The sequence below is a fragment of the Callithrix jacchus genome, chromosome 9 (genome assembly GCF_049354715.1).
Source record: "Callithrix jacchus isolate 240 chromosome 9, calJac240_pri, whole genome shotgun sequence".
NCBI classification, from domain to species: Eukaryota; Metazoa; Chordata; class Mammalia; order Primates; family Cebidae; genus Callithrix; species Callithrix jacchus.
The window spans coordinates 91,286,504-91,349,691 of NC_133510.1; the positions used below are offsets into that span (position 1 = coordinate 91,286,504).

A 63,188-nucleotide genomic window follows, 5' to 3' on the forward strand; every position below is an offset into this window, starting at 1 on the left:
GACCCCAGATGGTGACTTTTAAAGTAAATAACTAGTAGCAAGTCAAGTTACCAGCCAGGTAATCAAATAACTTTAACCATTATTTTCAAAACATGTAAAATAAATAAAGCCTTTTCCAGCTGGAAAAAAAAAAAAAAAAACTTCCAACCCCTATGAAAATTAGAGATGCAAAGAAATTGTCGAGAATAAGTGACACACCAATATGTAATGCAAGTTCACTGACTTTATCTCTACATTCTTTTATCTCTATAGAGACACAAGATAAGTGATTATATCAGTGAAGATTATTTTAGCAACTTAGAAGAACATTTTTTTGTTTGAAAACATTGCCTAGCTTTTATTATATGTCTCTCCTAACAGTTTGCTTCCTAGTAAAATATTTGGAGAATGTATCTCAATATTAATACATTTAAAAGACAGTGAGGTTTTTTCTTTCATCTCTTACACTGGGGTTTAAATGACTTGGTGTCAAAGAAATATCCTGTGTTATTACATCCTATTTTCATCAGCCGTAATGTCCTAGGCGTGTTCACGCTAAGGTGTGCTCCTGAGAGTTGCTGGAAATTTTTGAAAAAAATTGGATCATATTACAAAATACTCTAAAAATGTTTGGTATGAAAAAGAGACTGAAGATGACTCATTTTATAAAGCAATGTGTCTATTTTTTGCTAGGAGTTCTGCAGGACTGGCCCAGAAAGACTGACAGCAAACTGGGAATTACCAACAGTGCTATCAGAAATAGATGAAATGCAGGTCATTGCATTATGTAAACAGAAAGGAAAACAAACAGTCAGATAAGCCAATGTTGATTCACAGTGAAGCCTAGAGAATGGAATTTATATAGGAAAACAAATTAAAAGAAAGAATTTAGTAATAAGAGGAGATACTTAGTCTCCCATTTATTCGCTGAGTATTTATTGAGAACATATGATGTGCTGAGTGGTGAGCAGTATACTAGTTGTGGAGACACAGCTGTGAACAACAGAAACACAAGTCCTGTGTCTTCATGGACATTACTGTTTCATCCAGTATTTCTCAAACTTGGATAATGTAAGTCTCATTCATATGGACAAAAAACAAATTTTCCCAGACAACTAGTGCTAACTTAAACTAATTATATTACAATAGTAAATAAAAATATATAAGCATAAAACTAAATATTAATACAATATATAACCAGCTCTTATACAGTTGTATTAGTCTGGTTTCATACTGCTATAAAGAACTGCCTGAGACTGGGTAATTTATAAAGGAAAGAGGTTTAATTGACTCACAGTTCAGCATGGCTGGAGAGGCCTCAAGAAACTTAAAATCATGGCAGAAGGCAATGGGAAAACAAAGCATCTTCACAGGGCAGCAGGAAGCAGAAGTGCTGAGCAAAGGGAGAAAAGCCCCTTATGAATCATCAGATCCCGTGAGAACTCACTATAATGAGTACAGCATGGGGGAACCGCCTCCATGATCCAATTACCTTCACCTGGTCTCTCCCTTGACATGTGACAATTACAGGGATTATTGGGATTATAATTCAAGATGATATTTGGGCCAGGACACAAAGCCTAACCATATAAATAGTCATAAAAATGTATCAGAATTATAAAACCAATAGAGTTTCAACACCAGTAAAATTCAAATTAGCATCATTAATTAAGTATAATAGATGATATTTTGTTGAAAACAATAGTAACTCACAACATACTCCATTGCCCCACCAAGTGTCATCTCCAGTACTTTTTTCAAGTACCATTTACAGCACAGATTTAAGTACCTGTAAATCTTCATTTATGTGGCATATCGTGACATAAAATTTTTACTTGACACAAATATACACTATTTACTTGTGTTTACCTCTTTTCCACTGTTATTAACCCGTGACAATTAAAGGGCCATGATTTGGTGCCAACATAATTGAGAATATATATATTTTTTTACATATTAACTATATATAATGAAAACAAAATTTAACTAAACTTGTCTAAACTTGCAGACAATTGATTGATGCCCCTGGTCCTGACCAAATAAATCTGCTCATCGGTTTTGCAAAGAGGTATAGGACGAGAAGCTTGTTTAAAAGAATATTGCTCTGGTGAGGATACAAACTGTAAATATGTAAGTTATTACAGGGGTGCTTGTTTTTACTCAGAGATAGTGTTATGAGGCCAGAGCAAAGGGATCTCCAGTTGAGCCCCTTAGGATACCTCTTTGAAGAAGTAACATTTAACCAGAGACTTGAGGAAATAATTGGTTTTAACCAAGAAAGGAGTCCAGGAGAATATGAGGGCTAGATTTTTCAACATGTTAACACTAGAGTATCTGTACACCATTTCAGATCAGTCACTGCCCTATGGGACTGAGTGTTAAATATTTTGCATTTATCCACTAGCTTGAAGAATTTTCATCTATGAAATAAGGACTATCATATGAACCTTATAGTATTCCTGGGGTCATTCAATGGGTTACAGTATGTTGGTGCTAGGCATAAGGTCTGGTATGAAGTAAGTAAATTTATTGGAATTGCAACAATGATGGTGATGATTAGGATGATTCTAAGTAATCTAATCAGAATCCTATGTTGCTAAGACTGATGATATATTTGTTAAGTACAAAAGCAAAATTTTATCTGTGCCTAGGGCCAACTTTCTTGTCCTCTCCACTGATGAAAAAAAGAAACTGGACTCTACTATTTTCTTTATAGTACACATCCCAGAATACTGTCATGCAGTATTTGAGAAGGAAAAGCAGAATAATTTTGGCCCCTCAGAGGACAAATAACTTTGAAGATTTATTCTATTACTTTTGTAGGACAATATACTTTTTAGTCTATATAAAATAATTGTCCTCTCTTCCCTGCATATTTAAAGGAGCGACTAAAGAACTCTGCCCTGCAAATATTTGTGCCTTTTAGCAAAAGATCAATAGTCTTTTGCCCTCAAAGACGTCCCTTCCCTCTGAGCATCAAGAAACAGAGTTGAAGTTCATACCCTCTGAACCCCCAGTGGTAAATCCTCATTTTCTGCCCACACTCATGAAACCCTCCCTTATTTTGGTTCGTAAACGATGGTTCAAGGACACTATGCCCAAGTTCTTCCCCACACCCAATAATCTGGGTCCAGAGTGAGTTGCTTCCATATTTCTAATGCCAATAACTACAGATATCTGATTTTCTAATAGTTTCTTATAGACTGGAAGTCAATGGCCTATCCAACCATGAAAATAAACTCTGACTCAGAAATTCAAGACAAAAATAAAAGAAGTATACAGAGTCACAAATAGATGGAATCTCAGGTACAAGAAAACTCCAACAATAACAAAGATGGGATTCTGTTTAGAATTTGAATACACAATTTATAGGCCAGTTGTACCAAAGGCTCCTCTTTGTGGAACACAGCACACACTCTAGCAGTAAGTGGACACCTAAAATCAATTGTTGGTAACAATACAAACCCTTGATTGTACCAGTCCTTTCATTTTGCTCTTGATTTCTTGGCATAAAATGACTTACTAAAGGTCACTTGGCTACTTAGTCTCTAACCTAGGTCTGCATTGCTGGCCTCTCGATTCTTAATCCAATGATCTTTCTGGTACTTATTATTGCTTCCTCTTTTTCTGCAGGTTTGATTGAAAACACACACACACACACACACACAGAGAGAGAGAGAGAGAGAGAGAGAGAGAGAGAGAGAGAGAGATTTAAAACTCTCCCACCATTTGTACCAGTTTGCACCCAGGAATCTTTCCAAGGTCTCCTTCCCAAATCTGACTTTTTAGTCTTTCTGTTGCCATCCCTTCAGGCAAAATACATTTTTGCTCCCTGCCTGCTTCCCTTGAGCTGACACTTCCCTTTATTACCTGCCCTTTCTTTTCCTAATCCTTTAGCACCAGTACCCTTGGCTTAATGCCCTACACCAAAGGACAGTACCCTGGAGATCCAGCCTTTTACTTTTCCTTCTTTTGGGCTGAACAATAACCTCACCAGCCTTCTAGCCAGTTTCTTCTCTTGGGACCTGATAACTACTCTACCATAAAACAGAACTGAGGACCCATAAAATTCAACACCAGCCTGAATGGTTCTAGTCACATTATTGGCCTTGTACCTAATGCCTGCATCCCAAGGTTAACTCTGCTAATTCCCATCAGGGTTGATGCCATGTCTATTATCTCCTGACCTTGACTCTATCCTGACTCCTGCTACTTCCTTGGCAACATTTCCTCTCCAGAAGGGACTCGACAGTCAAAGGATCCCAAAAGCAACTGGCACCTGACCCAGACTATTGGCAAATGCATTTTCTACTGGCCCATCAAACTGGTGAGCCACAGAATCATCTTGGGAGGAGAGTGAGGGGGCATTCACAAATATGGATGTGAGTAATGAGAGCTTGTCAGGCCTTATGCTTCCAAAAAACAGATTCTTGTGACAGAATTAGATAAAGTTTTATTTCAAACTTGCATAACTCAGCATTATGCTATGTAAATCTTCATGCTTTTTAATTTTCTGCTAAATTTCGTGGTCCAAAAAAATCAACAGATGCTGAAGAAAATTATATTTATGTAAAAGAGCTTCTAATTCAATATGAAAATAATAAAAGAATGAAGCCTTACTCATGCAACTGAAAAAAATCTGGGCAGAATTTTGAAGTCCAAGAGCTTCCCCTAGGGGGTACTGGCAATGTTACAGTGACCAGATGATATTGATGCAACCCTCTTCCCACAAATATATACATCCATCTTCCCCAATACCAATCACTGTCTTCACAACATTTTACTTCACCTCTTCTCCAGTAATTTAAGTATGTATGGTGCTTTTGCTGCCACAGCCCCAACTTTTATTTTTATACATTCAAAATAATTACATTTAGAGAAAAGATATTTCAAAAGCACAGATACCCCCCAGCCAGATATCTTAAAAATATGTGTCATTGGCTCAAGGCAAACTTGAAGAGAGTGTTAATGTCTCTATGTGTTTTGATCTATAACAAACAAACTTAAAACTTAGTGGCATAGAACACCCACAGTAATTGTTTTGTCTCTAAAGATATGTGGGTTAACTAGGCTTAGCAAGGCAGTTCTTCTGCTTCACGTCCTCTTGGCCAGGGCTGCCCTTCTCCAGAGGCCAGACTGAGCTGGAATCCAAGATGGCACACACATGTTGGAAGTTCAGCTGGGACTGTTGACTGAAACACCTCCCTTTTGTGGCCTTTCTCCTTCCTGTGGACTTTCCATGTTACTTGAGGTTCACACAGGGTTCCAAGAGTTAACATCAGGCAACATGATTTCTACTACCTTCTGAAGCCAAAATATATCACAGGATCAATGGGAAGGGAAAAAGACTCCAAATAATCCATCACACTCTCCAAATATATTATATCTATGTATATATGGAAGAAAAACAAATCAAAGCTTTTATTATTGATGCAGTCATCCCATTGCTTATAAAGTACTTTCCCTTGGTTGACTCAATCCCAAAAGGGACCCAAGAAGCTGACTCACTGCATTTGAATTTTCTTCAAGGCAGGAACAGAGTGAGAATTTCTCAAATTACCAGATTGCAATCTGACTTCAAGGGGGCCTAAAAAATCTTGGGGCTATTTAAAAATCAAGGGCCATGAAGGCTTGAAAATTCCTGTGATTTATAACCCTGCTTGGGATTTACCTTGAACTCTATAAATGTAAAAACAGCCCAAATGATACTCCAACAGATTCTGCCAAATGAAAACATAGTGGACCACCTAGGTATGATTGTTAGGAGGGAGAGGACTACAATGATTCTGCCTACCAAAGGGTTAAATTTAAAAAATTCTAAATCACCACTAATTTGCATTGTGCTCTGGCTCTATTAAAATACATGGCTAGAGTTTGGGCATGGTGGTTGACTCATATTGATAATCCCAGCATCTTGAGAGGCCAAAGCAGGAGGATCACTTGGGCAACATAGTGAGACCTCCATCTCTACACAAAAAAAAATTTAGATAGTTGGGCATGATGATGCATGCCTGTGGTCTCAGCTACGCAGGAAGCTTAGGTAGGAGGATTGTTTGAGCCCAGGAGTTCAAGTGCTGTAATTCATGTTTGTGCCATTGCACTCTATCCTGAGCAATAGAGTGAGACTCTCTCTCTCACATCGTATATATATATATACACACACACACACACACACATATATATGATCTTGTTCTCTCTAGTCCTATATGTATAATAATATACTTACATATGTAAGTATATATATACAAATATATATTTAAGTATATTATGTATTATAATATATACTTATATATGTAATATAAATATATATTATATATATAGGACTAGAGAGAACAAGATGATGGATTCAGTTTCCATAAGAGAACTCAAGCTTTGCATTCACCATACCCCTAAGCCAGACCTGTCATTTTGTAAACTGGCATCTTGATTTACCAATGGAACTGGAAGAAAGGAGACAGCCGGTGCTCCTCCATTCTTGACATTGAGAACACATAAACCAGGGGCCTTTTCTTGAATATTTCTGAACTTCTTTCTACTTCTTTTTATCTCAACCTCCTTCTCCCATTAAAAGTCAGGAATAAAACTAACGTTTATTTAGCTCTTACTATGTGTCACCCACTGTACAGGCTTTTTAAAAAAGCTTTTCTTCTTTGTTAAACCAATATCATGTAATTTAATTATTACCATTTGGAGTTTTGCACACCATGGGTATTTAATATAAAGTTCTCATTTGACTTGCTAAGTTATGTGGCTGGTAATCAATCATGGCATCAGCAGTATTTCACTAGATGAAAAAAATCTCACATATTTTTCAGGACAGCCTCCTTTGGTTCGCAAGTACAGAAGCTTAGTATCCTTGCCAGACACAGAAATATATTATTTTTTGGCTCATATCAGCTCAGGATGTGATATTAAATTTGCAAAACATGGTAATGAAATCCTGAAGAAATAGAAGACATTTTCATAATTGTACTTTAACCTATGTAAGATATTTTATTACTGAATAGTCGTACAAAATGCCATTTGACCATGAGTTGGAGACATTGCTTATTGCAAGCATTTTACAAGCTAAGTTTGGATGAATGTACTATTTCAGCAAATTTACACTTCTCAAAAATAGGAATTTCATCTAGAATGGAATGGCAATTTTCCCTCAGGACATGAATGATCATTCTCATTTCGTTAAAGTATTTCAATAAACTAAATTTAATCAGCATGGTTTTAATTATCCCCTTCCTCTGCCCCTTGTTTCCAGTTCTGCTTTTATTCTTAACTCCCAAATTTTCTTTGGCAGATGATTAAAATCTATACATTTTCCTTTATACAATAATTGTTAATTTAGTCTATTCCTGAGTTAAAGTTGAGATTTTCAAATCAGAATAAATCATCACTGGAAACCAAAAGGCATTTTAATGATAGTGTTACTTATCTGACCTTTAAAAAATGAGATCACTCTAAAGAAATTTTCTCATCAAGAAGTCAGAATGAAAAGTGTTCAGAAGATCTTTTACCAAGTTTAAGGACATAAGACCAGACAGCGTGTGAAGAAAGAAAAGTAAAGGATGAAACAAACATCAGACTGTAGAAAGACTAAGCCATTAACATAAAAACAAGAAGTTTGAATCTGATCCTATCTTATATAAAACCTTAACATTATTTGCTTATTTAATCAAGGTTTGTTTTCCAAAAGGATTTTTTTCTACTCACTCTCTTTTATGTCTAACAGTATCCTATTCACTGAATGAATATGCATAGGTCTCAGTAGTATAGATTTTATTTGGTTGGTATATTATATAACATTTCTAGAATATTGCCGTGCACATGTAGGTGATTAGTATAGTTCTAGTATACAGATATTTTCTAAGCAAAAATGTTGTATCTCTTTGTATCTGTATATGTGAGGGTATATATATATGTGTGTGTGTATGTATATATGCGTATATAAAGATGTGTGTGTGTCTTTATATATACATATATACATACATACACATACATATATACACACACATATATACATGCACACATGTGCACACACACACACACACATATATAAAATTGAAGATTTGATTGAGGGTTCTGTCTCCTTTCTAAGAGGCCATTAATTTTTAATTCAGTGTTCTAACTATCTCAGCAAGAGTTATCCAGCTACCCACTATTTCTATTCTGTGTCTACACAGGTACTGAATGTCACACCCTGTAAAAAATTGGAGCCACCAAATTTCATGACTAACTCCCTGTTCCAAGTTTTCCTGCATCCAAGAATCTAACCTTTCATATCACACTCAGTCACAGATGTGCACAGACACTTGATCACTGGTGTTTAGAATTAGTTAACTTCCCTATTCCCTTTAAAGAATGGTGCACTTTGAACCCAGACTATGCAAACCATCTATGTGAGTATGGTGAATTTTCGATGGTGTTTTATCATACAATATGTTGGAATGATTAAACAAGGTTCTCTATAGTGCTTTCATAATAAATGATTTCAGTTCTTTATGTTGAATCTCATTTCTGAGAGTTCACATTCATAATGGAAATCTATTATCTAAGAATTAATAGCAACCTCATAGATGTCTCCAAAATAACAACAATTTACCCATTGGGATCTCCTAAAATAGGCATTCAGGTGCTAGAAATTGATCATGTAGGCATTCTGTGATGAGTCTAATTATGCCAAAGAATGCCTACATTTGTCTGAAATCTACTTTTAGAAACCAGTTGTCAAAACAATCCACAATGTATGGATCTGCGGGTGAACTCCATAAACAGGTGTCACTATATTTTTCTGTCTTGAAAAATACATCAAGTAGTGTCTGCTGGCTGCCCAAGAAAAGATTACACAGAAATACTGATGGAGAAACAGGATCCAATAATACATTAGCTCATCCTTAGCTTGTGTGTTTAAAATCTATCAGCTTTACAGAGTGTCCTATTTACATTCCTCATATCACAATGTCCATACTTCCTTGCGGAAAATTTCTTGCCAAAATTTAAAAGAGGCCGTTGATAAGATTAATGAGCTCCATCCAAGAAAATAAGCCCATTACCATGTCCCCCCAGTAGCTATCTCTGTAATATATAATACGACTCGGTAGACAAATTCTTCTACCCTGTTACCTTCTGCCTTTGTAAATGTGCCATGTAATAACAACATTTACTCATATAGCAGACTGCTTAGAAAAGTATGTGTAGTGTCATGAATGGCTGCCACATTTTATCTCAGCAGAGTTCCATTTTATGTTAGCAGGTAGAGCAGTCCTCTTTCATTGGCAGTGTCAAAATAGATATATCCTCAGAGTTAAGACATCTGTGGTACATGCTATTAGGGTTAACCTCAGGTTCAATCAGCTACTATAGTCCAAGGGGAAAATGGACTCCAAAGTGAGTTCCTAGCTCCAATAGGGTATTCACCCCCTCCATAAAAGCCTCCCAGATGAAGATCTGAAGAGGCTTTTATAACACTAATCCCCAGGGTCCCTGGGAAAAGAGTGTGAGGTCATCTATACAAGGTAATGGGTTATGACCACATAGGAGAAGATAATACCAAAAAAGTACACTTCTCTCAATATTTTCTAACATCTGATTAGAAATCGTAACTAGAAGGAATATTTAAATGACTCCTATTTTGATGGTTAATAGACTTGCATTCTATATCTTCAGAGGAAACAAATTTCTCTGCTATGTTTTTGCACTGAAATAGTTAAATCCAACAGACAATGTTTTCTCTGAAATTTTATATATCATCAGTTGGGCTAAGATCAAATATCCTCTTATTCCCTCTCTTCAATTATGTTCTGGATTGCAAGAAAGTTTAAGTTCCAGATGAAAAGGAATAGATAAGTATTTTGCAGCATAAAAATAAACTGCCTGTTAAGTATGATCTCTTAAGGAGTATAAAATTTCTATAAGCTGGTATGTGTGTTGCATGCTGCTCAAAGACCATCCTTCATTTTCCACCAGTCTGGTTTTTAACTGGCTGTTCCAAGGCCATAAACTCTCAGAGGCAAGCTTTCTGTAATTTGATATGAAATTTCACGATTTAGAGGCCCATGGCAGGAATGATGGAAAGGGAGTTTTCCCAACTCAAAGCTCCTACAGGGAGATCAAAGCTCATTATCTGAATCTTGGACTAGTTCATTTTACAAAGCCAGAAAATAGCATCAGCTTTGTCAACTCCTTCAATTTTATTCTTTGGGTGAAGAATTCTAAACACTTTCCAGACGTGTATATTAAATGCCGCTGGACGAAGGAAAAGAAAAGCTGAGCATGTCCAATATGTTGGAGGACAAACAGTGGAAAATCAAAAGTTAGAAGATTAACATAGTTTTTCATAGAGACAATCCTTCAAGCTTTCTCAGGAAATAAAAGGCTTTCAGTGAGGGAAAACAATAGACCTGAATAGCAGGAGTATTTGGGATGGGAGCCAGTGAGCAAGAGTCACTAACAGAGAGTGGTAATTTGGAATGAATTGCTGTTTTGTGTTGTGAAGCACCAGGACACAGCTGGTGTACTCGCTAACCTGAGGATTTGTAGTGACTGCATTGAAATGGTAATGAAGTTTTTATTTTATGATTGCAGATGTTTGTGGATTATTATTATTAAGCTTATTAGTGTAACAGTACAAATATGAGATTTTTGTTTACCTGGTATCTTGTTTATGGGACCTTTGTTAAAGTCTTTTTAACCCAAGTCAAGAAAATAAGAGGCATGCAGTAACCAAAATGTGGTGAGCCATCAGGCAATCATGTGTGTGTGTGTATGTGTGTGTGTGTGTGTGTGTGTGTGTGTGTAAGTATGTAGAGCTCTCCTACATTTGAGGCAAATCTGAAAGCTTCCATGAATGTTGTGTCTTAAGTAATAAAATGATATGCTCATAGGTAAAACATGCAATCATTATGTTAACAGTGTTTAGTATCACTGGTCTGGAGTTGGACTGCCTAGCCAACTGTGGCATGCACAAACTGTGTAATAATGTTAGTTACTTGACTTCCTTATGTCTCAATTTCCTCCTATGTAAAACTGGGGTTAAAAAACTGCTACCCCTTTCATAAAGTCATTGTGAAGATTAAATGAGATAATCTGAATAGAGCCCTTGGCAATTAATGTTTACTGTTACCTAAAAGGGTCTTTAGATGTGGAACAAAGTTCAAGCATATTATTCAAAAGGCTTGATACAAAGAAACTCATTGAAAACTCTGTTATCTTGCAGTGTTCTGCTTAATCAAGTAATCCAAAGTACACATACATGTTTTATGTGAATAACTAGTTTTAGTTTAAAACCATCAGATCTTTTAAAAAAATTAGTTTTAGAAACAATGAAATAAATAATTAGTTATTTTATTGTTAGGCATAGATTATCACCTTTTAATAATTTAGAAACTGCTGAAGAAACTTGAAATCTCTTAAGAAATTGTCATCAGTGACTACCAAGCAATGTCAAGATACACTGACAAAAGTGTTGGAGATTCCAGCTATAAAACTCCCAAATGATTTTGCTTTCATTATGGTTCTCTTCCTAGCTGGCCAGAAGGACACAGTAAACACACAAGAAGAGAAATGAGCATTCACCATGGAATTCAATTTCTGCCAGAATGATTTCCTTAGGTTAGAAAATTCAAAATCCCCCAAAATAACCCATATGTAAAAATAAGGTCATTATCACTATACATTTCAAAATGAAAATAACTGAGTTGACCAATTAAAGTGAAACTTTTGTCATATTGACTACTCACCAATTCTTTCCAGTGTTGTGATGCTCATGATTTAGAACCTATTTGAGAAACTAATAAAGAATACTGTGATTCAGTGAAATATATTTGGAGTCTAGTCATAAATTTTCAATAAGTTGTAAACTAATAAAAATTTTCAAATAGGTATATATTTTCTGGAGTTTTCTAACAAAATTCAGTTGAAATTGGTTCATAGTAAGAAGTCATAAAGTAATAGCTTAAGATATTTTAAGAGTTTATTTTAAATACTATAGTATAGAGTTTGTAAAATTATATGTTCACCTCAATATATCAATAACCTATTTCATTAACCCAAGGTATCCACTTTGGGTTATGACTATGGAACTAATTTAAAAAACTGTATAAATTATAAAGCACTAACTTGGAGTAGAGGGGATGTCAGGTAATTGGGAAGCCAATCAATTTAAATATTTCTAAATTCAAAAATATTCGTTTCAGATAAGTTCCATTCTCTAGTAGATAATTTTCCCAAGCGGAATTTGTAGATTTAAAAATGATGTAAGTCTGGAGCTCCCAAGGATCAACACATAAGGAAAGATTGTGTGAGAATGAAACTAACTCAGAGGAAAGCTAAGCCAAGAGACTGAGGGGGACAGGCCCTGGTGACATCATTTGAGGCCTCAGAATTCAACCATGCCTGGACTTCTTAGTTCTATGAGCCATTGAGCTCTCTTTATGGCCTCTGCCTGTCAAAGCTGGATTTCTGTCACTTAAAAACAGAGAACCCTGACTTATGCAGAGACTGTTGTAAGAAATTTTGGGGAAGTGCTTCCAACTATATCTGTCTCTTGCAGATTCTTATTGTGCACTAACTTATTAAAAGATCTGGGAAAATCCACTGTAAGGAAACTTGTTTATCTTTGTTGACAACTGTTTTCAGTCTTGGTTGATGATGGAACCTCCTTTTACCCAAGACCTGTGAACATATTTTGGAGTGGGATACTCTTCTACAGCATGGTGGAAATAGAATTGTCAAAAAATACATGCTGATTTCTCTGTTTGAACTCAGCAGCATTCCAGAGGAATAAAGCCATTAAGTGAAGTAGCCTTCTATTTATTAGATGAGTAAGTCTAAATGAGTAGGGAGCTGAGGTTCATCCTTCTTTGCATCCTATTTCCCCACTGCACAAGGATGATGTACATCTATCGTCTCTTTAAATGGCAAATTCTAAGGAATTTGCTATAACTTGCTGGTCCTTCTCTCTTCTAATATGTTAGTGGTTTTTCCTGACTTCATTTCTCTCTTAGTCTGTTGGTACTAAGAGAGTGTCTTAATACCTTTGTTACCATAACAAAGTGTCTGATATTGGGTAATATATAAGGAACATATTTTTTTTCCCAGTTCCACAGGCTGGAAAGTCTAAAATCAAGGCACTGGCAGGTTCAGTGTCTGGTGAGGGCCTGGTCTCTGCTTCCAAAATGGCACCTTGAACACTGTTCTCACATGGCAGAGACCTTATGACCTAATTATGTACTAATGGCATCACCTCTTAAGATTGTTGCATTGGAGATTAACTTTCAAACTGAATTTTGGAGGAGACACAAACACTCAAACTATAGCATGCTATCCCTTGCCCCCCCAAATTCACGTTCTTCTCACATAAAAAATGTGTTCATTCTATCCTAGTAGCCCCAAAAGTCTTAACTCATTCCACCATAAACTTCAAGTCTAACATCTAATCTAAATATCATCTAAATCAGATATAGGTGAGACTCAAGGTATGATTTGCCCTGAGATAAATTGCTCTCTGGTTGTGAACCTGTGAAATCAAACAAGTTACATGCTTCCAAAATACAATGGTAGGACAGGTATAAAACATATTATTTCCATCTCTGAAGGGAGACGTAGGAAAAAAGAAAGGGATAATAGGTCCCAAGTAAGTCTAATACCCAATAAGGCAAATAACATTAAATCTTGAGGCCTGCAAACAACCTTCTTTGACCACATCCTGTGAGGTTTGTGTCCCCAAGACTCTAGGAGACTACACTCCCATGGCTCTTCTGAGTGCAGCCCATGCAATAGCTCTCATGTTTCAGTCAAATGCCTTCAGCTCTCCCAGGCTGAAACAGCATTCTGGAGGCTCTACTGTTTTAAGATCTCAGAGATCTTAAACAGTAAGATCCTTCACTCCCATGAGTCTCCTGGTCATTGTCCTAGTGGGAGCTTTCTGTAGTGGCTTCGACCCTGTGGCAGTTCTCCTTCTAGGCCCCAAGGCTCTTCAAGGCATCCTTTGAAATATAATGAAGGTAGCCATGACTCTACAGCTCATGTACTCAATGCATCTGCAGAGTTAGTGCCATATGGATGCCATCAAGGTTTGCCTCCTGTGCCTTCTGGAGGGTAGTCAGAGCTATACCCTGGCCCAGTTGAGACACAGCTAGAGTGGCTAAAGAACATAACACTGGAATGCATACAGCAGAAATTTAAAGCAGCTCTAAGCAGAAAGCCATGAGATCCCATAAGCACCCTACAGCTGTCCCTTGAAACTCCTCTGCCCTCAAGACCCTATGACCCTGTAATGGAAGTGGCAGCCTCTAAAGTCTCCAAAATGCCATCAGGGTCATTCTTTCATTAGGTAGACAAATAGCATCTGACTTCCTTTGATCCATTCTAATCTTCTTATCAAATGGTTATTTGGCTGCACCCTTGGTGTTCTCTCCTGAACACATGTTCTCATTTTTTTTTACCAGTTAAGAATTTTCCATCTCTTTAAAAGTACTTCCCTTTTGATCATAAATTCCATCTTTAATTTGTTTCTTTCTTGTCACATTTTACTATAAGCAGCCAAGAGAAGCCACACAGCACCCTGAACAGTTTGGATAGCAGTATTTTCTGCCAAATATCCTAGTTCATTGCTCTTCAGTTCTGTCTTCAACAAATCACTGAGACAAGAACACTATTCAGCCAAGTTCTTTGCCACTGTCTAACAGGGATAGCCTTTCCTCCAGTGTCCAATAAAATATTTCTCATTTCCCCCTAAGACCTAATTGGAATGGCCTCCTTCTCTCCATATTTCTACCAGCATTCTGATCATAACCACCTAGATAATCTCTAAGAAGATTTAGGTTTTTTTCTACAGTTCTCCTCTGCTGAGCCTTCACTAGAATTGTCCTTAATGTTCTATATAAGACATCCTAAGCTTTTTCTACTATGTATATCTAAACTCTTCCAGCCTGTACCCATTACCCAGCTCCAAAGCTACTTCTATATTTTTAGATATTTGTTATAGCAACAACTCACTTCTCTGTGTCAATTTCTGTCTTAGTAAAGAATAAAATACTGGTATCTTACATAATTTACAACACAATTTTATTTCTCACAGTTTTGAAGGCTGGAAAGTCCAAGATCAAGGTACCAGCACATTTGATGTCTGGTGAAGGATGCTCTCTGCTTCCAAGAGAGTACCTTGTCACTGTGTCCTCACATGATAAAGGGGGAAGAGACAAACACTATTCAGATTGTGGAAGACAGTGGACAGAAAAATGGGGCCTCGCTAGCTTCACCAAGCCCTTTTATGGTGAAGCCCTAATCACCTCCTTAAGACCCAATGTTTTAATACTGTTGCACTGAGGATTAAGCTTCAATGTGAATTTTGGAGGAGATATAAACATTCAAATTAAAGTTATTCTCTTCCACAGAATCTCCACTGGACGAAAGATGAAGACATGCCAGGCCATTTAGAGCTTCTTTATCTAAGGTAGCAGGGAACCTCACCTTCCAAGCCCCTATCACAGTTCCCAACCCTGTACTTGCAAGCTTCAGCTTCTGAGATGAGTCTCAGCACTTTTCCGTTCTCCTGCATAAAGCCCATCTTTTCCACAACCGTAACACAGTCACATAGGCTTCTGTTTCACTGAGTCCCAAGGGTTTATCCCGAAAGCATGTGCCCTTTCAGGTTTGAGCAGTTCCCTCTTATCATCATGGCCTTTGACATCCCCTCTTAGTTTTAGTGGTTCCCAGCCTAGCTTGACATCAAAACCTAGAGTATTACAAAAACACAGGTTTTTGGACTCTATTACACACTTCTAAATCAGAATCTGACCTTGAGGCCCATCTTAGATCAGAAGAGGAGCTCAAGGCCTATGGGCATTTCTCAGGGATTTAAATAATCAACCTCATTAGAGAATAACTGCTTTGGACAGTTGTAAAGTGCAGAAGCACTGGATGCAGTGACCTCAAAAGCCAGGGCAGGATCGCTAGCAATTTTCAGTGACTTAAGTCCCTTCCTCTCACTCCCCCTGACTTTCATCCTCCCCTTCCCCCTTCCTTCTACAATTAGGGAGGAACTAGGAAGACAGAACCATTTGCTGAGTTACTAATATATGGCAGGAATTGGGCTGTGTACTTTGCATATCCTTTTTCCACTTTATTCCTCCCATCAATCCTCCTATGAGAAAAAAAAAAAAGTCTATTTGATAGATTAGAAAACTGAGGTTCCCAGGAATTAAGTAATTTTCCCAAGTGATTAATTGGTAAAAGAACTAGAGTTTTAAATGTGATTCAGTTGATTCAAAACCCCATGCTTTTTCCACTTCACACTCCATGGTTAATTTAAGAACGTCAGATAACCGTAATTGGATGAATTAAAGATTCAGAAAAAGCAATTGTTTGAAGTGCCATGTACTTGTAATCAATAATACCTGTAATCTATAAATCTATTACTATAAGTAATCTATGATAGGCTCAGCTAGTTGATCAGATATGGAGAGAAGCAGAAGATAATGTCGTTTTCCACTTCATTAGAAAAACCCAGAGCACTCTTTGGATAGAAATGCTCAAAAGCCTGATGATACTCACATGGAGATCAGAGAATTTTATAAAATGGTCCTTGTTCCTGTCCCATAGCCCCAGTCAATATAGTCAGTAGTCAGTACAAGATTCTTTAGGCCTGAAAATAACCTTCTTTGACCACATCCTGTGAGGCTTTGTCCCCAAGACTCTAGGCGACTCCACCCCCATGGCTCTTCTGAGTGAAGCCAGAGTATCCCACTCCCAAATATGTTCATAGGTGTCGGGTGAAAGGAGGTCCTACTATCAACTAAGACTGAAAACAGTGGTCAACAAAGATAAACAAGTTTCCTTACAGTGGATTTTCCCAAATATTTTAATAAGTTAGTGCACAATAACAATCTGTGAAAAAACACTCTAGTTTGTGCTATAGATGTATAGTTTGAAGCATTTACCCAAAATTTCTGACTACATAAACAAATGATATAAAATCTACAAAGTAATCAGATTTTTAAAGGAAGGGATTCTTTAATAATTTCTCATTTATTTTCATCCCGAGAGTAAAAATCAGCATGCTTATCACTTATATAATCTAAACTTGAGAGGAGCTCTTCATGAATTCCCCATTCAATTATTTTATCTTTAAATAAAAGGTCAATTCATGTTAAGTATTTTAATCTGCTGTTTGGAAAGCCATCATAAATAAATTTCTCCCTTTATGAGTAACATGGAAAATAAGCGCTGACACACTGTAATCCTGAAGATTACTGCTATTCAATAACCTTGTGTATTTCACCCTTTGACTGTTTAACAAATACTTGCTGCCTGATAAACTTTAAGGAATAGAAAGATTCTCTAACTAGTGTGAACATCAGAAGTGACTGTCACATATGCTGTGTTCTGTTTTTATTCCCTTTCATTTTTTTTCTGAAAAAGTCTCCTTATGTTTGCCAGGATAAAAAATAAAAAAATATATAGAAGTTCATGTTTAGAAAAATAAAAGTACTTAAGACATATAGGAAAAAGTATTACCAAACTGCATGTAGCATGAGTATATAATCTTCAGTCGAAATTAATGTAACAGAACTGAAAACTGGTCAAAAATTCACTGTATCTTCTAGAATTTGGAGAATCTGTCAAATGTTACTAATATTTTGAACATGTAACCATATTTGAATAATATTGCTTTTATTAGAATTTTTTTCTTTAACCTAAAATGCATGCCAATTTTTTTCTAAACCTTTAACTATGTTTGTATTATATCTACAAGATAATTTTTACCACACTTAATTCAGTCAATGAGTATTTATTGAACACTCCCTATCTGCTAGGTACTGTGTCTGCAATGAAAAAAACAGAAATAGTCCCAGCCCTTATAAAACTTGTATACTGGCAAACAGTCTCAGATTGTATAATATAAACCATTGACAAAATGGAGTTCTGCTTTCAGAAAAAAGTGCACTTTATAGCAAACTTGGCTAAAACACAAATATTCCAGTAAATAGGGCATAACTGCCTGTGCTGTTTTAGAGCCACAGTTCTGAAACCAAACACAGACTTCGAGTGAAATGGAGCTCAGTTCAAATTCGGTTCTGCCCCTTTTGGACTCTATCTATAAAATCATATTAATAACCCTAAATTCACAGGCATATTTTTAAAATTACAAGGAATTTGTACAAGGAAGATAAGCAGTAAGTCCCCCAAAAGCAGTAGCTCTAGATACTGTTACTTCTGCTTCGTAAATCAGAAGATTGAATTGAAATCAGAAGAACTGAAATCAGAGGATAGAATTGAAATCAGTAAATGCTTGCAGAGGTCATGTCCTGGTACATTTACATATATCTGGAAATTTTTATTTAAATATCCTTGTTCATGAAGCCTTTCTAAATTAGAAAAGCCATTGTTTTTTCCTTAGTATAGTCTTAGAATAGTGCAGTACTTTTCAAACTTCACAAGATCTGGACCTTAAATTGAAGAGTACTGAGTACTGCATTATATATATTTGAACCAATGACTTTCAGTATCTGTGAGTGTGTAAGTGTGTGGGGGTGGAAGACACTTAAGTGCTTCCTTCCCAGGATTATTAAAATTAATTAACTTTTAATGGATCAGTAACAAAGATGATGCAGTGAGTGAGAGTCAAGTTGAAACTGAACTGACTTCCAAGATTATATCCTAATATCAGTAATTGCTTTATAACTCATAGGAAAATCCCTAATTTGACTTTTTTCATTCATTTTTAAAATGATAATCAATTGCAAATTATGTTTCAATCCATTCCAGTTAAGTATTCTTTTCTTTTCCTTTCTTTTTTTTTTTTTTTTTTTTAAGACAGAAACTTGCTCTTGTCACACAGGCTGGAGTGCAGTTGTGCTCACTGCAGCCTCCGCCTCCTGGGTTCTCAATCTCCTGACCTCAAGTGATCTGCTCACCTTTGCCTCCCAAAGTGCTGCACTTGAGTTTTCTTACCACTTCTAAGTAACATACATAGAAACTTGCTTCTCCTTCACCAAACTATCACTCCTTGATAGCAGTAGAAGCATCACTTCAAATTACAGTTGGAGACAGTCTGATTTACAGAATGATAATCTTAAAGCATTTAAAATGAAGATTATTTGGCAATTATCTAGGAAATATTAAATATGTAGTAATAGTTTTATTATTGTTTTCATTACAGGACTTACTGCTGTTTGTGTATTTGGTCACATGTTCCTTTTATCCTATAAAATATTTGTGTTTTAATATGACAAAAATTGACCAATTATACATTTGATTAAAATAAAATGTCTAAAATGAATTCTAACATTTTCTTCCTATGAATAAGTACTGGATAAATCTTTAAAATCACATATAAAGACCTATTTCCAAACAATAGGATTTCTTTTTCCATTACATACAATGATACACGTAACCAGAGCAGCCACATCATTGTTTATCATTTATTCAAGATTTACATTTCATAGATGTTCATGAGCCCTTTTATCCTTAAATAAACAGTTTTATAAAAAGATGTATTACTTGAAAGTCTATATATATATATATATATATATATATATATATATATATTTTTTTTTTTTTTTTTTTTTTTTTGAGACTGAGTTTCGCTCTTGTTACCCAGGCTGGAGTGCAATGGCGCGATCTCGGCTCACTGCAACCTCCACCTCCTGGGTTCAGGCAATTCTCCTGCATCAGCTTCCTGAGTAGCTGGGATTACAGGCACATGCCACCATGCCCAGCTAATTTTTTTTTTTTTTTTTGTATTTTTAGTAGAGACAGGGTTTCACCATGTTGACCAGGATGGTCTTGATCTCTTGACCTTGTGATCCACCTGCCTTAGTCTCCCAAAGTGCTGTGATTACAGGCTTGAGCCACTGCGCCCAGCCAAAGTCTATATCTTAAAAGGAACTTTTCTCTTTTTTGATCTGGCCTCCTCCTACCCTCACTGTGGTCATTAAAAAAAAAAAAAATTAAAAAAGAAAGGGTCAGAGGAAATAGCTGGGGTTGAGGGAGGCTAAAAGAATAAAAAAGTGGTTTATCTTGTAAGGCAGGCCTGGTGGTGATGAAATCTCTGAGCAATTGCTTGTTCATAAAGGATTTTATTTCTCCTTCACTTATGAAGCTTAGTTTGGCTGGATATGAAATTCTAAATTGCAAGTTCTTTTCTTTAAGGATGTTGAATATTGGCCCCTACTCTCTTCTGGCTTGTAGGGTTTCTGCCAAGAGATCCACTGTGAGTCTGATGGGCTTCCCTTTGTGGGTAACCCAACCTTTCTCTCTGGCTCATCTTAGCATTTTTTTCCTTCATTTCAACCCCGGTGAATCTAACGATTATGTGCCTTGAGGTTGCTCTTCTTGAGGAATATCTTTATGGTGTTCTCTGTATTTCCTGGACTTGAATATTGGCCTGCCTTGATGTAAATTAGAGTAACCATTGTGGAAGACAGTGTGGCGATTTCTCAAGGACCTAGAAATAGAAATTCCATTTGACCCAGTAATCTCATTACTGGGTATATACCTAAAGGATTATAAATCGTTCTATTATAAAGACACATGCACATGTATGTTCATTGCAGCACTCTTTACAATAGCAAACACCGGGAACCAACCCAAATGCCCATTGATCATAGACTGGACAAGGAAAGTGTGGCACATATACACCATGGAATACTATGCAGCCATAAAAAACGATGAGTTTGTGTCCTTTGTAGGGACTTAGATGAACCTGGAAACCATCATTCTCAGCAAACTGACACAGAACAGAAAATCAAACACCACATGTTCTCACTCAGGTGGATGTTGAACAATGAGAACACATGGACACAGGGTAGGGGAGCATCACACACTGGGGTCTGTTGGGGGGACTAGGAGAGGGACAGCAGGGGTAGGGGGTTGGGGAGGGATAACATGGGGAGAAATGCCAGATATAGGTGATGGGGATGAAGGCAGCAAACCACATTGCCATGTATGTACCTATGCAACAATCCTGCATGTTTTGCACATGTACCCCAGAAGCTAAAGTGCAATAAAATATACTTTTTAAAAAAGCAGTTTATGTGGCAGCTGGTGGTTGCTTATTTGTCATAGAAGTGACCAGACTCTTTCTAGATGTTCTCTTCCCATACACTAACCATAAACTTACAAAAAACTTAGAATAGATAACACATATTAATAAATATAAGCACTTTATATGTGACAGACATGATCGCTGTCTATCAGGATCTCACAATGTTTTGCAGGAATATTTTTTTAAATTATTTATTTAAAAAAATAAAGACCTGCAAAAAAAGCATAAGTCAGATACCTCAATTTTTAAAGACTAGGGTAAAAAGTAAAGACCATAAAGAAGCTAAGTCAAGGAAAAATGCTCATGAAAAGTCAGCTCTGGCATCGAATGTTGGTGTGTGAGTGTGTGAGTGTGTGTGTGTGTGTGTTCGTGTGCACATGTGCATATACAGGCACGTGAATGTGTCTCAATTTCTGTCTTTGCATCTCTATGTCCTAAGATTTTTCTGTTTTTATGCCTCTCTAACTGGATTTCCTCTCTTACTTGCTTTATCAGTCAGTCCTCAGCAAAGCTGATTTTCCTTTCTCTTGTCTGCAATTTATGAATTGTTCTATTACAGTTTATCTTACATAAGCCATAAGTTTGAACCCTTGCCCTGAATCTTGGTGTCTACACCACTAAAAAATGGCAAATGTGGGTGAATACATGTGAAAAAATACATCTGAGGATTCAAAATGCCCTGATACATGTGGAGAAGGAAGTTGGGGAAGCAATGCCTGATGAATAAGGGAGAAGGGTTGCAGATATGTGGTAGAGATTTTTATGGAGCATGTGATCAGAATCCTAAACTTCTACCACTACCAAGGTAAGGAAATGGTACTGCCCGCTTAACTCCTACATAGTCAGCAAATCCCTACGGAGCATCATTAAAGCTCCAGATGTTGCTCTGAAGCATAGATGGGAGGCAAAAACAAATAAGGCAATGCTCTATCCTCTTGAATTCAAAATTGTTTAAATGTAAACATGTCCAATTGTAAAGTGAAATATATTATAGTGAACTACGTGTTTCTTTTTAAAGAAGCTCTGAGAGTGTGAAGGAAAGAGTAGTCATATTCATTCATACATGTAATTAATTTTCCCCCTTTAGACTGCCCCAAAGTTCAATCTAATCTGATAGCATCTTTACAAAATTTTAGGCAAAGAAGAGCAACAAGGAAGATCATAAAATATAATTTATGCTGGATTACTTTTATATCCTCAATTCTGCCCACCCCCCATTTGAAGGCTTCTTGTCCTGTTACCTAAGGACAATCTTAGGTTCACTCCTCAAACCCCAAAACTCTCATTTGTATTTGTAATGGTAGACTGAGCCAGAAGTGTCATAGGTACATCATTCTCAACAAACACCCTAACAAGTCTTTTTGCCTCTAAATGACAGCAACAAAGACAAAGCACTAGCTACCTAGGTCTGTGGGTTCGTAGTTCCCATCTTTAAGTCACTCTTTAATGGAAAATATATTTTTGATTTGTTAGAAAGAAAAATGACTGATAAAGTTTATCAAGAATATATTAACATAAAATGTCAATTCTTAATTTGTGAGTAAACTGTGGAAAGTGGCAGATTATTAATTCCTGACTTGGTCAGTAATTAAAAGTTGGGAGACACTCTGAAATGCCTACTAGTGGCTCTTAGGCAATTAAAACATCTCCCAGTGTTCCTAGAATATTTTCACTCAGACTTTTGCATATGTTAAACTGGTTGGCAACATGCCAAAGTCAGACTTGACCCATACCAGTAAAGCACTTAGGAACTGAGATAGGGTTTCTCAGAGAGCAAATATACCAATCTGGTATTGTACAACCAACAAGAGATGAATTTCAGCCAAAGGAAAGAGAATTTTATCAGCTCCTGCAAACTGAGGTACCAAGGTTTATATGGATAACTTCGCTTTTACTCCATTTCCAAAGAAGCTACTTTTTCAATGCCAGTTTTTCAGTCTTTTGGCTACACTTCTAATTCTGAATGTTCACTGAGGATTCAAAAAAGTTATCTACAGAAAACCCAAAAAAGACAAAAAGAATTTATTTCTAGTAAAAAGTTTAGTAAGTGGTCAATTTGATATCATAAGATGCAATAAATTACCATGGCTTTAAATTTTCAAGCACCAAGTCAATTTTCCCCATTAGCAACATAGAAATTGTTATTCTATAAATTCCTCTTAAATTCCAACAGTGCTCATTGTAGCACACTGAGAAGGCACTCCTTGTTACTGACAATGAAATCATCCTGAAAACTGCAATCATGTGATAGTCTTATACTATTCTACCCATGTGTGAAAACCACATATTTACATGCAGCAAACCTCTTCATTACAGTCATCAGTCTAAATGAACTGCAAGGAAAATAAATTCACAATGAGTAAAGCAAAGCACTCCCCACCAACCCAGCCCCCGACACATACACGTACCTGATTTGGGCCTGACAAGAACTTAAGGTGGACCTGACAAGAGAAGTTATTTTTATACTTTTGAGTATTTCACCAAAAAAAAAAAAAAAAAAAAAAAAAACCTTAACCACTAATTCTTGCTAAAATCCATTTGCAGCATTATAAATGAGTCTATGAAGAACATTATATATTCATTGATCATTATATATTTTTCTCTTTTTTAAATTGTCCTAATAACCAAAACCTTATAGATTCAATCATTGAATAGTCTGTGCTCTCAATGGTTCTCAACTTACACAAATGGGGAAAAACTCAGTGTGGCACTGGTGTTAGCAGCTTCAGTAACAACATCACCGCTGGCATTTACTTACAACCTTTTATGTGCCATGCTAAGTATTTTCTATGCACAATCTTGGTTAGTCCCTCAACAATTCAGTGTGACTAGTACTTTAGAATAATTGCATCCATTCTCCAGATGAGAAAACTGAGGCTTCAAGAAATTCACTAACTTGCCCGAGACCACAGGGTAAGAGGCAGAGCAAGCAATGAAAGCACAGATCTGTCTGATACCAAAAGATCATCCTTGGAGCTCCCAATTCTCAAACTGCCCATTTCCAACTTGAAAACAGGTGCTGGACTATTGTAGAGCACTCTACATGAACTATATGTGAAAATCAAGATGTCTTAATCTATCTGATTAAGTAAATGTGACTTGTAGACTTTCTTCAATAGAAAACTTTTATTTATTTTTGTAATATACGTTATTTTGTCTTGGAGATAAAACAGATATGGAACAAAAACAAAAAGCAGTTGTTCAGAAAACCAACCCAGCAAAAACAGAAAATGTCTGAACCAGAGGTACACTGGCCGCCCTGAATGCCTGTCACTCTACACCTTCTTTCTTCCCAGGGCCTAAGGGAAAAGCATTAAGCTGACCTAAACTCCAAGTTTCCTGGGGTTTGGCAGGCAGTCTCTTATTGAGGGTTGGTATGACCACACAAGCAGTCTAAACAGCTGCAATGGGACCAGGCCACTCGGGGTGTGGTCATTTAGACTGGTGTGGTCAGTAAAAGTGAGCTGACCACAGGACCACGTTCCTGTAGTGGCCCTTTCAGAATCCAGGTGGTCAAAAGAGGTCTCTGTGTTCTCCCCCAACCCCCTCGAATGCTTTGCTTAATCCAGAATGGTTGAGTGGATAGAAGGAACCTTCCACTCCAAGCAGAATAACAAGTTGAGGAGCCAAAATTCCTTGCCATCTGGGGGCGTTCCAGGCTTCCAAGCAGCCATGCACCAGTTTGCAGGAGCACTTTGGTATTAAACAGACCTGTCAATACACCATGTCAGCCTTCATCCCACTTACGTGACTAAGCTGGGAACTCGCTCTGTTGTGGGGGTGGGCCTGTCCTTTTCATTCCTCTAAGGATTTCCTGTGACTTGAGGGATCACGAGGAGCTGCCAGAATGAGCATGTGCAGATGGCAGGTAAGGTTTTACCTCAGCAAAGAGCTAGCACTTTTGTTTTTTCTCAGGAGTGACAAGTCAAAAGCTAGCTATTAACACAGGGGGGCCACTGGGGGGTTCAAAAGAAAAGTATATTGGCATTCGCATTAGGCATTAAAGAATCCACTGAGATGTTAAAAAACCCAGAGGGAAATAGAAGTCAGAGAAGTTTTCCTACTTTCACACTAATGTTGTTTATCTGCACAGGAGACTGCTTCTATGCTAGTATTTTATATACAATTTAGAGGCTATTAAAATTTTATTTAAGATAATTCATTATAAGTGTGTTTTCTACTGGAAGTTTCAGAATAGTAACTCAAACATTTCAGAAATCTCTGTTTTTACTTACACTGTGTTTTGCCTTCACCCCTGAGTAAAAAGTTCAGGTACAGGTGCCCACCCAAAATAATTGACTCCTCCCTCCAACCTTGCTCCTGAATATTCAAACACAGTCGTGGGAGTGAAGTGAGAGGCAGAAAACCTGACAGGGAAGAAAATCTCTCTGTTTTACATAAACTCAGGCACTTTGGCGATTGGAAGATGTGTTTTCCAGAGTGTTAAACACACTTCTTCAGTCCTATTTGAGAATGTTGTTATCAGCATCCGGTAATTGCAAATGCCAAATTTAAATTAAACAGGAGTGAACAAAGAAAAAAACTCAAAAGCACCTAATAGATAAAGTTTCACTTTCCTAGATTATCTACATCTATATATATGGATAGCTATCTAGGTCCATATATGGATATTACATTGTCAACATGAAGTAATGGGATAAATATAAACATTAGAATCTAAGCCCTATCTTTTCATATGACATTAGACAAATAATTTATGCATTCTATGTCTCAGGACCCATTCTGAAAAATGAGGGAAAATTATACCTAAATATTACAGCATAATAGAAAATGTAATCTACCATCAGTTTGTACATTTCATGAGAAGAAGGAATCCAAGTTTTCGTGTCTTTCATTAATCCTGATCTGACGCCACCTTCGTTCCCACCATATTAGTCCAAATGTTTAAGGCTGAATTTTTTTGACTCAAAATCATGTTATACGTTTATGTTCAGATATTCTTACACATTTCCACTATGAATTATCTTTGACTGCTTCCTTTCTTTTAGTCCCCTTATCAGGACCGTTAGCAACTACTGTTAATTCAACCTCCAGAACTTACTTCAAAACCATCCACTTGTGTTCACCTCCACTGCCACCATCTAATCCAAGCCATGATCTCCTAAGTGGACTCCTGCAAGCGCCTCCTAAGTGGTCTTCTCTCCCATTCCACTGCACCTTTACAGTCCACTGCTGGATCTCCAGCTTTGTCTTGTACCATCTTCCCTCTTGTCTACCCACCAACCAACCAGCCCTCCTTTCTGTTTCTCACTTACCAAGCTCATTCTGGTCTCAAATCTTCATGCTTATTACTAGCTCTTTCTGGAAATGCTTTTATGTGGAAATGCTTTTATCCAGCTCTTGTGTGGATAGCTTCCATACATGTACTAGGTCCCTGCTCAAATGTACCTGTTCAAAGAGGTTTTTCCTGATTACTGCATTTTTTCTACTATATTTCATCATATTCCTTATGTATTTGCTCACTTACTTAATCTAGACTAAAATCTGGCCCCACCATTTGCTGACTATGGGAACTTGGGTAAGTACTTAATCACTTTTATCCTCAATATATTCACTCCTAAGATAAAGTTTATAATAATATTAGCCTCACAGGGTTGTGATAAATAAATGAGATATCATGTGGAAAGAGTTCTGAAAATTATCTAAATAGGTACTTATTTAATTTAAACATTTTATTATCTTATCGTTACTTGCATCTGTTGAAATACAGGTTCCTTAAAGGCAGGGACTGCATCTGTTTTTACTCATCACTGTTGTTACTTCCTAGAACTGTGCTGGTGCTAAGTCATCAAGAAATGTTAGCTAAATGAATAAATTATATCTGAACAGGCAACATACATTTCTGCTGAAGAGGTACTTGCAAATACAGATGCAAATTTAAACAAATGTAAGTTAATTTGCTGTAACTCATGATATAAGGAAGAAAAGAAAGATTGTTATCTGACCATTTCTCACCAACTCTTCCACCACTACCCTGGCCAAGCCACTGGGGTTACTTTAGTAGCTTCCAATAGATCTTCCTCTACTCTCACCTCCCTATAACCTATTCTCTAAACAAAAGTCAGAATAATCCTCTCAACACATCAGATTGAGTCATTCTTTTGCCTAACAACCTCCAATGACTCTCCATCACACTTGGAAGAGAGCTATACTCCTTCCATAGCATAAGGCTTAAAGGATCTAGCTCCTGCCCTACTCTTCAAACTCGTCTTCTACCATTCTGTTTCCTGGTGCCACCTTTCTGCATGCCTGACTCTTTCCCCACAAGTTTCACTCATGTTGCTCCAGTTAGGAAAGAAGTAGAATGTTTAAATCAAACTGAAATGAATATAAAACTGTACTTATCAAGGAGAATAGACATGACAAAAAATATAGTAAGAGATGTACAGATAAGAAAGCAAACAAAATGAATAGGAATAAAAATCAAAGAAGTATTTGACAGGCCAAATGTGGTGGCTCACACCTGTAATCCCAGCACTTTGGGAGGCCAAGGTGGGCAGATCACCAAAGGTAAGGAGTTTGAGACCAGCCTGGCCAACATGGAAAAACTCTGTCTTTATTAAAAATACAAAAATTAGCCAGATGTGGTGATGGGCACCTGTAATCCCAGCTCCTGAGGAAGCTGAGGCAGGAGAATCACTTGAACCCAGGAGGCAGAGGTTGAAGTGAGCTGAGATGGTGCCATTGCACTCCAGCCTAGGCAACAAGAGCAAGACTCTCTCTCAAAAAAAAAGTATTCAACAGAAAACAGAACTGTAAGACTGACAAAAAAAGATTTAATATTTGCATATAGGGAGTACCCAAAAGGGAAACTATAACATTTTAACAAATGAATATTTAAAGTTACAATTTAAGAAAATTTTCTTGAAACATATATTTGAATTTCTATATCACAAGGACACACTGTGCTATGACAGAAAAAAATCAACTCAAAATAATCAGTAGTCATACACTAATAAAGTTAATGCTTAAAATAAAGAATTAGACAACTAGGCAAAAATGTCAAGTTACTTATAAAGAAAGGAAATCATATTGGAATCAGATTTTTTTACAACAATTGCCAATACCAGAAACATAAAGCAATGTCTACAAAATACTCCCTGAAAAAAGAGTGAATCAATAATTCTTTACCCACCCAAACTGTCCCTCAGGAATAAAAATTACAGATGATTTTAAATACATAAGAATTTGTGGAATACTGTTCTCATGGACACTTCTCAAGGAAACTACTTGAAGAAAAACTTCTGTCAATCAATAAACAACTATGGAAACTATGGCAAAATGACTGGTAGTGATTATTGAATATATTTAATCATACAATTAAGACTAATGCAAAGTGCAGTTTATGGTGAAGCAACATAGTGTAAATTTTATGTGCCTGACAAGGTGCACTCAATTTTAAAAAATGGGAGAGAAAAGGAAAAAATGTGAATAGGTTGGAAAGCCCTTTCGCCTGCAATAGTCTGAGTCAAATGCTATTATTTAAAACTTACATAATCATTATAACTCTACAAAAGAGAACACTGTTAACTAAAATTGTGGAAAGAAAGAAAGAGAAATGAGGAAAGAATAGTAAACAAACCACCTTTATCATTGTTCATAAAAGGAAACTAATAGATAACATCTGAAGATTAGGAGTAATGGTATTATATAAAGACATAATTTAAAAAATACTAAAATAAAGATGTAAACCTCCCCAAACATCAGAAAAACTCCATGCTGAATACAATAAGCAGGCAAAGCAAAGAGACCATGAAAATATTTTAAAAGTTATAAACCAGAAACATAATATGAATTAATATAACAAAACAGAGCCAACATTTCTGTCATATCAGTAAATGCAAGTTGCTTTGATTTATCTATGTAAAGGAAAATATTTACACATTGAATCATGAAGCAAAACCCAACTGTATGCTAAGCACAAAGGAAAATCTAAGATAAAGTGATTTGCAAGGGCTGAAAATTAAAGGATGATCACGTATCTACAAAACAAAAACAATAATATAAAACAGAAGTCACAATCTTTATGCCAGACAATGTAAAATTCAGAACAAATAGTATTAAATACAACAAAGAATAGGACTTGATAATGCCAAAGTATGCAATTCATTGTGAGGATATAATGATTATATTAGCACCAAATAACATAGAAACGACATTCATAGGAAAAATTGCAGGCAAAATAAGAAGTAAACACAAACACACTAATCTTGGGAGACTTCAGTTCATGTCTCTGATACACAATTTATCCGGTGAACAAAAAGTTAATAAAGATAGAATAACTTAAGTATCAGAATTAATATAATACAAATAATTAATATATTATAAACCCTAAGACCTGAAAATAGAGAATATACTATCCTTTCAAATAATGGCCCAATTGAAACCTTTCATAAATTCTAAAAAATATAATCATGTAAATAATATGATTTTATCACACTAACTAGAGATTAAAACTGTAAATTATAATGTAAATATTCTAAATAATGTATTAGTAAACTGAATTCAGGATCTCATTAAAAACAGCCACAACATTATCACCAAATGGAGTCACAGTTGTTCATGTTAGAAACTCTATTAATGTAGTTCATCATATTGACAGCTCTAAAGAAAACACCGTAAGATCTGTCCGTAAGTGCTGAAAAAGCATTGGACAAAATTCATCACTTTTTCCTGATACAATTAATAAACAATAAAGAAAATATTGACTAAAACAGAATAGACAGAAGCTTGTAATCATAATAAAATGTAGCTTTTTCCATTCAAAGCCATTATACTATTCTTGACTTTTATAGCTAGTATTCACTAATATTTACTACTATTTAACATTGTGCTAGAGTTGCTAGTCAACACAATTACCCAAGAGAAAGCGATTACAGATATATATAGATATGTATGTATTTTATATTTTATATAAGTGAAACATATGAATAAAAGTTTCACTAATTGTAGATTACATGGTAGTATAATTGGAAGATTTAAGAAGTTTTACTAGTAACTGCTACAGTGATAGAATTCAGTAAAATAATCAAGCACAGGATCAATGTACAAAAATCAGTAGTTTTCATATCACCAAAGATCAGTTAGAGTACTTAATGAAAGAAATAATTCCACATATAATAGGAACAGAAAAGAAAAAAATACATAAACATTGTTATCAAGAAAATGTAATTTCTACTAAAAATGAACTTAAAATATTACATAAGGCCACAAAATAGTCTTTCTACAAATAGAAAGATCATGTTATTGGATATGAAGACTCAATATTGTGAATGTGTCCATTCTCCTCAAATTAATTTTTAATTGAACATAATCTCAATGAAAATCCAACAGTTTTAAGCTACATTGCCTGATGCTAAATTTAATAAGAAAAATAAACGCAGAAGAGGGACTAGTACTAAAGATTATAAAAATAGTATCATACTAGTTCATTAGCCAGATAGAAAGCCCAGAAGTATACACAGATAATTCAGGAATTAACTGTATAAAATGGACACCATTTTTAATCATTGGGAAATAGTAGGACTAGTCAATAAATGGTCTAGGGATAACTGAAGTAATATCCATGTCTTTCCTCATTTGCCACAATAAATTTCAAATATACCATAGAATTAAATGTTGTTAAATGCAGCCATAAAATAATAAGAAGAAAACTTGGAAGTTTTTGTTATAAATCTTGAGTGAAGAAGATTTATCTAAACTTTTATGACTCAAAATTCCAAAGTCATAAGTTATTACATTTTGTCATTAAAAAATCAAATTTTTTTCATGAAAAAGCATTGTAAACAACATTTTAAAAGAAAAACTGAGAGAAATATTTGCAACTTGTATCACAGACAAATGGCTAGATTCCGTAATATTAAAAATTGATAAGACCCATTCAGAACATAGAAAAGGAAATAAAATGTCATCTAAATAAGAAACAAGATAATTGACTTCACCCTTTAAAAAAAGAAAAGTGAATTAAAACTACAGATGAATATCACTTTTGACCTCTCATTTGGCAAAAATCCAAAGCTAGCTAGCATAATCTGTTGATAGGACTCTGAGGGAAAAAGTATTTTCTCGTGTACTGCTGATTGGAGTATAAATCAGGCAATGTGCTAATACCTGTACCAATTACAAATGCATATATTTTCCATCCTAGAAATTTCACTGCTAGTAAATTCATCATTATCACTCAAAATCCATAGTTCACATTAAGGTTCAATCTCGGTGTTGTGCATTACATGAACTGGACACCTGTATAACAACATATATCCACCACTATAGTGTTATAGTGAAGAGTTGCACTGCTCTAAAAGATCATCTGCTCTGCCTATTCATCTCTCCTTTCCTGCTAACCCCTGACAACCACTAATCTTTTTTGTGTCTCCTGGGTTTTGCCTTTTCCAGGATGTCATATAGTTAGAATGATACAGTATGTACCCTTTTCAGATTGGTTTCTTTCACTTAGTAACGTGCATTTAAGGTTTCTCCATATCTTTTGATAGCACAATAGCTTATTTCTTTTAGTGCTGAATAATATTCATTGCCTAGATGTACCACAGTTTATTATCCATTCACCTACTGAAGAACACCGTGGTTGATTCCAAACTCTGGCAATTATGAATAAATTTGCTATAAACAGCTGTGTTCAGATTTTGTTTGGACATAAGTTTTCGAGTTCCTTGGGTGCATACTAAGGAGCACAATTGCTGAATTGTTTAGATACCAAGGAGCGCAAATGCTGAATTGTGCTCCTTGGTATTTAAACCTATGAGAGTATGTTTACTTTTCTAAGAAACTGCCAAACTGTCTTTCCAAGTCGCTGTACCATTCTACATTTCCACCAGCAATGATGGTGAGTTCCTGTCACTTTACACTCTCACCAGCATTTAGTGTTGTCAGTGTTCTGAATTTTAGCCAGTCTAATAGGTGTGTAGAGGTATTTCATCACTTCACTTTGCATGACCGAAGTGTTTTAATAATAAAAATGCACTTAGAACACAAATACTGACAATAAGTTTCAAAGGCAGTTAAATTAATAGTTACAAAAAGATTCCAATGTTGTGACATGCTATTTAATTCTTAATTGTTCACTTCACAAGTCCTGTGCATTAAATGTAATAAAAACACCACTTAACACTCACTCATCCCAAAGTCTTTCAGGAAATTGGATTAGAAACAGTAAGAGGTAGTCAATTCCTCATGCCCCCATCTCCACGTGTGTGACCATCCAGAGTCCACATTAAGCAGTTCTCCCACATTCTCCTTCTCTCATGAGTCAGCCAACCAATGGAGCCACTTCAGTTCCCATGTCCTAGAGCTCTACCAAAGATCAGAGCCAGCCATATCTCCTTCTGACAAAAATAAGAAACAACCCAAAGAAGACACTACTACTTTTTGTTATTATATCTCTACATTTAATTAATTTAGAAAATAATATTCATATAGGTTCAAAAAATACTTCTGAGGCAAAAACAAGGAATGCTGTGAAGATCTAGCTATAGGTATTCAAGTTTCTATAACGATTGCAGTAGAAATAGTTTGTTTAGCCAAATAATGCCTCTCCACATTTCAAAAGCCACCTGCAAAACAGCCCCAGGAAAGCATTTGAGGACTAAATAATCAGTGGCCATGGTGAGCATCAGAAATGCAAAGGGAGTAGAAACACACTCACTTTTGATGCAGCTTAAATTTCAGCCTGAACTTGAGTAGCATTATTGCTGACACAACACATTAATAACAAGAGGAGAGTTTCCTGTTCTTCTTTTTACAAAGCTTTGTAACCTTGGTTTCTGCGTCTCCTTGTTTTGGAAATAAAAAATCACTTCCTGATGACTTTTCTGCTGAAGAAAAATCTGACTAAAAAATAATTAAGAAAATAAACACCCTTTACATAAAGATATGTGATACTTATTATTTTTACTTCAGCTTAAAATCCGATCACACATTATTGTTTTTCTCTCTGTAAGTATACACAAGAAAAAAATAAGTAAAACACACTGCTTTCTGGGTGCTGCTAATAGGTGTTCAGTATCACAAAGATTGAACAAACCACATAATTGTGACAATTACTATGGCAACTAACAAAATTTTCACATCAGAATACCCACTGTCAAAGCTGCCCACACAGAGCTCTTAGAGCTAGCATCCACTTCCACTTCAATGTACAGTGTGCAAATTTGGAAGGCCCTGCCATCTTGTAACCACAGTGAAGAAAACTGCCTACGTTAACACTGCTGCTTTATTTTCAATTGACTGTTCCGTATGTCAGACAGCATCTCTTGCAGCACTCCATTTAAAAATGGAGACCAAAGAGTCGGCTGCCCAGTCTGTAGAAAACTGCATATAGAGCCTGAAGCAACTATGGTACTAAATTAGCAATACCATCCATATGTTTTCTCCTCTGGGCACTCAGAGTCACGAAAATAAGTTCTCCAAAAATAACTCTTCTATCACATAGTGTATCTTCTTTCCTCTCGTGAATCAGATCGTCATTTTAGTCTGTCTGATTTAATTTTCTAAAACCAACTCCCTCATATCCGAGAGAGCCTTTCCTCAAATAAATGCCACACAGGAAAGCTGATATGTAATAAAATTGTAAATGGATCTGTTTAAATTTGGTTGGAATGTTCTGTTTTGTTTTGAGAGACAACAGAACTTTAGGAATCTTTCAGCTCATCGTCATGTGCTGATGAGGAAAGCCTCAGTATAGAGATCAAGGCCTCTTGGAAAAAGCTAAAAAGATGGGGAAAGTGTAAAGAACAATCCATGCCTTAGCAACACACCCTCCTAATTGGGGAGAAAGAAGTCATTGGACAGAATTCTGCTCTTCTCAGCAAACATCACTGAGTCACTTTCTCTTCCTGCTTCTGTTTCGGCAGAAATAGGAACTCTTAAGGCAAGAAAGCTAGAGGAAGTGAGCTGCATTTTCTTGGCAGGACAGACACACAAGCAAATTGAGGTTTCTTCTGCTAGGACACATAAAATTAGGTGAATCCACTACTGACATGGAAATTGTTCTAACTGGCAGCAAAGACATTAGTGTAATAATAAAAAATTTAACATCCCAACACTCACTGGTGCTTACAATGTACCAGCCATTGTTAAAAGTGCTTTACAGAGACAAACTCATTTAATCCTATGTTCAGTAGCCCTGTTGTCCCATTTTACAGATAAGAAAACTAAGGCGCAGAACATTAAGCAACCAGTAAGGTATAGAGTGGAGCCAGTATTTAAATTCAAACAGTCTCTTACAGACTATTAAACCTGATAAAATTTTAGGTGTCTGGAAAAGTGTACCATGTTTTATCTTGAAATTTGTTGGCTTCCAAAATCTGTACACACTCCCCCTTAAAAAAAAAATATTTACAATGTGATGTTTGATGTGACCAGTGTTTAATAAGAAAGTATTTCTATATTTGGCAGAAAATGTAACTTGTGCATGCCTCAGACTAGGACATCAGAACTACCCACCTTCTACACCCCAACCAGCATATGGCAGAACATCTGCATGGCTAGAGCTGCATTTTAAAAAGTGAGTAAGCCTAAAGTTGTTGAGAAAGGGGCATGTAGTAAACAAAGGCAAAATACAATCAATATGATTATTTGTGATTTATAACTGGAATCACAGGCCATTCAAACAGCTACTTGAGTCAATTTCAACTTTATGTCCATGAAAAGTTTTTTGTATTCATTTTCTTTTACTGCTAGAACAAATTACTACAAACTTTGTAGCATAAAACAACACAAATTGTGTATTCTAGAGTTCACTAGATTAGTAATCTAGTATGGATCTCATCAAGGGGCTGTAGGCTGCATTTCTTTCTGAAGATTCTAGGGGAGAATTCATTTCCTGCTCATTTAGGTTATTTGCAGTTTACTTCTTTGTAGAGGTAGGCCTGAAGTCCCTGTCTTCTTGCTTCCTGTAAACTGAGGCTCATTCCCAGATTCTAGAGGCTACCACTTTTCTTGGCAAGTAGGCTTCTTCCTCCATCTTCAAATCCAGCAATGGCAGGCTGAGTCTTTCAAATCTCTTCACCTTCGTCTATTTCATCTCTCTGACCCAACTAGGAAAGGTTCTTTTCTTTTAAGAGATGATGTGATTACATTGGTACCACACCATTAATCCAGGATAATTTCCTGATCTCCAAGTATACTTCTTTAGTCACTGTAAACCTGCAAAGTTCCTTTGCCAGGTAAGGTGACATGTTCACAGTCCTACACAGTTCCACATACTTACGTCTCCTGAGATGAGGACATGCAGGTCTTGGGATATCATTATTCTGACTCCACACTTATGAAAAAGAAGCCAATTCAAAGATTTTCTTTGTTTCTCTTTTTCTTGTTAGCAGTTTTACTGAGGTATAATTGATTTAAAGTTGATCCTTGAATAATATGGGTTTGAACTGCAAGGATCAACTTATATGTGAATTTCTTCCTTCTCTGCCACCCCTCAAACAGCAAAACCAGCCCCTTCTCTTCCTTCTCCTCTTCAGCCTACCCAATGTGAAGACAACAAGAATGAAGACCTTTATGATGAGCCACTTCTACTTAATCAAGAGTAAATAGGTTGGGCATGGTGGCTCATGCCTATAATCCCAGCACTTTGTGAGGCCAAGGTAGGCGGATCACCTGAGGTCAAGATTTCAAGACCAGCCTGGCCAACTTGGTGAAATCCTAACTCTACAAAAATTAGCCAGATGTGGTAGTGTGTACCTGTGATCCCAGCTACTTGGGAGGCTGAGGCAGGAGAATTGCTTGAAATCAGGAGGTGGAGGTTGCAGTGAGCTGAGAACACACCACTGCACTTCAGCCTGGGCGACAGAGTGAGACTCTGTCTCAAAAAAAAAAAAAAAAAAAAAAAAAGAGAGTAAATATAATTTATCTTCCTTATGATTTTCTTCATAACATTTTATTTTATCTAATTATCTTCAATGTAATAATACAGTATATGATACCTATAACATACAAAATATGTGTTAATAAACTTTACATTATTTGTAAGGCTCCCAGTCAACAACAGGCTGTTAGTAGTTATGATTTTGGAAAGGTAAAGTTACATACAGATTTTGACTGCACAGGGGGTCAACACCCCTAACCTTTGAGTTGTTCAAGGTCAACTGCACGTTAAACTCTGTATCTTTTTTTAATGTATCATTTTAAGAGTTTTGACATATATACAGATTATACACTTATAAAGCCAGCTGCTCAGTCAAAATAATGAATATATCCATCATCCCTAAAAGTTTCTTCATGCCTCTTCGTAATCCATCCCTCTCTTCTTTGCCCTATCCCCAGTCAACAGCTAATCTGCTTTCTGCATTGTAGATGATTATACATTTTCTGGAATTTCAAATAAATGAAAATATACAATACATACTCTCTTTTTGTTTATTTGTTTATTTGGTCTGGCTTCTTTTGCTCAACATAATTATTTTAAGACTCAGCCATATCATGGCATGAATCAATAATGCTATACGACCCAGTTATTCTATTTCTAGGATACTACTCTTTTGTTGTTTCTATCTGGAACAATGTATTAGAACAGAAAAGAGACTAAGAACAACTATAGCTTTTCTGACCTCCTATTGCAGCCAAAAGTCCCAGAGACAAATATAAAGCCCCAGAGAACTTAGACATTTGAAATCTGTGACACTCAAACAATGTCTTATTATATCAGTTGGGTATTGCTGTGTAAGAAACTACACCCAAAACTGAGTGGCTTAAAGTAATAGTCACTGTTCTGTGAATCAATAATTTGGGCTGGACTTTGCTGGGCAGTTCTTCTGCTAGAATTGGTAAGGCTCACCCATGCAGCTGCAGTAAGTGAGTAGATTGGCTAGAGAGTGATTAAACGTCTCACTCAATGTTTGGTGGCTGGTACAGTCAATTGTTGTTGGCTGCCAGCAGAGTGACAGAGATGATTGGCTGCAAGTCTCTAGCAAATTACTCCAGGTTTATATTTACCTGGTTGCAGTCACAAGGCTTCTAAAAGCAGCAAGAGAGGGCAAACCCCAATACACAATCACATTTCAAGCTTCTGTTTGTATCACATTTGCTAAAAGCCCATTGACCATAAGTCAAATCATCAAACATTGCAAAGGGACAGGCAAACAGGTGGAAGATTTTGTAACCGTGTCTGCAGTCTACCATATTTTTCTCTCTTCTTCCTTCATTACCTTCACTTTTTTTTCACTACCCATTCATGCCTCAAGTCATACCTTGGATTCAATTTCTTTATGTATCACTCAACAGAATCTATTCTATTCTCTCCTAAATTACTAATAACCTTCTTGTTTCTGGCTAAATCCGGGGAACTTTTTTCAGTCATTGTCTCATTTGGAGTCTCAGTATCACTTGACACAATCTTCTCCACTGACCTGTTTAAAATGCAAATGTAATCTTTTCACTTCTTTGCTTAAAATTTTTCCAGAATTCACGGTGTCTAGGAAAATAACCACATTTCTTACCAAAGTCTTCAAGTCTCTCCAGCCTTATCTTTTGATGCTCCTCAGTCATGGCCCCTGCGTTCTATTCTTTACTCTTCTAAATGCAGAATACATGCCGTTTCAAGCTAATGCACCAGCCGTACCTGCTACCAAAGACACTTGCCATCCTCCCCCTGTATTTATTCATCACACACTTATATAACACTTAAGTGAGACATACTGTTCCAAGTACTTTGGAAATATCAACTCATTTATTCATCCTTACAAACCTGGGATAGTTTAGTGGTAGGCACTACTGTTATCCTCAATCATGGAGAAATTGAGGAATTTGAGGTTACAGAATTGAGAAACTGAGGTAGAAATTGAAGAACTGAGAGATTGAGGTTGGCGACCTTGCCTGGGATTATGCATAGTTACTGAAAAAAAACAAGGCTTGAGCCCAGGCAGCCTGGCTGTAGAATCCATGTTCTAATGCCACTCCTTCATCTGACTAAACCCATTCTTTTTCAAATCTCAGCTCATGAATTAATACTTCCCAGAAGCTTTCCTAGATTTCCCAGTCTGAATTGGCATTTCGAATGGACTTAGTTTTGTCATGCACTTACAGTACTGTATAGTTAAAAAAAAAAAAGTCAATTTTTTTTTTTTTTTTTTTTTGAGATGGAGTGTTGCTCTTGTTGCCCACACTGTAGTGCAATGGTGCAATCTGGGCTCACTGCAACCTCTGCCTCCTGGATTCAAGCAGTTCTTCTGCCTCAGCCTCCTGAGTAGCTGGGATTACAGGCACTTGCCACCATGCCCAGCTAAGCTTTGTATTTTTAGTAGAGATGGGGTTTCACCATGTTTACCAGGCTGGTCTGTCTTGAACTCCTGACCTCAGGTGATCCGCCGCCTAGGCCTCCTAAAGTGCTGGTATTACAGGCGTGAGCCACCGCACCAGCCTAGACTAAATCTCTAACACAGAGAGAGATAGTTTTCATGTCTCCAAAGCCTAGCCCAATGCCCAGCATCAATAAGTAACTAAGTATGTGTTGAATTTAAAAAATAATAATAATAATAAATGCATGAGTGAATCGAATGTGTACATGAATTTACAAGGAAGCAGCAAGGGACATCAATAACAAACAATCTGAACAGTCTGCTGCTGAATCACCAAGTCACCTGTACACAATTTTATGAGGCATTTCAATTTTTGGCATAAGAGATGGCCTATCTTGTACCAAAAATAAACTTTGCAGTCTTTCTACAAATTTGACAGATTTTCATGGGAATTCAAATTAAATGCATGATTGGACATTTATTTGTTTGATCTACTCAGCAGATTTCTTTTATTTTCCTGTGTCAAGCATGAAAGTTAAAACTATTTCTAGGTCTTTCATCTTTGCTCGGCTTTCTCCTCAATTTCTTTGCTCCAGAATGTTGAACAAAACAGGTCCCTTTTTGTGGTTGGAAAGTTTGGCTTTACATAGAACCTTTCAACACACAACTGTCAGCACCTGATTATGGGTCATTTTTTAGCCTATAACTTTCACTTCCTTCCTTAAATAGGTCTTTCAGATGAATCATCTTTAGCCACTCTGTGATTATGCAGGGATCAGATATGCAGTATAGAAATGAACAAGATACACTCAAGTCCTTTCTTTCTTGTGTCATTCTGTGTTCTGATTTGGGGGTCTTCACTTTTCATTCAATAAAAATTTGACTGACTACTATGTGCCGGGTTTTGTTTGAGCTATCAGTTCATTAGCGCTTCCAACTACAGTGGGAAAAGTGGAGAACTGGGAAGATCACATCCACTAGTTTTGAGCTGTTTGGCATTCCTGGTTTGGAGACAAATTTGGTGGGAAAAGACTTGGGTGAGACTTATTTGTCCAACTTTTTTTCTATACCCCATGTAATTATTAAACTGTATGTGTGTATATGTGTGTGTAAGCAGTCAACCAGCATAGTTGCAGAGCCCATTAGCTACTCAAAAATTCATCCCTAGCCCATAATTTATGAATACTTCATCAAATTTATTCCTACAATATGCATGCTATTGGTCATAGCTATTTACTCATTAAATCAGTTTTTTAAAATATTATATTTAGGTAAATAATCTCTTTAATGGTGGTTTATTGTATCACATGTATACATGGTCATGAATATTAATATGAAAGAACCCACTTTTTTTCCTATGGGATAAGAAAACTCAAAATACCAAAACCTACAACGTTGGAATGTAGTAGAATGGATTAAAGAAAGAAGAAATTTGCAACAGGGATTCTTATCTTTTATCTTCCATATGAATGACATCCTAAATATATATGATCCTGACCTACATTTCCACATTTGAAGGCTGTTTCCTGAGCGAAATCAGCTACAATGAAATGTGCAGTAACAGACCTACAAAAATGAATAGGCAACAGAACTCAAGCTGAAGAATTAAATGGGCGAGATGCATAGAATAAAGTGCAGAACCTCAGATTTCGGAGACTTTTAAGAAAGATTTTTACCTCTTAAGGACACAAAAACTACTCCTTTGAGAGTTTTTCCAAGTCTGCAAAAGATGATTCTGGCTTTGGGCGGCTACTTCCTCTCCTCTATCTTCTGAGAAGAGAAGACGCTAAAAGAAAGCAATGCTTTTGGCATCAGTAATGGAGAACTGTCAGAGAATCAACAGAGAAGCAATGCCTGCAACGTGGTAGGAAGAAGAAAATGACTTCACAGGAGAAGGTGGGCAGAGGAAAGTAAAAACAGTCCAAGCTGGAAGCAGAGGAAATGGCTCAGGGGAGAAGCTAGGAGTGAGAATAGCTGTGGGGTGTGAAGGCAGCTTGTAGGAAAGAGAAAAGAAAATTTTTGAGGAAATTTTCTGAGAGCTATGTGTTCCTGTTATGGCTTGGATGTTTGTTTCCTCCAAATCTCATTTTGAAATGTGATCCCCAATTTTGGAGGTGGGGCCTTGTGGGAGGTTGTTTGGATCATGGGAGCAGATCTCTCATGAATAGTTTAGCACCATCTCCTTGGTAATGAGTGTGTTCCTGCTCTGGTAGTTCACGTGAGATATGTTTGCTTACAAGAATGTGGCACCTATCCCCCGTCTCTTTTGCTCCTGCTCCTGTCATATGATGTGTGCTGTCTCCCCTTCCCTTCCACCATGATTGTAAGCTTTCTGAGGTTCTAGCCAGAAGCAGATGCTAAGGCCATGCTTGTACAGACTGCAGAACCGTGAGCCAACTAAGCCTCTTTTCTTTATCAATTACCCAGCTCAGGTATTTCTTTACAGCAATGCAGAAATGGACAATACAGTCCCCTTCACAGTGTGTGAGAAATACAAGTAAAGTATTTGAGATATTCTGAAATTACTACTGGTGGCTAAGTTCCTTTGCACATGACACTGCCTTGGATCAGAACTACATGGCTTATTCCTTTATAAACACTGCACATCTTTTGGAAAGGGAAGACAGTGAAATATTAAGAAAACCATCTTAACCACATCCTGGTAGGATTTTAGGCCTCTGGAGGACATAGTAGAAGTCCTTTGAATCTCTACATTAACTCATTCTATACTCAGAGCACACTGTTCCTCCTCCTTTTCCCATCTTCATTTACTGTTGTGTCCTTGTTGTATACAAACAACTTACTAGACTAAGGTCCTTGATGCCAATAACTGTGGTCTTTTTTTCCTTTGTATTCCACGTTCTATCCAGCATATGATTAGATATTCAATTAATTGAATAACCAATCCATTCTAGAATACACATAAAGTTATGCTAAATAAAGCAAGTTTAAATGTAATAAGAGGCCCACTTTCAGAGGCTGAGGCAGGTAGATTACTTGAGGTCAGGAGTTCAAGACAAGCCTGGCCAACATGTGAAATTCCATCTCTACTAAAGATATAAAAATTAGCTGGACATGGTAGCTCACGCCTGTAATCCCAACTACTTAGGAGGCTGAGGCAGGAGAATTGCTTGAACCCGGGAGGCTGGGGTTACAGTGAGCTGAGACTGAGCTCTACCACTGTACTCAAGCCTAGGTGACAGAGTGAGAGAAAGCCCAGTAGATTTGTTTTTGTTGCTTATTATTATAATTTCATTATTGATCTGATCAAATATTCTGGTTCAACAATACACTTAGAATCTAAGAAGTAAAGCTATTCTTTTTTACCTTACCAAAGTGTCTTTGTTGCAGTAATATATTTGGAACTCAATGACTATTACTATGCTTTCACACCTCAGAAAACATCACTGATTTAAGAGACTCTTCTGCTAGTAGCAGCTACAGAGGTAGCATTAATAATGCATGCATTTTTCAATCTTCTTGTTGAAAAATTAACTATAAAATAGGCCAATTTTAATTCTCTCAATTTTATGAAGATACACATGAAATCATAGCTATAGCTCTCACACTCATTGTTTTAATTGTCTGGAAATCTTTGTTGTCTCATTAGCTCTTATCCATCTACATATAATTCTAACATAATGAAACACACCAAGCCATCTCTAAATTCTAAATAGCAGTATGCTGTGTATAGTATATAACATTAAGATTTAATGGCTTGGTCAGAGCACCTATTGAGAATCTGGATGGAAGGCACTGTGTACTAGTAACTGTAGGGAGTTAAAAAGGAATCAGAGGCCGGGTGCAGTGTCTCATACCTGTAATCCTAGCACTTTGGGAGGCTGAGGTGGGTGGATCACTTGAGGCCAAGAGTTTGAGACCAGACTGGACAACATGGTAAAACCCCGTTTCTACTAAAAATACAAAAAAAAAATAATCTGGGTATGCTGGCACATGCTTGTAATCCCAACCACTTGGGAGGCTGAGGCATGGGAATCGCTTGAATCTGAGAGGCAAAAGTTGCAGTGAGCCAAGATCATGCCACTGCACTCCAACCTGGGTGACAGAGCACAACTCTGTCTCCAAAAAAAAAAAAGGAATAAGAGCATTTTACTTTCACAACAAGGAACATACATACAATATGCATAAAATGTCACTATGACATGAAATAAAAAACATTAAAGAATGCATGTACACACATATTTCTGTCACACATTCCCAAAATTACATTGTTAATTGTGTGGTTGCTCTCTACACATGCACACATTACTAGATATACTTGTTTGTGACCAAGTAGAAGAGTCAAGGCAAGAAGAAAAAGCTGGAAGAGGTAGCACTTTACTGGGCTATGTGACCTATGATAAGTCCTATGGTCTCAACTGAGCCACTGTTTCTTCTGTGGAAAGGAGTCCATCTTCCTCTTGGGTAAGTTGTAAGGAGTAAATGAGGTAATAGATATGTGCCTAGCACAGAGCATTTCATAACCACTCATTCTCCTACCATATTGCCTTTTACTTTGATTTCTGTCAGCCTACACTTTCTTGGCAGTTCTGCTTCTTAAACACCAAGATTTAACAAAACAAAAACATATTTCTGATTCCTATATACCAAGCAGTTCTATATATTGTTTTTATAAAAACATGAAACCATACACACCAGTAATAAGAAAGTAGCTTAAATACATAAACACTAATGAGAGCTGTCCATATGTACATATAAATGCTTAGTATTTAAAGATACAAAGAGCAATAAATAGAAAGGAGAGGGGGTTTCTGGGAAGATCATAAAACTAGAAGACATAACTTGAAAAAGTATCATAAGTAAGAGGTCATTAAGCAAAAATTTCACAATATTTATGTTTTCAATTATGATGTAATGCACACTTTAGAAAATTTGGAAAGCATAGAAACACAAAAAGAAAAATAATATAATGCAAGTCATAAACTTGTACCAGATATAAATTCTGCTAACATTTGGTGTTTTCCTTCTGATGTTTTTCTTTGTATATATTATCTTTTTTTCACCTACTTAGAATTATACTATCTATATGGCTTTGTGCTTTTCTTTTTGGTTGTATAGTAAAGATTTTCCATGCTATTAAATATTTTCCGAAATCATGATGTTTAATGGTTGCCTTTTATCCATAAGATATACTCTGAATTTAACCACCGATCTATTATGAGACTTTTATGTCATCTCAACTTTTTTACTGTGAGCAGAATTTTAGATGATGAGAAAAATGTATTTTAGTTAAAAATAACATTTTAACCAAAATGATATAAACCTTACATTCTAGACCATGATGAGAAAGAGATGAAAGGGAACAGCTCAGAATAGAACACCAGCATAGAATTATGTTCTATTTAATATACTGTCAGATAGTATAACAATGCAACTGTGTTTCTAAGTAAGTCAAAACCATCTTAAAGAAGTCAGAGAGAATTTACTTACACCAAGGAATAGATGGAAATTATTCAGTGAAAAGCCTATGTTCTTCCCAAAACTGATGAATCAGACATGACTTGGCTTTTGCTGTCATACTTGGTCTCTGGAAAGTGTCCTTTGTGATAACAGGATGTCATATTTAATCAACATCAGGTAGCAGGATGACATCTGGGTAATAAAGCAGATATAGAGTCCCTCTCATGAACAGGTTGATCTCAAGCAATCTCCGCCATAGCCTTCAAAGAGCGAAAGGAGGGTAGGCAGAAGGAAGAAGGCCTGAAGGAAAGATTTCTTCTGTTCAAAGCCATATAATCCCAACTAACCAAGCATTTTCTAGTGGCCTCCTTCTCCAACGACCCCCTCAGCACAGGCTCGACACACTGTAGGCTGGCATACACTGTCAGTTCTTGGGTTTAGCTGTTCTAAACCCAAGCATAAGGACACGTCAAAGAACAAATTCCATATTCTTGATTGGCATCCCTCTACTCCTCTTTTGTAAAACAGTATTAGTCCTTCCTTAAGTCTCATATCATTCTGATGTCGACCATCTTCCTTTGTTATACCAAAACTTAGCAGTTAAAGGTTAAAACTACTATCTGTGTAGTTATGAAATGAAGAATCATTAACAAACACAAGGAGAACTTTGGCAGAAAATGAACTAAGGAAGAAGGACCCAGATTGTAGGAATATGTTGAACAGAAAGCCTGGAGACAGAAGTAAACAAAAGCTAACAGAAAGAAGGAAATGAGGAGAAAAAGTCAAAGAAACAGAAACCAGAGAGATCAGATCAGAATAAGGCATCAGAAAAAAGTCAACACTGGAAGACCAGGGACCATTGCAGAGTTTCAAAGACAAACAGTACCTTAAAACTGAAGTTAGGACTGCCTCAAATGGGAGGACATTATTTGCTCCTTGTAATAAATCAAAATCCACAGATTGGCATCCTAGGCACAGAATCAAGAGGTTAAGATGACTGCATTGGGTTTAGTAAACTAGCACCCCATTCGATTCCTCTGAAACCCGGCAATTTGTCTAGCTTTGTGATTAGGGTCCTTTTCTCTTAACTTCCCTACTTTCTATTCTCTCACCTCATAGTAAGTCAGACTCCTTTTTGATTACTAGCTTCAGCCTAAGCTACATTGCTCCACAGAATCCGCTGATTTCTGGTTAAAACTACTGTCTGTTGTAGCTACTTCCTTCACCCAAGCAGGAGATATCTTGCTCCTTTTTGCTGAGAAGGAATTCTGTGCAGGACTGTGGAGAGAGAACAGCCCTGGGATGAGATCTATATGTCCTCAGCTCATTTTAGATGAAGACAGATGTCCTTTTTCATTCCTTCTCAGGACTGGAAGAGATGGAATGAGTTTGACCCACTGAGGACTCTTCCTCCTATTTCTCTTGGAGTTGACAGAGAGGGAAATACAGGAAATATACCAAAACAGATAATCCCAGAGACATCCTAAAGCACAAAAATCTTCCAAGAAATGCTCCTTCCTCTGGGCAGGATTTACATAGTTCTGCACTAGTCCACAGGCCCACACGCAAGGTGTTGGCTTTGCTGAGCTTCACCTCTCTCCATAATCCTTCCCAGGTACTCAGTACCTGTTTCTTCTTTATCCAGTGTTCAATTTTAACAAAAAGCACTTTTGCTCTCTCCTTATCTCCAGGCAAACATAGCTAAAGCTTTCCTCTTCATACCATATTTTCATTTAAACAATTACCATTTTATGCATTGACAATAGATGTTTACATGTGAGAGGCAACCTCAAGGCAATTCCAGTGTATATTTAAGACTCTTAAAGATAAATTTTCACATTTTAGCATGAATAATAACATAATTCGTATCTACTGAGTCCCTGCTAGATGCCAGCTGCTTTGCTAAGTGCTTTACAAATATTATATAACTGATTTTTTTCCAATATATTCAACATAGAATTGATTCCTTCCAATACATCACTTATTCCCATTTTACAGATGAGAAAACTGAGGACCATACAAATAGTACGTGATGGAATCAGGACTCAAATACAAACCAAATGACTCCAACACCCATGCTCTTGCCATAATTCTATATGGTTTCTTGATCTGGATAATTCTGGCATTCATTTGACAGGGAGGGTGGCACTTGTCAACATCCTGCAATGGAGGCATATAGCCACCATACAACATGAGAGTTTAGTCACAAAACCATTTAACTGGTCTAAAATGGTTGCGTGTAAGGCTAGCTAGACTAAGTTTTCATACTAGTCACCTTTTTAGGTAGCAATAAAAAAGAAAAACTGTAGAATCATCCCTTGACTGCCATTCTGGGAAGTAAAATGGTATTTCGAGTGGTCATTCAACCGCCTCCAAAGCCTTTGTCAGAGAAATTGAAGGTATTGTTTCAATCAAAGACTCCCTTTCATTTCACTGCCCTTTCTCAAGATGGGACATCCCACTGCTTATCAATAAAATTAAAGCCAAGCACTTTGGCTGGACCTCAGGACTCTGCAAGCTCCTCCCACAGTCTTGTTATTTTAATTATCTTATTGATTGACTCATTGGTTTTTAATTGACAAAAATTGTATAAATTTATGGGCTGCAATGTGATGTTTTGATATACCCATACATTGCATAATGATTACATCAAGCTATTCACATATCCATCACCTCACATCCTTACCTTCTTTACTGCAGTCAGAACATTTAAAATCTGTTTTCTTAACAATGTTCAAGTTTATACTACATTATTAACTATAGCCACCATGCTCTATAATAGATTTTCAGAATTTATTCCTCCTGCCTAACTGAACCTTTGTTTCCAGTCTTCATAGCCATCTGCTCTAGTTTTGAGTTCTCACTGCTGCTGGGGTGCCTGCTGTCCCTCACTCGCAGCTTATCCCCCGCCTGTTCCCTACCTCTGGCTGCAAAGATGTCATCACTTCTCTCCACCCGCCTCCCTTATCAGCCATTCACTCAGCACTCTCTTCACTCACACTCACTTCATCAGCATACTACTCTGTAACTATTCTAAAGCCCATTTTAGATTTATGTATGGTGTGTGTTCCCAGCCAGAAAGTAAGGACTGTGAGGATGGGCTTCTGTTTTTCAGATAATGAGGGAGTTAACTTCATGAACAACGAATTCAGGAAACATAGATTGTACCATTCCTGGCACAAGCATCCATATATTATAATTTTCATACTAATGTTAACAAATCTTATTTTTAGTGCTTTTCTTCATAGAAATATGTTCAAGGCACAATGGGCCTTGGACACTTGTTTGAAAGGTACTGGAGTCTCACAACTCCAGCATCATGTGCAAGGTTAAGACAAGAGGCCAGAGAAGGCTAGCTCACTTTAGATCAGTGATCCTCGGTGGGACAAATGCCTGGAAACTTTTCTGGTTGTCACAATGTAGAGGATGAATATATTAATGGCATCTAGTGCATAAAGGCTGGGGAAGCTACTATACATCCTAAAATGAGCAACACCCAACAACAGATAATAATCCACCCCAAAATATCAATAGTGACAAGGTTAAGAAATCCTGGTTCAGAAAAAACAAAACTATTCTAAAGTCAAGTTGCTAGCATCGCCTGATGTTTTCAAGGGTTGTTCATTGTCCAATGCACAGAATATAGATTTTATTTTTTTAAGTTTGAGAATGCCACCATTCTCAATCACAGCCTTTCATTCATTTTAACTAAAAACAGTGTGCTGTGACCTGTTTCTTCTCCACTTTTGAAATAGCTATATCAACTTTAAAAATGATTTTTTAACTTTTCCATGTTTGTATGCGATATAAATTAGTTTCCAAATTGTTAAGGATTTGAATTGGAAGAGATCTTGGAGATTATTTGGCCTAACCTTCTCATTTTACATGTAAAGAAAGAAACCCAATATGGTCAGGAGACTTCTTAGTAGAAGAGGCAGGACTGGATCTTAAGTGCCCTGATCCACATTCCAGGGCTTATCCAGTATCACACAATGCAACTACTACTTAAGTGAAGGGATAGATTCTTCTTTGGGAGATTATTTCTTTCTATGGACAGATTTTAGCCTTTTTGGATTAACTGTTCTCTATAACTAGGTTCACTAATCATACATTAGAAAATAATTGCTACAGCCATACATGATGAAATATTTGTCCCCTGGGGAGACAAGATTCAGTACAAAAATTCCTTTTGGAAGTAAAAATTCTAAAGCCATCTGTCATTTTTTGCTTCTAAGCTCATTAGGTAATACATTTCAGAATACTTTCATGATTGCTTCAAATAACCATGTTTTAATCTTTATCTTTGTTATGTATTAGTCAGCTTTTTTAATAAATAACATGTTATTATAAACATTTAAATGAGGAACCACACTGAAAATCTTTCAAGAACAATCTTAGTATTTTTGTCCTATGCAAAAACTTTGGTTTTCACTTCATTGCCAAGGGAATTACTGGACTGAGAAAGCTAATTAACTTATTTATAATCATGTAGCACATTTGTGGTAAAGATTAGAGTACCCCGTTTTTTGGCTTGTTTGGGTTTGATTTTTGTTTTATTTTACAAAGAAAAATTTCCTCTAAATCATGAATTAGTTGGAATTCCCAGTATGTTCTTCAGGCTACATTGTGTCTGAGGGGCATTCACTTCTGAGCTTTGTGACAAATGTGAAAAAAAAAAAGTAATAAAAGTTGATTTCATTATTTCTTAATAGTTACTATTGAGCTCAGTTTGTTGAAATATTTATAATATGAGGATTACAGATCAATTTGCACTTTTACCTCCCACCATTCAACTTTGAATTTCTGCCATTTACCCCAAAGAAGGTTCAGTGGAAATGCATAGAAATATCAGCTTGAATTGAACATCTCAACTCAAGGAATAATTCGAAACAATGCTCCATTAATCAAGAAAAATGTCACTAGTCCCTATTTTGATTAAAAACAAGGAACAGAAAGGAATTTGAGCAGACTAGAACTTCTTACAATGACTTTCTTGGGATTTATAACAGAAAGAGGAAGTTACTTTCCAGAAGTTCTGTTTGAAGTAGAAAGAAATGTGTTGCTGGCACACAAATACCAGATAGGCTGACAGCACTATTAGAGGTAGGAATGATGTGCAGAAAAATAGCCACTAAATGTAGTGACAACTTTGAGTGACAGATAAAGAATAAAAATGAACAATTTCCCTGACAACATGTCAGGAAACAAATGCCTCTTTCTTTCAGAAGAAAAAGATATATACGGTTGCAAATTCAAGCAGCCTCCCATCTAGTGAACTTCTTATACCCTTGCAGAGCTATAATTTTGGCCCAAAATGGAACAATCCCTTTGTAGAAATTGTTACCTCTTCACTTCATTGAAGGTTTACAACAGTTTATTCAGACTGTTTCTGTCCAGTTTTAACAATGTGTTTTATACTAACATTGTCCTGTCTACTGCATAATAAAATCCAAGAATAGGTTAGTCATTCCGTTTTTTATAGGCTAAAGGCCATCATAAATTCAGATGTTCTACTCAAAGCAAATTAGCATGAGTTTTTGTACCAAAAATAGGTAGCATCTTATAAGTTATCTCTATATACAATAATAAGATAATAAACTTGTGCATCAGTTTAACTTTGTTAACTCGAGACATTGTGGGAAAAGACCTTCAAGATTACATAATACATGTCTGTATCAACAAAATCTTGGCTTTGCTAACAAAATGAACACAAATGAATATTACCCAAACTTCCCAGAAATACAAACATTTAAATTTAAATAATATTCATATGATTCCATATTATTTAAACTTTCCAAAATTTCTAGAGTGGATCAAAGAGCAGAAAAGAAAATAATGAGTCTCTACCTCTGGCTATTATGTATGCAGGTTCACTGGGTGATGGAAATTCTATGGTGATAGCCTTTCATCACAAAAATGAATGTTTCTGGAGAGATATTTCCACAAAGGTTCATCTGCACTGAGGAAAGAAATAATAATTAGACAATATAATCTAAAGGAATCATTTCTAATTATCCTACACCATCTTGAAAAACTTATATCTGTATCAGACCAATCATTTTGTTTCAGCTAAGGAGAACAATGTCTGTTTGTATAGCACAAGAATCTCTGAGTCCCAAACAATAAAGAAAGCTAAACCATATTACAGAATTAATCAGTCCAGTTCTGAGAATTCCCTAGCTATGCACAATGCAGTTTGAATAAATAGATCTCAAGGGAATTTTTCTATTTTAAAAAATAATTGTTTATGACTATGTTTACATGCGCTATTATTGAAGGGATTCTCACTCTGCCCAGAAATTCCAAGAAATATGTTGAAACATGACTTTCGCATGCTGTTACATTCCACCATTTGTGCATTGAGGTTTCATATTATGCTTCATGGCAATGGTTGTTTCCATTTAGTGAAATGATGAGAAATTCACTTTGCTTAAATTTCAATTTTGATCTTTGCATAACATCAAAATTTCTTTTTGAAAAAATAATAGATGAATGAAGCTGGAGGTTATTATCCTTAGCAAACTAATGCAGGAACAAAAAACCAAGTATTGTGTTATAACTTATAAAAGGGAGCTAAATGATAAGTACTTATGAACCCAAAGAAGGAAACAATAGACACTGGGGTCTACTTGAGGGGGATGGTGAGAGGAAGAAATAACTATTGGATATTGGGCTTAATATCTGGGTGATGAAACAAATAACTATTGGGTATTGGGCTTAAGACCTGTGTGATGAAAAAAAATCTATACACCAAACTCCCATGACACGTGTTTATCTATGTAAAAGAGCTTTGCATGTAGCCCTCAACCTGAAATAAAAGTTACAAAAATCAGATAATAGTTAAAAAGGAAAAATGACAGAAATTGATGATTTCTGTTTTATGCTTAATATTCAAGTTGAAAGTATACCATTTATAAGGCAAAGCCTCAGCCAAGAATTTACCTCCTAATCATCAGAACTTCCCCTTACCTTCTCACCTCCTCAGCTACAGTGACTTCTCTTTGATCCTGCTTATTTCTGTATGCTTGACAGCTGACATGTCAGGTCATCATCTAACTAACTCACTTTGGGGCTCAATGCATAACACCTAGACCATGATGTCTTCAATTCTAATGACAACGAAGGATGTAAATTTTTGAGCATTTACCATGTGTTGAGCACTATAATAGGTGCTCTATATTCATCATTTCATTTAATTCTGATGAGAATTCTATGAGATATTGCTATTCCCTTTAGCATATGAACAAAGGTTTAGAAAGGGTTAAAAAGGTTAAGGGAACATGCAGGTAGAAGTAGTAGAACCTAAATTCAAATCCAGACCTGCTCATTATAGTAAGAGGAAGAATGAACCACTTTATTCCTTCCTCACAGTAGAATCTGAGAACAAGGGACATTTGCTAGGAATCAAGTCGAGTCCTTGCTAAATGACGGGCCTCCAAGGTTCCCTTTGTGTGACTAATGAAGATCTTAAGGAAACACAAGCCAGCAAAGGGACCTTTCTTTTATTCTCAGCAAACACAAAGAGAAAAGAGAATGGGAAATCAAGTAAAAGGCCTAGACTTCACAAAATGTTGAGAATTACTGATTACATGGAAGGAGAAACTATTCGATTTTTTTTTTTATTTAATAGCACCAACTGGCCGGGAGCGGTGGCTCAAGCCTGTAATCCCAGCACTTTGGGAGGCCGAGGAGGGTGGATCACAAGGTCAACAGATCGAGACCATCCTGGTCAACATGGTGAAACCCCGTCTCTACTAAAAATACAAAAAATTAGCTGGGCATGGAGGCGTGTGCCTGTAATCCCAGCTACTCAGGAGGCTGAGGCAGGAGAATTGCCTGAACCCAGGAGGCAGAGGTTGCGGTGAGCCGAGATAGCGCCATTGCACTCCAGCCTGGGTAACAAGAGCGAAACTCCGTCTCAAAAAAATAAAAATTAAAAAAAATTTTAAAAATAATAGCACCAACCATATGTCAGTCACTGTTTAAGCACTTTACAAATATTAACTCACTTAATCCTTATAATAACCTACAAAATGGTTATTACGATTATCTCACTTTGCAGATGAAGAAACATATGTAGAAAAAGATTCACTGCTTACTTCCTTGTGCTGCTGATAAGGGACCAAACTAAGGTTCAAACCTGGTCAGCACAGCACTAGACCAAACCCTTAACCACTATAATATACTGCCCCTGACAGGAAAATAGTGTGTTCCTTTTATGAGCTTAAGTTAGTGTTTCCCACTTGAGGGTCCAAGAGCCCCTAGGATCCTCAAACCCTTTCAAAGAGGTTCTCAGATTCTCCTCAAGAACTTTTTAACGTTATGTTTAGTCCTCAGTTTAAGGGAAACTTAAGCTATAACTGATATAAAGAGTTTTCCACCTTTGTAAAGGCTGGTTATTAAGAAGGACCTCAGCTGGGCACGGTGGCTCATGCCTGTAATCACAGCACTTTGGGAGGCTGAGGCGGGAGGAACACAAGGTCAGGAGTTCAAGACCAGCCTGACCAAAATGGTGAAACCCCGTCTCTACTAAAAATGCAAAAATTAGCCAGGTGTGGTAGCACACACCTGTAATCACAGCTACTCAGGAGGCTGAGGCAAGAGAATCACTTGAACTCGGGAGGCGGAGGTTGCAGTGAACCAAGATGGTGCCACTGCACTCCAGCCTGGGTGACAGAGCAAGACTCCACCTCAAGAAATAAGAAAAAACAAAAAGTAAAAAAGAAGGACCTCAAATTTGGGGTGTGCCAGCCAGAAGGAAAGAGCACGGTGCACTGGGGCAGGCCACAGTATCTGATCCACCACCCACACCTCCAGATTTCCTTCAGATGTTGGTCCTTTCATGAAGACATTTTTAGAACTCCCAAACATATTTGCTCTCTGAATGTGTTCAATAAATTACAACTGATTATTATAAGAATTAAAGATGTCATGGACTAGGTGTTGTGCATGAGCCCCAAAGTCAGTCAGAAGATGACCTATCATGTCAGCTGCCAAGCATACAGGAATAAGTGGGAGCTGGGATCAAAGAGAAGTCACCATAGCTGAGGAGGTGAGAAGGTAAGGAGAATTTCTGAGGACTGGGAGGTGAATTCATGGCTAAGGTTTTGTCTTGTAAATGGTACACTTTTACACTTATAATATAATATAATATAAACAAAATTAAAACCATCAGTTGCTATTATCTTTCAAAGAGAAGTTTTGACATTATGCAAAGATCAAAACTGAAATTTAGGCAAAGTGAATTTCTGATCATTTCACACTGTCCTTTGTGTGTAGCTCTCTTGCAACCCTTCACTCACAGTGATCAGTGTTGTAATAGTCATTACATTTACCAACCCATTTCTATATTGAATCAGTCTTGAGAATGCAGTATAGACTGCTGGTTGCCCTCAAAATCCATTCTCCCTTTCTTCTCCAATAAATAGAAACCCGAACATTAGCTGGAGACATTACCAAGCAGCTAAAAGACCGCATTTCCCAGGATTTTTCGCATATGTAAGTGACCCAGGCAGCTGAGTTCTGGCCAAATGAAAAACAAATCATGGTATTTTAAGACCTCCAGAAAATCTCCTTTATAGGGAGGAGGGTGCCCATCTCTTCCTCCTTCCTTTTTCTTGCTGTTACAGATACAAATGAGACAGCTAAAGTTACAGAACCCATCATGAACCATGCGGTGGCCTTGGGAACAGAAGCCAAGCCTAGGCAACAGAAGAGTAAGGAAGATGTAGCTGAAGTCCTTAGTTGGCAGTGGACTACTTCACTCCAGACTCCTTTCATAGGAGGGAAATAGACTTCTGTTTAATTTGGTGGTGTTTTTAATTTTCCTGTGCTATGCAGCTAAACTTGATCTTCACTGTGGTGTAAGTACAGAGATGGTGTTTTATTCAGCTTTGACTTCACTAAAATATGCAATATGAAGTCTCAGTGGAGGAATGTTCCACCGAAAAACATATTCATTGAATTGAACCTCCAAAACCATTAAATGGCCCAGAATTCTCCAGAATATGCCCTGAACTTCCCTCCAGCCTTTTTACCCCTCTCTAATTAAACATGTTCAAGATAAATTTTATAAGTATTTCTCTTTCCATCTTTCTTAATTATAGGTTACCTAACAGAAAAATGTTCAATGAAAAAGCTTACTGAATATTCTGTATGCTTAAATGTATTTTGTTAGCTTTAAAATTAAAAGATGTTGCAGAGTATTATTTTCTGTCCTTTATTGAAAACATAAAACTTCAGCTTTATTATTACAGATTGAATCAACTTTGGGAAGGGGGATAAACTGAAAACAAGCCAGTATTTACAATATATCTTCTATAAAATATTTCACTTTGAGCTTCAAACAAGCGAGTTACAAGCAAGGTTTTAGAGGATAACATATTTGTAAATTGGTGGGTCTAACTAATTATAGACATGTAAACAATAAAAACTAGTACTGTAGCTTCTGCATCTTTAGAACTATTAAACCTTAGGATATTCCTTAATAATAACTCACTAATAGACTCTTATCAATTTTAATTATTAAAATTTTGTCCTAGTAAAACAGTGATTACAGTTTTTTATTCTTAAAAAAAGTATTAAACTCTAAGTGAAATTTCACACATATCTTAGACTTCCATGTTATCCAGGTTAACAAAAAAACCGTTATTAAGTCCTTTTTTATAATATTTTAATATACATAGTGAAATATTTGTAAAACTTCTATGTTCAAATAGAAAATGTTCAATAGTTCATTTTTTTGCATCTTATGGAATTATTTAATGTATTTGTTTTCAAGTTTTAACTAGTATTATCCAGTCTAAACTTAAACAAATAGTTATTATTAAAAATAATAATAGTCAATGCTTCAAGTCCAGTTATTGAATACCTACTTTGTGCAAGGCACCTCCTTAAGAACTTTAAATAATCCACAAACAGAATACTAAAATTCAAGAATGCTAACAATATACCCTGAATTATACAGATAAAAAGCCTAAGAGCTATTTTTCAAATTCAAGTCATTCTACATCTAAATCTGGGGTTTTTTCTACCAGGGTACACTGTGCTGCCTCCAATCAATGAGCAAGGGGACCATAATTTCATTCTTTTTTGTCTTACATTTTTCTTCAGGTAGGATTTAATCATTCTGGTGCCAAAAGATTTCTCAACCTATTTTCCAGAACCAAGAGACATTTTAAGTCTTACTAGCATATGAGTTATACAGCCAATAGGTCCATGTAAGTGAGCATAACATCTTGCATGACTGAAATATCAGGTTCCACCAGATTTGACTGGTGTATAAAAATGATAAAATAAATTGGTTCATTATATAAAGAATGTATCATCACTGTCATTATTTATCTTTAAGCTTCCTGAGAGTCAGGGCAACAAATCAAATAAGATAGGCTACATAATTCTTATATCAAAACTTTGGAAAAAAACACATTTTTCTGGTACCAAATTCTAAAATGAATATATTAAAATTGTATCAGCTATATAAAGAAACATAATAATGTCTTAAATAGCAGTCTTGTAAATAACAGAGAAGTGATATTACCTGCCTGTTTATTGCATTATGCCACTCTGAAAGCCAACAAGGCAACAGTAAAGTATAATTCAGCAACAGTGAAGTATAATTTAGCAGAAATAATTTTTGCAAAGGTCTCACAGTTAATAGCTGTAAACATCTACAGGAATCAAATTTTACTTAGCTAACAGGGTACTATGTGTACAAGATACAGAAATTTTAATCAGCTTGAGCCACAAAATACATAGCCATCCAGATGCCTACTGTCCAAATTGTCTCAATATTTCTTTGAGTCGCACAATACTGCACAAAATTGTGTGTTTCATTTCTCTTTGAGCTCAAAAACCCCACCAGCCACTTATACATTCAAACAAAGCATTATTTTGTCATCTTGCAACACCTTCCCCTTACACACCTGACATCCCTGTAACTATGAATACAAAACCAATGTTATGTCACAACCATCAGTCTTTGCCAGCTCCTCCCTAGGCTATAACCCCAGAGACAAGTCACTGTAAAGAAAGGGCAAGGGCAAAGCCACCAGAGTTGACCTATTGTGTTGAAAGTACTTCTTCTCTCCCACTTTCAGCAGCAGGTTGTGAGAGGACACTGAAGTCATCCTCATGTATGTTCATACTAAGAACGGCCTTTGCCTCAGCATTTGCTTTGTGAATGAGGTCACTTTAACAGACACAAGAGAAGTGACATGATGAAGAGATGTGGCCCTTTTCCTCGTTAAGACATCCCATAAAACAGAGAATACAGTCCCTCCTGAGGAAACATAGACATTTTAAATTCATAGTTATCATTACATATTTAAAGATAATCAGCAGCAGCAGTCTTACTTAGATTGAGGCAGGAATGGAAAGCAGAGTATAGAAAATTCCTTACCTAGTTCGCAAAGGTACTGAGAAGCTTCATGGTTGTAAAGCACTTGGACTGAAGACACAAAGCATGATCTTCTTACCACGTCACTGTAACTGACAACCATATGGTCCCATCTTCCATTAATTGGACCTAGATGTTGTATATATTTGATGATTATGGTAATAGGTGATGTGATTATAAGATCTCCTCTATAGGGGATTTTGTCCATGAATAAAATTATCCTTATCCTGTGGGAGAAAATGTTTCTCAGCTTGAAATCATTTATTTTTGTCATCAGTGGATCAGAAACAGTGCCTTAGGCTTCTGGTGTCCAAAAGTGTCTTTGAGTCAAGTGCCTGTCTAAAGAGGTTTCTTTAAAAAAAGAGAGAGAATGAAGCCTCCATTTGTACCACGTGATGCTATCTTATCAGTCATCTAGACTTGTTACCAGTTAAGATCCTTTACTGTTGGGTGAATTGAGCTTAAAGGTAGATAAAATAAAGCTATAGTTACACTATGTAAACTGATCTGGAAAAAAAAAATTAACAAGCAGTTTACCTACCATGATACTGTACATAGTACTTGTGTTCATTTTACTTGAGTCTAGAAACCATATGTAATTCATTCTCAGCATAAATGTGTGAATTTTTAAATAGCCCTTGTAATTAAATTGGGAGTTATTAAGAGCAACACAGAATCAAAAGTTCATGATACTTGTTATCTAAGTCTCAGATTGTGAAATAAAGAGAAATGTCAAGTTTTTAGTGCGGCTTTTTTTCTTAACTCTATCAATAAGGAAAAGTACTTAAAACACCTTGTGGCTTTGCAATGTTCTCTTAAATTTTTCTAGTAAAATCTGAAACTTTAAGTTAAAAATCTGCATTGCTTTCAAATTATTTTCCCTGTAAGAATTACATGCTGTTCAGGCTTTTTATTTCTGCTTAATTTTACTGTTAAAGTATTTCTGTTTGAACATTGAGTAATTTGGCCCTAGTTGTTTTCCCCATAGTCACAGTTCATCTAATAAGAGGTTAGTAGATGAATTTAGCTCTCCCTTTCAACAAAGCAGGTGTCAATGCAACCCCATATATCTCAATGAATAACAGATGTAAAACCTCCTTGACTCCTTATTCTCAGCTACTTTTGAAAAGTGGAAGTCAGATCCTTCAGAAAAGATGATCTATTATCTTTGTACTATAAGCAAAAGACAGATATGGAAACTCACATAGCTTTCTCTTCACTCATCAAAAAAGAGACGAAAGACCAAGAAGATTCATGTCATCTACAGCCTGTCCCATTTTCCTCAAAGTGAAAAATACACAGTAGCTCAAAATGAGAAAAAGCTAAATTCCTATTACTTTTCAAAAAGCAGCATAGTACAAAGGGACCATGGAAGACCTTTCTGGAAAATGTATCTACATAAATCCAAAAGGATATTTTTAAGGAACTGGGAAAATCTGAAAAACCCAAGTGAATGGAATAATTTAAAAATATAATACCTTGTCATAATATGTAACTATTTGAGTGTTGACAGACACTTGGATTTTCTAGTAAAAGGGTGATGTCTTTGCCTAGAAGTTTTGTGACATGAATTAGTTAAGACTTTGTAAACTCCAGTTGTTCTGTGTGGGATGGAGCATGGTGTGGTTTTAAAATTAAGAAAGTAAGCCAAGAAAGGAAAGATTTAAAATGTAAGGTACTAATTTCATCCAAAAACACTTGACCTTTGTAGGGTTCCTTGTAGGATCTGAGACTGATACAAGTCATCACTGATATTTCACTGCTTTCAAAGAATAAACTAATAATGTCTTTCTTACAACGTGTCTTTAGGGTTATTGGGTCACCTTCTTGCTTTGCCTGTCAGCTAACTCAGCTTTATTGTTTACTAAAAAAGGGCTCATAATTCATGAAAAACATTTTAGTATAGTATTTTTCTTATTTTTATCTTTATCTTCTACACTCAATTTTACTAAAAATTAATTCATTCAATATTTTAGTTGTACAGATGCCCAAATGCCTGGCTAATCAACTGATGCTATTGTATTGCTACAGAAAGTAGGTATAAATTTTATTTAGATTTCAAATCATGGAAATAGGTACTGTTTCACTTCCAGAAGAATGAATCACTGCAGTTCTTATTTGTCATATTTAATGAAAGTTAAAACTTCAATCATTTACCAGTGAATAAACTCAAAGACCACTTTCTTAGTCATGAAAATAGACCGTGATCTGAAAATTTAAGAAAATTAATATAAAATAAGTTTTTGACATTAATTTTTGTTTTCTATAATAATCCACTATTCATAATTTATTTTAGGATTATTAAATGTGCATTACGTATTCCACAGGAATGTTGCATCATTAGGATAGAAAGCAAACAAAGCTATTGTTTTATCAAATTAATCAATTAATATTAGGACTACAGATAAAGAACCAATGGTGATAAAGGAGATAAACTTCAGTATCTGCTGGTATACTTCTGTTACATTCATCAATTATTTCAGTCTTCATTAATTAGTTATAAGAGACACAAACATGTGTTCTTCAAGGAGTTGGCCTCATAATTAGATAAGTATGGCTTTGTAGGAATCTACTCAGCGTATTATATAACTCACAGAATAGCTTGTAATAACTCCACTTTTTATCATAACTTTACTACAAAATTAAGCAGAAAATCCATTAGTAGGGAAATGATAATGGAATAAGCTTTTCTCAGTATATGAATTTATAAATTTAGCTGGACAGTAACACAGCTTTAAACCTGATGGCCGGTAAATTTTTTTCAGCTGTTAGTGAAAAACTGGAGTCATTGCTCCTTTTTATTCTATATTTGATATTCAAGACAAGTAAATGAGTCCAATTTGTACAAACAGGATTTTAGTTTTTGAACAACCTTCAGTATTGCTCTAGTTACTCTTTAATTTTTGAATCATTGCATAGTGTTAACTCAGTTAATTGAAAAACTAACCAACTTTTTTAATAGGGGAGTGGTAGTTAAGAAAGTAACACTTCTACTTTAGGTATTTCCCATAGGAATCTATACTCCACTTAAAACTTGGTTTTAGAACCCTGCCACGGTCAAAATCACAAGAGTCCAGGCTGCAGCATGAGACCTAACATCATCCTGCACAGAAGGAAATGAAACCTTACCTAAGAGGTTGCCCTGTAAATGATATCAACCTCCCTGACTTAGGATACAGCTCAACTGAATTGTTTTCTCTGTTGAGCATGACATACACTGAGGGATATAATTGATTGGTGGTTTAAAGGAAGGAGCTATAACTTTCAGATTGTTTAACTGAAATCTTCTCAGAAATTCTCTTCTGAATGTCAAAATCCGCATTGTGTAGTCTCAGCAACCATTGAATTGCCACTGGAACAGCCATTTCAATAATCACTGGAAGATTAAGATGTGAGTAAGTTGTCCTATAAGACCACTCAAAATGCTGTTTATTTTTTCCTTTTTTGTTCAACAAGTTAAAAGGTAAAATGGCTCATTTTAACAGTATATGCATTTTAGGCTTTTTTTCACAGAAAAATTCATCGTAAGCATCATCAATCCATTTTAAATATTTTTTTAAGATTTAGTACCGAAAGAAATATATGTGTCAGATAATTCATGTTAAAAAAAAAATATGTAACCACATTGAAAATACACCAAATTATGTTCCCAAAGAAATGAGGAGGGCAAAATTCACATTTCTTAGCAGAATTTACAACTCCCTGCAAGTTCTGGCTTTTGTCTTTGCAATCTCATTTCCTGTGTTACTCCTCCTTACCCCATAGAATCCTGCCACACTGATCTTTCAGCTATGCAACCATATCTAACACTTCCCTAGTCATTACCTCTTCCTGATATGCTCATTTTCCTCTTTTGTGGTTGGCTCCTTCTCATCTCTCAGGATTAGCCTTAAATATCATCAACTCCCCACTTAGGCCTTTCCAAGCAATTTACCAAAAGGGGAAGGCCTCCTTGTTAGTCTCTATTTCAGCCTCTTGTTTGTGTATTTCTTAACATATAATTTGCAATTTTCTATTTATTTGCCTACTGATCCTCCATAGGCTTGTGTATGCCATGGGAAAAGAATAAAAATGTCCTATTCTATCTCGTTTCATGAGTGCATATCACTGTTCCTGGCTCTTGGCAAATTCTCAGTGAACATTTGCTCAGTGAATGAACTGATGCCCAAAAAGAGGTCATAAAGAAAAAGTATTCTATTTCTTTATGCTGGCATTTTTTTTTTCACTCAAATAAATATTAAATGCTAGACAATGGCCTCCTTTACCACCATAAAACTAACACCTTTGGAAGCAGTTCATTCTATAAAAATTAGTTCAAAATGTTTCGAGGACTCCCTATCATCAATGAAAAGAAGCTTGTGTTTCTTAGACAAGCAGCACATCAGGCCTTCAAAATTAGTCTCTACAGCCCTGCTCAGTTCCATTTCCCTCCATCCTCTGCCTACCTCTTCAAGCTCTGACAATGGTAAGTTGAGTCTGGCCTTGTGCCTGGGACAGAGCAGGAACTCCACCAATATTTGATGAGTTCTGTTGGCAGTTCCTTGCACATGCCTGCCTGTTTTAGTGGTGTCAACTGAGGCTGGAGAGCTAATCAGGAGACCAGATCTATAATACGAGTGTCTCTCTAGGACATGTTAGGAATTAAGGCATTTAACATCATGGGAATCTATTGGTTTTTTAATTTTTTTATTCAATTTTATTTATTCATTTTTGAGACAGAGTCTTGCCTTGTCACCCAGGATGGAGTGCAGTGGCACAATCTCGGCTCATTGCAACCTCCGCCTCCCAGGTTCAAGTGATTCTCATGCCTCAGCCTCCCGAGTAGCTGGGACTACAGGCATGTGCCACCACACCAGATAATTTTTTTTTTTGTATTTTTAGTAGAGATAGGGTTTTGCCATGTTGCCCACACTGGTCTTGAACTCCTGAGCTCAGGCAATCTGCCTGCCTCGGCCTCCCAAACTGCTAGGATTATAGGTGTGAGCCACCATGCCCGGCCAAATAATGGGAATTTGTGGAAGAGCTTTGAGCAGAGGGGTTGATGACTTAGCCCACCACGAGGGGTGGGAGTATACTCTAAAAAATATTTCTAGTTGGTAGTTTCTGCTTAAATCGCATCTTTCAGTTCTGTCTTTTATAGAGCACATAAGTTTTGAGTAACTTCCAAAGCCACCCAAGTAAAAATAAATCAAGAAGGATTCTGTTTTACACTCCACTTCCCCCATGTCCTTAGGCAGGAAGAAAGCCAGCTTGGGTATATATCTTTCCAAGTCATTTGTCTGTGAAGTATCATTGAACTTTCAATGATTTTCATTAATATAGCAACAAATAAACAAAACCCCCTGTGTCTGAGTACAAGTAATTCTGAACTCTATATTATTTGTTGAAACACTGTATACTAACATAATATTTGCTAATGTTTGTGTTGTAATGGTTACATATATTTGAATAAGAAATGCCAGGGAAAATTTTATCAACATCTTCAAAGAAGTCCTCCTGAAGAAAGTTTTTTAAAAGTCTTTTGATAACATTTGATTAATGAATATGCATTAAATTCATCATGAATCTGTTTATTTCCTCTGTGGAAAGGATTATTACTTGGTGTTTGGGCTGCTTTTTTAACAGCTTAAGTATTAAAACTCTTTTATGACTAAGTATCAGTTTGAATCAGTTTTATTCATTTGTCAAAATAATATCAAGATAATTTGATGGCATAAACACAACATGTACAAAGAGAAAGGTCTATATTGTTCTTTAGAGAGATCAAGCACCTATGCAATGACTAGGTATTGTCTATCAATTTATTTTCTAAAATAAATTCCTGCAACTTTCATAAAGCCTGAATTAAGAATCTGTGCTTTCCAAAACTTCATGAAATAATCTGAAGGTACTGACATGCTGATAGCTGCTAAGCAGAGAAGAACAAAGTTAACATGTTGAAACTGGTTGCGTTTTGGAATAATTTAATGTCTGGGCCTTGAGTTGGATGTCATATCATCATACTGGTAAACCTCAGCTCCTCACACTCAGTGCTCAGAAGAGGATGAGCATGAAAAAGAAATAGAGGCAATCAGAAGTTTGCAAGTGCAGGCCAGGCACCATCTGGACTATGTAGGAGGACTGGTGGGGGGAAAGGAACATGATGGCATATGCTAGGAAAGTACAGATTGTAAAGAAAGGGTAGCACCCTTGTTTTGCAGACTAGTTACTACATTTATGTTGCAATATTCCTGGGAAATAATATTCTTGGGAAAGAAAATGCTTGTTTCAGGTTATTTACATTGCAATATTCTGTAACACTGAGGAGGGGGAGGAATGTGCATCTATTATAGCCCAATAAGTAAAAATAACTGTTCATGGGTGTAAATCTCTAACAACTGAGTAAGAATCTTAGGGGAGGATCCATGCCTAAAATGTCTCTTGTACTCCCCACAGAAATGTAATGCTGGACATGTGAGAGTGGCAGAGCACTGTGCTTGGGACTCGGAACATCTGGGTTTAATTACCATCTGTGTTTCTCTGAGAAAGTCAGCCCCTCAGCCTAACTCCTCATCTGCAAAAGAAAAGAGGGGCAGTGTCAAGGCATAATGCTAATGCAGCCTGGTTTTTTTAGATTTTTTTGTTGACATTTAATAAGTCAATATATGTGACCACGGGATGGAAACTGTAAAAGGTTCCACAGCTAAAAGGTGATGATATTATACCTAGAACAGTAAGGTGACAAATACCTGCTGATAGACTGGTTTCTTGATATGGATTTATTCATGTGTCCTCTACCTTTCCATTTACTTCCAAGTTTTTGAACCTCAGAACTGCTGATGTTTTAAATCAGATGATTCCTGGCAGGGGATTAGGGTGGGGGTTGCCAGTGCATTGAAGAATGGCCAGAAACTGAACATCCTGCTACCTCTACCCACTAGATGCCAGTAGCAGCCACCCCACCCTACTCCCATGAGTTGGGACAAGCAAAAATGTCCCCAGACATTGCCTGATGTCCCCATGAAGGTGGGGATGGAGGTGAAGTTTTCCTTCAGTTGAGAAACACTAGTTTAACTTAGAGACCAAATCTCAC

The 63,188-nt window shown here is 36.4% G+C and overlaps 2 long non-coding RNA genes across 2 annotated transcripts; both read right to left on the bottom strand.

Moving 5' to 3' along the window:
* Positions 1 to 32,428: 32,428 nt before the first annotated feature.
* LOC144577640 (uncharacterized) lies at positions 32,429 to 37,630 on the bottom strand. Its single transcript, XR_013521958.1, has 2 exons — positions 37,501 to 37,630; positions 32,429 to 35,864 (listed from the first exon to the last, which is right to left on the bottom strand). It is a non-coding gene; the product is annotated as an uncharacterized LOC144577640 (long non-coding RNA).
* A 563-nt stretch (positions 37,631 to 38,193) lies between these two features.
* LOC108593187 (uncharacterized) lies at positions 38,194 to 56,873 on the bottom strand. Its single transcript, XR_001913571.4, has 5 exons — positions 56,120 to 56,873; positions 49,567 to 49,678; positions 44,606 to 44,687; positions 43,750 to 43,911; positions 38,194 to 42,212 (listed from the first exon to the last, which is right to left on the bottom strand). It is a non-coding gene; the product is annotated as an uncharacterized LOC108593187 (long non-coding RNA).
* Between the last annotated feature and the right edge of the window lie 6,315 nt (positions 56,874 to 63,188).